This window comes from Phyllostomus discolor, chromosome 1 (genome assembly GCF_004126475.2).
Source record: "Phyllostomus discolor isolate MPI-MPIP mPhyDis1 chromosome 1, mPhyDis1.pri.v3, whole genome shotgun sequence".
NCBI classification, from domain to species: Eukaryota; Metazoa; Chordata; class Mammalia; order Chiroptera; family Phyllostomidae; genus Phyllostomus; species Phyllostomus discolor.
Genome location: NC_040903.2, coordinates 146930776 through 146986291, shown reverse-complemented (window position 1 = coordinate 146986291; position 55516 = coordinate 146930776). Strand labels below are relative to the sequence as shown.

The following is a 55516-nucleotide window of genomic DNA, read 5'->3' as shown; positions in this document are numbered from 1 at the left end:
CTGTCCTGTTTTTCCAACATCACTTGTTGAAGACTGGTGTTATTCCAGTGTATATTTTTTCCTCCTCTGTCATAGATTAGTTGACCATATATGTAAGGGTTTATTTGTGAGCTCTCTATTCATTAATGTGTCTGTTTTTTGTGCCAGTACTATACTCTTTTTATTGATTCTTATAGCTTTGTACTATAGTTTGACATCAAGGAGTATGATCTTCTTGCTCTTCTTTCTCAGGATTGCTTTGGCTATTTGGGGCCTTTTATGGTTCCACAAACATTTTAGGATTATTTGCTCTAATTCTGAAAAAAATAGCATTAGCATTTTGATAGGAATTGTGTTGAATCTGTAAATTGCTTTGGACAGTATGGTCATGTTGACAATATTAATCCTTTCTATCCATGAGCATGATATATCTTTCCATTTATTTGTATCCTCTTAAAAAATGTTTTCTCAAATAAATCCACTTTTTCAGATGAAAATAAAAAGATACTAAGCAGCTAAATCTGGGAACAATTTGGGTGATAGAGCCTATCCCTCAAACTACAATTGGTTCAGAACCAATATATTAAACCTGATGCTTCAAGGGCAAAATGACACATACATAAAATATACACAAAGAAACTTCTTGTGGTGTAATTCTAGCAGGATTCTTACTTGCATATACCAGAAGCTGATTCTGTTTACTTGCATACAACAGAGGCTGATTAAACATGACGACTGAAAATTTTTTCAATGAAATATCAGAAATTTCACACAATTAATGAAAACTAAATGAGAGCTGAGGCTCACATTCAAAGATTGATGTGCAAACTACCCTTTGGAACTGGTCTTTTGAAAAATCACTGTCAGTAAAGCCACGCCTGCTGTCATGGACCACCAGATGCCATAGTTCTAATCGTTGCCAATGCTGTGTGTGCACTTGTCTTTTCTGAAATAATTGTGCCACCTGCTTCATTGTTATTTTTCTGCCAATATTTCAATATCACTTGTCCCCCACCCCCCGCTTCTGCTTCTTGCATCACTAGCCCCTGAATCACAATCTGGTGTAGTTGTATCTCATTAGTGGAACCAAGAGTACCTCCTATGTGTAGCTGCGAGTGAGGCTGAGGGAGCTAATACTTTGCAATAGAAACTCCAGTTATGCAAAGATAAGCTCCAAGCCTGATAATATGGTCATCATCCTAGCCATAAAAAGGGATTGATACCCTGGCTGGTGTGGCTCAGTGGATTGAGTGCCAGCCTGTGAACCAAAGGGTCACTGGTTCAATTCCTAGTCAGGTCACATGCCTAGGTTGTGGTCCAGATCCCCAGTAGGGGGAATGTAAGAGGTAACCACACTCTGATGTTTCTCTCCATCTCTTTTTCCCTCCCTTCCCCCCTCGAAAAATAAATAAATAAAATCATTTTTTTAAAAAAGGGATAAAGATACTTGACATCCAAAACAAATGAAAAATACCAACTGTAACAACCGATTCATTTTGACTCCCCCATAATATCCCTAGTCCATGTTCCCTGTAGAAGTTACACAAGGTAAGACTTAGTTAAAAGATCTCCCTATGCAATGGCAGTGAAGTAAGAGCAGGATGAGAAAGAGAAAATGTGGCTAGTCGAGGGCTTATATATATCATGATGACTGCTGTTAGCAGACACTATGATGCTTGCAAGTTATTGTGGCATTATCTGGAGTTCTGAGAGAAGTTCAGTTAGAGGGAAAGAAATCATTCATCATGTGGGAAAATGTTAGCTGCAGTGAAATGTAACGCTGCCTACTAACTTTTCTTAGAACTGGTAAGAGGTGGATAAGAAACATTATTTCACTTTTTTCATTGTTGTTCAAAGAGTTTTCTGCCTTTTCCCCCTACCTCTCCTCTCCACCTCAGTCATCCACACCTCCTTCCCCTAATTCTACCCTCCCCCCTTGCTTTTGTCCATGTGTCCTTTATAGCTATTCCTAAAAACCCTTCACCCTTTTCTTCCCATTATCCCCTGCCATATCTCCCCTCTGGTTACCATCTGTTTGTTCTTAATTTCAATGTCTCTGGTTATATTTTGTTTGCTTGTTTGTTTTGTTGATTAGTTTCCACTTACAGGTGAGATCATATGGTACTTGTCTTTCACTGCCTGGCTTATTTCACTTAGCATAATGCTCTCCAGTTCTGTCCATGCTGTCACAAAGGGTAAGAGCTCCTTCTTTCTTTCTGCTGCATAGCATTCTGTTGTGTAAATAATAGCCAAGCGCTAGAAGCAACCTAAGTGCCCTTCAGTAAATGAATGGATCAAAAAACTATGGTACATTTTTTAACTTTGAGCCCAAATTTTAGCCTTGGGAGTCAATGGACCACAATCAACCAAATAACCAAGACCCCCACTTATATGTAGGTTTTCATAGGGTCTGAAAAAGATATTCATATGTAAAATTTTAAAATATTTTTGTTTGCTTTTCTATTGCTTTCAACTATAATGTTCCACATTTTTCCCCATTGCTCTCCCCTGCCCTGCTTCACTCACTCCCAATGGCAATCCCCACCCTGTTGTCCCTGCCCTTGGGTTCTCTATACATGTTTCTTGACTTGTCCCTTTCCCTTCTTTCCCCTGGTATCTTCCTCCTTCCTCCCCCAAATTTAATTTTTTTTAATTTATTGAGGTGACATTGGTAAATAAGATAATATAGGTTTTGATCTGACTGGTATGACTCAGTTGGTGGGCTCCATCCCACAAAGAAAAAGGTCACTGATTTGATCCCCAGTAAGGCACATGTCTAGGTTGCAGGTTCAGTCCCTGGTTGGGGCGCATATGAGAGGAAACTGATCGATGTTTCTCTCTCACATTGATGTCTCACTCCCTTTCTTTCTCTTTTCCTTTCCCTCTTTAAAAAAAAAAAAAGATTATATAGGTCTCAAGTGTACATTTCTATGATACATGATATGTATATTACATTGTGTGCCCACCACCCAAAGTCAAATCATCTCCCATCACCATATATTTGCTCGTCTTTACCACTCCCCACCACCCCTTGTCTCTGGTAACAAGCATACTGTGTGTGTCTATGAGTTTCAGTTTATCCCACATATGAGTGAAATCATATGGTTCTTACCTTTTTCTGACTGACATAGTTCACTTAGCATAATCTCAAGGTCCATCAACGTTGTCACAAATGGCAGTATTTCATCTTTTAATTTTACCATGACAAAATTGATTAAAATATTTAAAAGTAAATAATTTTGGTTTTGGCCTAAATGTTATACACATAAAATTTTTAATAATCAGGGCTTGTTAGCTACAGTGGAATAAATTATATTCCACTTTCTAAATTACACAAGTATTAATTACTTTTATTATGAAAGAGAAACAGTACAAAATAATGAAAATTCTCATATCTTCACTTCTACATATCTACTTATCTCCTCAGCAATGTGCTCAGTTTGGCAGGTATACCTCTAGACCTTCTTTTGTGCTTCATTTTTTAATGGTTGATGTAGATATATATATATATATATTTTAAATATATGTTATTGATTATGCTATTAAAGTTGTCCCAATTCTCCCCCTATGTGCCCCACTTCCTGGTACCCCTATTTCCTCAAGCAGTCCCCCCTTAGTTCATGTCCATGGGTCATGCATATAAGTTCTTTGGCCACTTCAATTCCTGCACTGTTCTTAACATCCCCCTATTTTGTACCTACCAATTATACTTCTGAATCCCTGTACCATTTCTTCCATTTTACCCCTTCCTCCTCCCAACTGATAACCTTCCAAATGATCTCCATATCTATGATTCTGTTCCTCTCCTGCTTGTTTGCTTAGTTTATTTGTATTCAATTATTGATAGCTGTGAATTTGTTTGTCATTTTAATGTTCATCACTTCAGTCTTTTTCTTTTCTTATATAATTCCCTTTAACATTTCATATAATAATGGCTTGATGATGATGAAGTCTTTTAATTTTATCTCGTCTGGGAAGCACTTTATCTGTCCTTCAATTCTAAATGATAGCTTTGCTGGATAGAGTCATGTAGGTTGTAGGTCCTTGCTTTTCATCACTTTGAATACTTCTTACTCTGTTTTTCTCTTGCTGCTTTTAAGATTCTCTCTTTATCTTTAATCTTTGACATTTTAATTATGATGTGTCTTAGAGTGGGCATTTTTGTATCCATGTTGTTTGGGACTCTCTGTGCTTTCTGGACTTACATATCTATTTTCTTCACCAAATGAGGGAAGTTTTCTTTCATTATTTTTTTCAAATAAATTTTAAGTTTCTTGCTCTTCCTCTTCTGGCATCCCCATAATTCAGATGTTGGTATGTTTAAAGATGTCCCAGAGGCTCCTTAGCCTATCCTCATTTTTTTTTTAATTCTTTTTTCTTCTTGCTGTTCTGATTTAATGCTTTTTTCTTCCTTGTGCTCCAAATCATTAATTTGATTCTTGGCTTCATCCTCTCCACTGTTGGTTCCCTGTGGATTTTTATTTATTTCACTTAATGTAAACTTCATTTCTACCTGGGGTTTTTTATGCTGTTGAAGTACCCAGTTGTTCCTGGAACATCCTGATAGCATCCTGTGTAGGTGGGAGCTCAGAGAGAAAACAATGTCTCTGCCTTGCCTCTGAAGTTTTGCCCCAGAAGAAGCTGTCTTCTGGCACTTCCCCTGTTGCCAGTCACTTTATTTTCTCCCCTTATGACACTGGAACCTGTTGGGAACTGCTCTGCCTGGTATCAGAAGCTGTAACCCCCACCTAGGCCAAGGCTGAGGGAGTGGCCTTGGACCGTAAGCCAGCAAGGAGACAAAAGCTTATCTCCCTGGCAGGAGTGCTGCTTCTGCTACTTCATTCATAACTGAACCCCAAAGCTTGGCCGGTTAGCCAATGATGGGTAAGATTCCCCAAGAGGGGAACGACCTAAGACAGGCACAATCACATGGGAGGCCCCCAAGAAAGGACTTTGGGGGCTACAGCAAAAGGGGGTGATGGACCCTCGCTCCTTGGCTTTGACATAGCCTGAGTCCTCATGTCTGAGAGAAAATCTCCTTATCTCTTGGTTGCCTTAGTTCCCTTGCCCCACCTAAGCCTGAAACAATGACAGGGTGGTGCAGCTCTGTGCTGAAAAGGGCAGGTTCCCCAGGTGATCAGGCCTAAGAAAGAATATGTAAGATCCTGTGAAACCTGCTTTGTTTAGAATGCTCTCAGTTGAATGATAAAAGTCCAAGGAAGAAGTAAATTTGTTCCTCAAAGTTTTACAGCTCTTTGATCCTGACTCAAAATAGGCCCTCAGACTTCTTGTTATCTATTGTTTGATCCTCACTTCCTAGCAATGAGTAATGAGCTTTTACCTGAATTCTTGTTTCAAACAAAACTAATAAAAAGCCTCTCCTGAGGGGGAACGGCACGCTCTCCCCACCAGGGAGGGTGGCCAAGCAGTGCCCTCTGGGAGAGAGGGTGGCCGAGGCGCTCCCCACGTGAGGAGTGGCCCTGCTGTTCCTATTCCCCCACAGGACCTGGTTGTCTCTGTGTATGTTTTTCTTGAGTTTTGATGAGCCATCCACAGCATTCCGTGATCACTGTTGGCAGGTGACCCACGCATCAGGAACCCAACCAGCTATTGCCCTGTTGCTGAATCCCAGAGGGGTGGGTCTGCATGACTCCTACATCTATTGTGGACATTTTAAGAAGGGATTCTTGAGAAACCCACAGTTTCTTCTGCTTCCCCAACCTCCCTTGGTTTTTACAATCAAAAGTTATGGGAACTTATCTTTCTGGTACTTGAAACTTGGGCTGGGTGGTTTGGTCTGGGGCTGGGATCCCTCATTCCCAAGTTATCCCTCCCAATTTTTACCCACCACATGTGATCACTTGGGATTGGGATCACTCATTCCATATCTCCGTGCCTCTCCACATGTCTCTCATCTCCACCCTTCCTACCCATCTAGATGAATGTGGCTTCATTAAATCCTTGGTTGTTGGATTTCCATACAACTCAATTTTCTGACAATTCTGGATGATATTCTTTTTGTAAGTCTAGTTGTAATTTTTGCTGTAGTTGTGTGAGGAGGCATGGTGTGTTTACATATGCCTGCATCTTGACCAGATATAAAAATACAAATTCTGGGACTCAAAAGAGTATGTAAATTGGATTACACTTAAATATTGTTTACAAATGACTGATCCTCGCATCCACCCCCTATTCTCAACTAAATAGCAATAGAAACTGAGTTTCATTCAGTTTCTGCAGAGGCTGTCAGTCTGAAACAAATTAGGACAATGAAGCTGAAGATACAATTCTTCAGGAAAGACCTTTCCCAGGATGTGGTGCATGCATTTGTGAGAGCACTACTCCCATAACACAGTGTGCTCAGTGTGGTCTCTTCCATTGAAATCAGAATTTAGATCAGGAAAATCTGTGAAATAGCAGCATATTTGTTCTCTCAAGACAAAGAGATTTTATTCTGATGGATAGATATTTTGCTTGATTAACTTGAACATTTTTTGAGCTCTGTATTTAGTCCCCAGACATCTCTATTTATACCTGCACTATCCAATACAATAGCCAGCACCCACATGTGGCTATTGACTACTTGAAATGGGACCAGTCCTTTTGGAAAAGTGCTGTAAGCATAAAAATCACAGAATGTATCTCATGAACAATGTTTACATTGATTATATATATAGAAATTACACTATTTTGCTTAATTTGGATCAGATAAAGTATATTATTAAAATTAACTTTACCCATTGCTTTTTAACTTTATTAATGTGGCTACTAGAATATTTTAAATTATGCATGTGGTTCAAATTTGTGGCTCACATTATATCTCTATTAACACTGATTTAGGCTGACCTCAAAGATCTAATAGCTTTAAATAACATTAATATGTTGACAATTCTCAGGTTTTTACCTCCATTCCCAACCTCATCTCCTGCCTCCAGACTGGCATATATAATTGCCTATTTGAATGTCCACTTGGATGTTTAGTCATCAGTTTTCAAGTGTACCTTCCTTTTATTTCAGTGGACCTACTTTAGCCCTGGTCTTGACACAGGATGACAAATTCTGGTTAATGTGCATAATTGAAATATAGGTTGGTCTTTTTCTGACATGAACAATAAAGTAGATTTCCCTAGTTCATTTATATAACTATATACACACATAAACCTTTATATTTTAATTCCTTGTAGGTTTTCATTTGGAAACAGCTACCTCCATTGAAAACTTGGGTGCTGCTAACCAAATCTAACTTTGTGCATAAGATCAGTTTTAATATTGCATATATAATTTAAAAATCATGATAGAGATTTCCATCTTTTAACAAATAAGACAGTTTACAGTAGGTAATGTTAGCTCCTTTTTGAGATAAGCTATTAAGCCTGTCATTTCTTCCTTTTTTAAAAAATACCAACAAAGATCATTATTATCCCAAGAATATATTTCCTGGAATTCTCAAAGCACTCCCTCACTTGTCCTGCCCCCAGGGGATGTTTTATCAATGTCCATGTGAGAGAATTCTGAGGTCTGGCACATCTTTAATTTAAATAACTGATGAAAAGGATGAGGATCTACAAACTAAATGTCACAGATCTAGCACAGAGCAGTGGCTATGGATAGTCCCTTGCCTCTGGCTGTGTGAGGAAAACATTAAGCATATATACGGAAAATTTCTCTTATTTAGGACAGTTGTTTTAGATGCCCCCTGACTCCACACAAGAGTAGCCTCCCCCATTATCAACATCCCCTACCAGAATGTACACTTGTTAACAAATGATGAACCTACATTGACTTATTAACATCACCCAGAGTCCATAATTTATAAGAGGTTCACTCTTGGTGTTGCACATTCTGTGGGTTTGAACAAATTCATAATGACAAGTATACATACAAAAAAGGATTTGGAGATTTGGCTCATAAATCTGCCTAAGTAGAGAGGAAGTGACTGTGGGGACTGATGAAAAGGACCTTTGCTTTAAAAAGATGATTCTGAACTTTGACATGGGAGATATCAGAGACACAGAGGCAATTTATGAAGTTATTGTGCCTTCACAGGTATAATGATGTAGTGTTCGAACCTTGACAAAATCAGTAAAGATGACAAAAGATCATAAGCAAGATGCCACAGAATTTAATGACACTTGCACTGAGTATGAGAAGATGAAGGATTGTAAGTGTTAAGGCTTTAAGTTCAGGTTATCAGTGGAGCCATTGGTACATAAGGTAGGCTAGAGATCATTTTAAAAATGATTAACAAACTAAAGATTGCATATTTAAATTTAAAATGGATATTTATGTAAAAATATACAGCAGGAAGTTGCAGATGAGCCTATGGTTTAAAAATAAAGGTAGTACTGGAAGTTACCCCAGAACAGAGTTTTAGTTTGAGGTATCCTCATGAAGTACAATACTATAAATTAAATTCTCCTCTAGGGAGGAAAAAGAAATTAGAGAGTATAAATTACTTCTGAGGGGCATGTATCCAGAATTTTATAGAGAACTACATGAAAATAAGTGCAACTTAGATCCAGATGGTAGTGACCTCACAAAGCCTATAGCTCTTTGGTTCACACTGAGTATTAACTAAACATCATGTGTCTGGATCTGGAGGATTTGGACCTACCTCCCAAAGTGACAGCATTGGCAAAATGTGGGAGTCAATCCAATCAACATAACCTTATTAAGGATCCTCATTGGTTCCCAAAACTATACTTGGAATTATAAAATATTTTTAAAAGTGTTGCCCTGGCTGGTGTGGCCCAGTGGATTGAGTGTCGGCCTGTGAACTGAAGGGTCACTGGTTCAATTTCCAGTCAGGGCACTTGCCTGGGTAGCAGGCCAAGCCCCCAGTTGGGGGTGTGCAAGAGGCAGCTGATGGATATTTCTCTGGCACATTGATGTTTCTCTTCCTCTCTTGCTGTCTTTCCCTCTCTCTAAAAAATAAATGAATAAATAAAATCTTTGTTAAAAGTGTTTTAAAATAGATCCTGATGTTAAGGGCTTTTTAAAATCAGGTTGTCTGAATGGCTGTTGGCTTGCCACTTGTGGTTTGCAGTACATTCAACATTTACTATGCTCTAGAAAAGAACAACTGGCTGTGATGAAGGCAGAATTTTGAGGGTGCCAAAATAAGTAATGTGTAATAGAAACCAAAAGAGAAACTAGAAACTCAATTTTAGACAAATAGATGGCAATCTTATTAAGTTGTATTTCAAAACAAAGAAGTCTACCTAAGGTATGGGCATATCTGGAACAAAAGAGTAAAAACTGTCTAAGATTTAAATTATGAGCCTAATGAATTTTTAAAACCATCTTTCCAATATATGAAAATAAAATAAACTGATGGGGGAAAAACATCATCTTAATTATCTCATGATCTTCCATATTTATTCTCCTAAATATTAATGATTACATTATATTAAACTTGACTTTTGAATCTCTTAGCAGTTTCTCACAATAACACATTCACAATTTTCTTCAGTGCATCCTTCATATCTTTGTTCCGGAAGTTGTAGATAAGGGGATTAAAAAATGGAGTTGCCAAAGCATAGAACAAGGTCACAAATTTCTGCATGCCAGGATGGTCCCCCGAACCTGGGCTAACGTACATCACCATGACTGAACCATAGAACAGAGACACCACAGCAAGGTGGGAAGCACAAGTAGAGAAAGCTTTATGCCTTCCTGAGCCTGAGGGCATCTGTAGCACCACACCTAGGACACAGAAGTAAGTGCCAAGGATGTACAGAAAAGTGAGAAAGATGATGAGAGAGCTAATGACACCACAGACCAGAGTAATTCCAGATACTGGAGCACAGGACAATGACAGCAAAGGTGCCAAATCACAGAGAAAGTGGTCAATGGTGTTTGGACCACAGAAGGGCACCTGAGATATTAGAGTCAAAGGAGTCAGTAAGCACAGAAAGCCACCTATCCAGCAAAAGACCACTAACTGAGCACATAGGCGATGTGTCATTATAGTGGGATAGTGCAAAGGCCGACAAATGGCAAGAAATCGATCAAACGACATCACTGACAGAAATAAGCCTTCAGCAGCACACATGGAGAAAAAGAAGTAAAACTGGAGCAGGCAGCCAGAGTAGGAGATGCTCTTGTTCTGAGAGATGATGTTGGCCAACATTTTGGGCACATCAGAACTGACATAGCAGATCTCCAGGAAGGAGAAGTTAGCCAGCAGAATGTACATGGGTGTGTGGAGATTCTGGTTTGACCACACAGCATAGATGATGGCTATGTTCCCCAGGAGGGTCAGAAGGTAGATGAGGGAGAAGAGCACAAAGAGGAAGATCTGGATGTCTCTGCGGCAGGGGAAGCCCAGGAGGATGAACTCACTCACAAACTCAGAGATGTTAGTAGTCTCCAAAGTCCTCATTAGTCTGACCTGTGAAAGCAACAGAGACAGTAAAAGCCACATAAATATTTACACAATTTTTCTTCCTCCTGGTGGAGAGATATGTTTATTTTCCTCAATTTGGGCTTGTAGTATTACTATATTTCCTTCAGAAGGTGAGTCGTTCTTTACTCTTTGTCTCCTGCATGTATTCAATAAACATTTTTGCTCACATTACTGCCAACCACTGTTCTACTAAATAGGTGGGGGGGATAATGAATTAAAAAGCAGAGTCCTACTCTTTTAGAGCTTATGTCAAACATCTTTAGTTCAAAACAACTTCAAGCAATGCAATGCATTCATAGCTCTAGAACAGGGATGTCAAACTCATTTTCACTGGGGGCCACATCAGCCTCATGGTTGCCTTTAAAGGGCCGATTGCAATTTTAGGACTGTATAAATGTAACTACTCCTTAACAGTTAAGCGAGAGCTCAGCACTGCCCCTGGGTAGAAACAAGGTCCTGGGCTGGATAAAACAAGGTGGAAGGCCAGATTCGGCCCTCAGGCCTTGAGTTTGCCACCTCTGCTTTAGAATTTCCGTTTAAAGGGAGTTTGAGAGCTTAAATCTGATTGAAAGAGATCTAAGGAGATTTACCTTGGAACCTCCTTTGCCTAGAAAGGGAATTGCTTTTATTTAGATTTTTTGTGTGTGTGACAACTGCTTGGGGAGCTGATACGAAACATAAACTGGAAGTTACCATCCTTCCATCTTCATCGTGGTGCTACCACTAACACGGTAAGAACAGGATATGAAAAATCAGAACAAAGTGTTGTTGCCATATGAGACATGAAGATTATATTCATCTGGACAAAATAATGAAAGGCTTTTGAGAGGGAGATGGACCTTGGCAAAAGACAGAATTTTCTAAGGGCAATCACTGATGGAGGCAGAACATTAATAGCATATAATATAAGCATAAAAGTTTTTATGTTTTCTTTTTTTTTAGTTGTTCAAGTACAGTTGTCCCCATTCCCACCACCCCCCCTCAATGCCCCCTCGCCCTACCCATCCTCACCTCCTGTCCTCAATCCTTCCCCACTTTGGCTTTGTCCATGTGTCCCTTATACATGTTTCTTGAATACCCTCCCCCTATTTTCCCCCATTATCCCTCTTTCCCCTCCCCTCTGGTTACTGTCAGCTTATTCTTTATTTCAGTGTTTCTGGTTATATTTTGCTTGCTAATTTGTTTTGTTAACTAGGTTCCACTTATAGGTGAGAGCATATGGTATTTGTCTTTTCACCACCAGCATATAAGGTTTATGGGGCTGCCTTTGAAAGACAATTTGCCAGACAAGTACAGGCTAATGAAATTAGCAGGAAACCATTAGAAAGCTATTTCAATAGTCCAAGTAAAAAAAAAAATTTTTTTTGAATGCTGACCTAAGGTAATATATAAGCAAAAAGATACCAAGGATGGATTCAAAACATGCATAGAAACCTAACCTCTCAGTCTTTACAATAAGCAGAGGTAATTAAATACTTCTCTTGGAACAGAGGGGAAAGAACACCAAACAGAGACCTCACTGTCCCTTTGCCACAGTAATATATTTTAGCTCGATTCTGATTGTCCTGTCCCCTGGGGTGACTCAGAGGGGAGAGCCACTCCCAGCACAACAGTTCGCTCTGAAGGCCTTCTGCTCCCACACATCAGTGTGCTGAAGAGTGCATTCCCCAGTCCTCTACTTTCTTTTTGATTCTTTGGAGTCTGAGTATTATATTTTATTAAATAAATTACCTTCTACTTACACAGTTTTCTCCTACAAGCCACACACGATGGGTGTTGATTTGCTATGCCATCAACTATGTGAAAGAGAACAGTAAACAAGAGTCATCTAAATTATTGCCAAGTTTTAACAAAAAATTTTGCATTTTCTTGTCAGCTAAGAATACAATTCCTTTGAAGATGACCTGCAAAAACAAAATGATACTTTGATAAAAAAAAATACCTCCTTAATCACATGTGTAATAAAGTTTCTATAATTAGAAGAGTGTTTATACAGGAAAATAATCATGAAAATTTATGCTCCTTTTTCTTGTGAATATATCAAACAAAAAGGACAGTCAGATATAGGAAAGAAGTTACTGTTCCATCTGCTCAAACTCACTTATCCTAATTCAATCCGTGAATCTGAGATGTCAGCTACATGGTAAAAAACAAACAAACAAACAAACAAACAAAAAAACCTTTTGACTGCTTTCTTAGCATCCTTTGGATCCCTTTCAGGTTTTACTCAGAAAACAGAATGTGCCAAAAATCTCTCCATCCCCCATTATTTATCCCTTCCAAGCTCTGAAACCTATCTCTGGAGACCTCAATCCCAGGAGCAATAAAGACAACATATTTCATACAGACTTGAATATGTCTCATCTTTAGCGGGTATCTTTTAGAGATAAAAACCACATGAATGTACACACACTAATATATACTCTCACACACAAACATAGGTACATGCATGCACATATATACATATTCTAGCCTAACATTTCCAGAGCTCCCTCTCCCAACCTTAATAAATTACTTATAAGCTAACAAAGATGCATCATTACCTTAAAGCTTGTTAGAAATATAGTCTCCCATTCCTGTTGTCCAAACAGCAGTTTACAGAGTTCATCCAAGATATTCAGAATGAGCTTATTCCCAGATATCCTCAGAATTACTTACCCCCATTGTTTACAAACTCCTTATTTCTATATATAGGTCAAACAGGATATATGCTGGTCAGCCAGAAAGTTAAAACATTGTGTGAGAAAAAAAAAATTCCTTTCAAAAATGCATCTTTTCTAATGCATGTTTTCTTGCAGTTAGGTCTGTTCATATGTGACTGAGTTCTGGTCAGTAGAATATAATTAAAACTGATGTGCAACACTCCAGGCCATACATATGCATGGTCCTTGATGATCTTTGATATAATCGAGCATGTGACCTAGGAAGCTGAGGTGTTTTGTGTTTTTTGTTTGTTTGTTTTTAAAGATTTTATTTATTTATGTTTAGGCAAAGGGGGAGGGAGGGAGAGAGAGCGGGAGAGAACTATCAATGTGTGGTTGCCTCTCGCACATCCCCTACTGGGGACCTGGCCCACAACCCAAGAATATGGCCTGACTGGGAATCAAACCAGCGCCCCTTTGGTTCACAGGCCAGCACTCAATCCACTGAGCCACACCAGCCAGCGCAGAAGCTGAGTTTTGAAGAAGATGAAGGCAAAATGGAAAAAGCCTGAGTGCCAGAATTCTTTTATTATTGTTCTATTGCAGTAGTCCCCATTTTCCCCCATTATTCTTCCTTGCTGTCCCCACTACTCCCCAGTCCTGCAGTCAATCCCCACCCTATCATCCATGTCTATGGCCATTTATACTTGTTCTTTAATTAGACCCAGAATTATCATATAAAGAACAATCACTTGTCAATCAGGAACATCCATTTGGATTTTAAGTGAACAATAAATAAACACCCTTCATATTTGATCCACTAAAAAAGAAACTCATTTGGAAAACAATCATGTGAATAAAATATTTACATTTTGATAAATGTAAAAAGAAAACAATCTGTGGGTGACTATATAAAAATATCTTTTCAGGCTTATTCCCTTCAAATTTAAAACAGCAGGGAAAATTAAGGAAACAATGTTTATGAAGGAATAATTCTGAGAAATGAAAATTTGAGTCATAGAGTGAGTGTATTTTAAATGTTGGTAAATGCAGCCACATTCTCTCTAAATCTTTCAGCACTTTCCTCTCTACTGTTACTTTCACTCTCATCTTAACACTGAGGCCTAGATTTTCATACTGTGCTGCTGGCCAGCCCTTCAAACTGGGGCTCATAAATGAATATAGCAACACTATCTCATGCCTCCATTATGATGATATCTGTCACCATCAATTGAGAAAACATGCAATACATTCCTAGATTTAAAACTCTCTTTTCATCCAAGGTGACTCAATGTCTACTCTTTTCTTCTTAATTTTTTTCTTTTATTGATTATAAAGAGAGGGGAGGGCAGAGACAGAGAGGGAGAGAAACACTGATGTGAAGAGGAACATTGATCAGTTGCCTCTTGCACATGCCCAGACTGGGAACTGAACCTACAACCCGGGCCTGTGCCCTGACCAGGAATTGAGCCCACAACCTATAGGTTTGCATGGTGATGCCCAACCAAGTGAGCCAAGCCAACCAGGGCTGAATGTCTACCCTTTTAACTGAATATCTACCCAATTGAAATATCAAGCTGCTAACCTTGAACTCTGACATGTTGATGTAAAACAGAGATTTCCTGACTTGCCTCTATAACACTCTAAGATATCAAAAGTATTTTCAAGGGGAATTGTGAAGTTCTCAAAAGACTGAGATGATACAATTAATTTGAATTCCTTTTCTCCTTAAAATGGATTGGATAGCTCACAACATGTTTGATGAGAGGAGCTATATTGTGACACTAAATAGCACAGACTCTAAACTTAAAGACACCAAAATTTTTTAAATGTAAATCTGATCACATCACTTCCTTGCTTTCAATCCTTAAATACTTCTTTCTCACATATAGGATCAAGTTCAACCATTTCAGTATATCCAAATTCCTACATCTCTAAGTTCATCTCCTCTCAGGACCCCTACATTCACTCTGCATTCATTTATTCGTACATTTGGACTCTTCTATATGCTATTTCTTTTCCTGCTTGTCACATTATCATCCATGCCCCCTCCCTCCTATCTAGAACACTTGTAATTCAAGACTCAACTGAAATGGCCTCTTTGAACCCCTCTCTGATACTTCCCATTTATCGCATCCGCCAAACCTATAATCCTGTCAGACAGCTCTCTGTGCTCCCCTGGTACCTTATGCTTTCCTTTTTGTTAGTGTTTTTTATTGGAATTCTTGACACATCTGTGCCACTGTAAGTCAAGAGTCCTTTGAGAACAAGGATCCTATCATAGACATCTGTGTACCATCAATACCAAGTGTACTGCCTGGAACATGATTTGTGTTTCAGAAGCCTTTGCAGGCCCCAGAGTTTTTATGTGTAAAACTGGACATCCTCAGGCTGATATACCACCACTGGCAAGATAAGGAGAGGTCTGTATAGCTCTGCCATCTCCTAGTAAAGTTACCTGCTCCCCTTCCCCATCAACAACTGTCTGCTGTGGAGGGCAGCAATACAAATGCCATTGTGTCTTTTCCCAAAATGGCCCTGATCTGACTCCAGTAGTAACAAATGGAGGATCTTCCTTGTCTCTTTTGCTGCTTCCAGGTTTTTGTACCTCCCTCCTCTCTAAAAGAGCCATGTTTTGAAGTTCAATCTCCCTTTAGATAAAGAAGACAAAAGGGAAGGGACAGAGAATTTTGGGGAATCATACTGCCTGGTTTCAGAAGCTGTGCCCCCCCATGGCTAAGGCTGAGTGAGAGACCTTGGGACCCTAAGCCACTAAGGAGACAAAGCTTACCCCCCTGGCAGGAGCACCACATGTGCCCACTTTACTTCACCCTGCCTGGCCCCCAGTGCATGATTGGTTAGCCAATGGCAGGTAAGCTTCCTCGAGGGAGGGATAACCTAAGACAGGCATGGTCATGAGGGGGCCCTCAGGGAAGGACTTGGGAGGCTATGGAGAAAGGGGGTTATGGACCCTCACCCTTCGGCTTCAACATAGCCTGAGTCCTCATTCTGTCTGCAAGAAGTCTCCTAATCTCTTGGCTGCCTTACTTGGCTGCCTTTGACCTAAGCCTGAAACAATGCTGGAGGTGGGTGCGGCCCTGCACTGGAAAAGGTGGGTTCCCCGGGACAATCAGGCCTAAGAAAGAATGCATGAAACCTGCTTTGCTAATACCCTCAATTTAAATGATAAGCGTCCAAACATGAAATGAGTTTCCCCAAAGTTTTATGGTCCTTTAGTTATTTGACCCTGACTCAGAATAGGCCCTCAGAGGTCTTTGAATGTTATCTATTGGATCATTACTGTCTGACAATGATTGATGTGCTTTCCATATACACCCTGTATTCCTATGCAAATTAAAGCCAATAAAAGCCTGTCAAGGCAAGGGTCAGCATGCTCTCCCCTTAAGAGACTGGCTGTGCCATCCTTTTTCTTCCACAGGACTCGGTAGTCCATGTGAATTTGTCTTGTCTCAGCCACAATGCCTCGGACACTGTGGGCTGGAGTCCACATCAGAGAATAAAGAAAACATAAGTCGTTTACCTAAGGTTACTTATGGAAACACCTAATCTACTAGCCCTAATTCACCCCACTCTCACCCACTCTCATTACAAAGGACAACACAGAAGCCACAGAGTTTAATTATCTCAAAGGTAAAAACTAGCTACATGTAACTGCTGAGCACTTACATGTGTGTGGCTGGTCCAAATTCAGATGTGCTCTAAGTAAAAAATTCAGCCCATTTTATGAACTCTCCTTCTTCCTGAGCTCAGACACCTCAAAACTGTTGCTCTATAGTGGAGGAGGCTTTTTGACCCGTGGTTAAATCAAGCTGGCCCAGATAGGAGGCATATCTGAACTTCAGGAGAAGCTCTGCCAGTGACAGATGCCAAGAGGTGGCACACCTTAGGTGGACTTGACCTTACATGAATAGCCCAGAATCAAAATTTTTCCTTTCTTTAAATTTATCACCAGTGACAATGCGGTTTCTATAATCAACTGTACTGGAGTGAAAGAAACTTCCTGAGATGGAACTTGCATTTGGAAGAAGAGAATGCCTGTCTCCTGGAGACCACTCTCTGTGTCATGGAAGAGTGAAGCAAAGGGGCACCTGCAGAACAGAGCACTGCTGGAGTTGGTGAGTGGGGACATATTTGTGACCAGAAGGGAAAGATGTTGCCCTCTGTAGCTTTTACTACTTAGTAAAAGTCATAACAGCAACATCACAGAAGAAAAGAAAATTCACGCACAGACGAGATTAGAGCCACAGGGGAAATGTTAACATGACAATAAAATAAATAACAACTGATATTGGTGGTGTACTTTGCATTTTTCAAAAAAAAATTTAGCCCTGGCTGGCGTAGCTCAGTGGATTGAGCACGGGCTGGGAACCAAAGTGTCCCAGGTTCGATTCCCAGCCAGGGTACATTCCTAGGTTGCAGGCCATAACCCCCAGCAACCGCACATTGATGTTTCTCTCCCTCTCTCTCTCTCTCTCTCTCTCTCTCTCTCTCCCCCCCCGCCTCCCTTCCCTCTCTAAAAGTAAATAAATACAAATCTTAAAAAAAATTAATTATTTTTAATTGTAGTCAAATACACATAACATGACACTTACCATCTTAACAATTTTTTAAGTGCACAGTTCTGTGGCATGAAGTTTATTCACATTGTTAAGCAGCCATCATCACCATCCACCTCCAGAACTCTTAACCTGCGGAAACTGAAAATTTGTATCCATTAAATAACAGTCCACATGCCTCTCCCTCCAGCCCTTGGAAACCACCCTTCTACTTTGAACTTGGCTACTCTAGGAACTTATAAAAGTGGAATTGTACAATATTTGCTTTTTTTTTGACTAGCTGTTTCATCTGTGTTTCAGAATATTTAAAAACTTTCTTTCTCTATAAGACTGAATAATATTAGATCATATGTATACATCACATTTTGTTCATTCATTTATCTGCTGATGGACATTTGGGTTGCTTCATCTTTTGGCTATATATTGCATTTTGCAAATAGTTTTATGTGTGATTTTTCACTGGATCCAAATAAACCTTCCCTCTAAAATGCCTTTTTGAGAGCTAGGGATGAAAGTTTTGATTTGCTCAGGTGGAACTAGAAGACAGTCCAAAAAAATTATTGTCATCACTTTCAGAAGAAAAGGAAATGTGAGGGAATGTGGCAAAAATAATTCTCCTTTTGATTTGCATTTGCCTTTTAAAAATCAAACCTTTTTTTCTTAAAAATAGTCATTTTTGAACAAGCAAAATAGAGACAAAAGTACTAATTTTTTCTTTATATAAATATAGTAGAATTACCATTTAAAATTTCTGAAAAAGAAAACTGCTGAAACTTATACTTTGCAATAATAACTGATGATAATAAAATTTGCTGAAATTATTATTAATAATATATTACACAATATTATAATATAATACTTAGTGAGTGCTAGGGACTGTTATAAATGCTTCCATATATTAATTCATCACCCAAATATGTGTGATATAGATATTATTTTTAGGATCATTGCAAGTTAAACTGGAAAATCAGACAGATAACAATTTGTATAACGTGCCCATAGTCACTCAAGGAATAGAGACGAGCTTTTTATTTTCCTTTTTAACAAATTTATTGAGGTGACACTGTTAATAAATTATACAGCTTTCTCTTTTTAAATATATTTTATTGATTATGCTATTACAGTTGTTCCATTGTTTTCTCCCCTTTATTCCCCTCTGCCCTGCACCCCTCACTCCCACCAGCATTCTCTCACCTTAGTTCATGTCCATGGGTCATACATATAGGTATTTTGACTTCTCCATTTCCTATACTATTCTTAACCTCCCCTGTCTATTTTCTACCTACCATTTACCCTTCTTAGTCTCTATAGCTTTCCCCCATTCACCTGCCTCCCCTTCCCTGCTGATGACCCTCCATGTGATCTCCATTTCTGTGATTCTAATCCTGTTCTAGTTGTTTGCTTAGTTCATTTTTCTTTTTTAGGTTCAGTTGTTGATAGTTGTGAGTTCATTGTCATTTTACTGTTCATATTTTTGATAATCTTCTTTTTCTTAGATAGGTCCCTTCAACATTTCATATAATAAGGGTTTGGTGATGATGAACTTCGTTACCTTGACCTTGTCTGGGAAGCACTTTTTCTGCTCTTCCATTCTAAATTATAGCTTTGCTGGATAGAGTATATATATAATTGGATATATATTACTATATATTTGCAATATATTTATACATTTATTATATGTAATAATATGTGATGGTATATTTTTCAGTCATTAAAAATCAAATCCTGCCATTTAGGAAAACACGAATGGAACTTGAGGGCATTATACTAAGTGAAATAGGTCAGACAAAGACCAAGACTATATGATCTCACTGGGAATTATTATGCTAAGTGAAATAAGCCAGTCGGTGAAAGACAGATACCATATGGTCTCACTTATATGTAGAATCTGATGAACAAAAGAAACTGATGAACAAAATAGAAGCAGAGGCATGGACACATGGAACAGGCTGACAGCTGTCAGAGGGAAGGGGTGGGGGAGGAACTGGTTGAAAGACCATGAAGTGGTTAGCCAAAAAACATATAAGCGTGACCCATGGACACAGACAACAATGTGGAGATAGCCAAAGGGAAGGGGGTTGTGGGTTGGGGGAAGCAGCAGGGGTATGGGAACGTCTATAATACTGTAAACAATAAAAATAAAGTAAAAAAAGAATATAATGTAATGATTTAAAAGAGATCAGGTTTGTAGTTACCATAAGGGGAGAGGAAGTTGGATGAAGATGATCAAAAGGCACAAACTGCTAGTTATAAAATAAATAAATACTAGGGATGTAATACACTACATGATAGCTATAGTTGACACTGCTGCATGTTATATATAAAAGTTATTAAGAGAATAAATCTTAAGAGTTCACATCACAGCATGATTTTTTTCATTTTTCTTTTGTATGTGTATGAATGAAGCATTTTCACTAAACTTATTGTGCCAAAAGTGTATGATATATGTAAGTCAAATCATTATGCTGTATACTTTAAACTTATGTAGCATGTCAACTATATCTGAACAAATGATATAATTAGTAACAAGGAAATGCAACTATAAAAATGAGATATAAATGGTTTTCTTTTTTTATTGTTGTTCAGTTAGAGTTGTCCTGCCTTTCTCCCCATTATTCTCCCCTAACCCACCCACCCGCATTCCCACAGTCAATCCCCCACCATTGTCTATACCCATGAGCCCTCTATTCTTGAATGGGTTTCTTCTGTCAATATAGAGATAAATTTTTTAAATACCATCCTTATGTTGGAAAGGATACTATAAGATGGCATATTCATCAACAGATCTTTTGAAAATATATTTTAGAAAGTAATGTGGTAATGCATATTAAGAAAATGTATATATACATATATATAATTTGACATTATAATTTTCATTCAAGCAGTCTGTTCTAGGGAAATACTCTAAAATTAAACAAATAATTGAACCCAGAGATTTTTATTGTATTATTTTAAGACCAGAACATTTTACATAGCCTCAATGCACACTAAGGGAATGTTATACAAATAACATTATTCTGCAGCTTTAAAAATATTTAGAAGAAAGATGTCACCTATAAATGGAACCTAATTAGCAAAACAAACAAGCAAATAAGATATAACCAGAGACATTGAAATAAAGAACAAATTGACAGTAACCAGAGGGGAGGGAGATAGCGTGGGAAGGAAGGGTAGAGGTTATCAAGGAACATGTATAAAGGACACATGGACAAAGCCAAAGGGGGGTAAGATTGAGGGTGGGAGGTAGCAATGGTGGGGGAACAATGGAGACAACTGTACTTGAACAAACAAACAAACAATAAATAAAAGTTTAGAAGAATTTTAATCACAAAAAATGTTTATATGAGCAGGAGACTAAAGTGTAAATCTGTCTGAGCTCATATGTTGAAGAAAAATTGTTGGAACAAAAAAGACCACAGGAAACATGCCAACTTTTTACCTGAGTTTCTATCTGCCTGATAAAATTATCACTAATTTTTAGCTTCCTTAACTCTTTTGAATCTTCCAAATTTTATTTAAACACATATCATGTTGATAGTGAGTATCTTTAAAAAGTTACAACAGTGATGCTTGGCATACAGGGTGTTGCAAGAACTGAATAAAATGATTTGTATGTAAGAATTTCCCACGCAGCAGGCATGAGGTGAGTTATCTATAAGGATTGTTTTTCTTCCCTGCCAAGTGAAGATTCAGGATAAATAGTTTGCTATTTAAGAACTCGGGCTCTGCTCTCAGAGACAACTTACTTCAGATATTGGCATTCCTTTTTATAAGATGTGACACCTTGAACAAACTAATTTATCTAAGCTTCAGTAACTTTACCTATAAAAGTCATAGTAATAGCTAATATATTGAATTGTAATGGGAGTTAAATGAGCTTATTCATAAAGGTTATTTATCTTAGTAGCTGGCATGTAATAAGCTTTTGGTAAGTATTAACTGCTAATATTTGTATGGCCAAGTAAAAGGGCAGCTGTGGGCATGTAATAAACTCAAAAATGAGAAAACAAAATAGCTGTCTCTTTAATCAGACAAAGAGGCTCAGAATTGCATGCCAAATGGACAGTGTAAACAGGTGGAGTAGGATCCTTGGTCCAGTCTGAGGAAAGGATTGTCAGATGTCACAAATAAAGTCATCCAAGGGTGGGTCCCTGGGGTAATGGCCATCCAGCTGAGGGAATCTCAGTCGAGAGTCCCTTTAGGGAAGCTGGCTGCAGTCCAGCAAAAGTTTCACTGGGGACCAGTGGAGAATCCAACTTTTCATTCTTATCACTGCTGGGGGTTGGGGGGAGGCAGGACACATCTTATATAACTTCAAAAAAGAACTTTTTCCCCAAGTGCACTGGAAGTAAAGCACCAGGGACGGAGCTCTGAGATCCAGAGAACTGAAGAGCGGGGAAGGCTTATCTGCAGACACTGCTTCCTCTTCCAAATCAGTGCCTGAATCAACTCCTTCAACAAAGGGCAGCTGCCCATACCTCATGAATGTGGAATGCAGAAAGATATATATTATATTTTGAGTGCGGAAATGTAAGCATGGGAAAGGAGGTTCTTTTCTAACTGAAAAAGAAACCATTTACTTCCAAATTTTGTCAACTGAAAAGGTAAAAAAAAATTATTATTATATTGTCTTCATTTTATCTTTTCTACTATTGCCATGGCTTTTTTAACCTTTATTCTGAACTACAGAGTTCTCTTTAAAATAAAATATTCTGGAGAAAAGTAAAACCCCAATTGGAAACTAATACCACTGTCCTTTTTGTTTCTTCTAGGGAAGAAAATTAAACTGAGAATGAGATATAACTCCATCCAATGGGAAAAAAGTAGCAACACAAGTCCTCTTGAAGGTGATGGCTATTATTTCTCAAAACATTGCACTCTAATTTTCAAACTTATCTCTTAATCCCTGTCCTCAGTTTATGAAATGGTATTGGTCACCCAAAAGTACAATGCAGCCTTCAGGATGCCCTGCTGGAAATTTTTTCTTTTTCCTCAACCCTGGCACAGAAGCTAACTTTATTAACTTGAAATTCAAGTAGCAAGTGAAGGGGAGGTGATGTTCTGCATGGTAAGTCAAGCATGACACGAATAGTGGGCTTCTTAGAACCTTGGAACATTCCAGAAATAGTAAAGTTCACAGAAAATGCTTAGAAGGGTAGAATCTGATCCAGAAGAGTAAGTATCTGCAAAACCAATATTTTATAATGATTACTTTTCCAGATCATGAAAATAATATGTTACTCATAGAAATTTTGGGAAATATAGACTTGAATGAAGAAAAATTATATAACCTATCATTTGACCTTGAAAAACTTACCACTATTAATTTTCTTTCTTTCTAGGAAATTTCTATTTCCATGTATTATTTGCTTTTTCTATAGAAATGTATCTAATGAACTACATGAACCATGGCTACACAAAGAACTCTATTAAGTACAAAGAACTTTATAAAGCTTCACTACCCAAAGAATCAGCACTACCTATTATTTATTTGAAAGTTAAAATCCCAAGCCCCATTCATTCCTTTTGAGTCAGAACTTCTATTTAAACATGATTCTAGAAATTCTTATGTACTGCTTTGATTAACTTCCTTGTTATTTTTTTTCTACACATCTAGTCATTATTTAATGGGAATAATGTTTTAAAGCTCCAGGTACTTCCAAACTGTCTGCCAGAAAAAAATATTTTTTTGCAAATATATCCCACCCCCCAAGCAGTTCTTCTGAATGTCATTCCATTGCACCTCCACTGACACTGGTATTGTGACTACTCATGAATGCTAATTTGAAAAGCAAAAGAAAAACTATACTTTTCACATTTAAATTAACCACCTTCATCTAGAAATGTGGAGGTTATAGACTTAACTCCCACAATTTACATTGAAATTTCATATTCACTTCTTAAAATGCCCCTTAATTTTAATGAGAAGAATTTCTCTTTTTTAATTACAATGATATATTTTATTTTTTATTAAATAATTTTGAATTTTATTGTTATTCAAGTACAGTTTTCTGCCTTTTCCCCCCACCCCTTCCCACCACCCCAGTCATCCCCACCTCCCTACCCTTTATATACCACCCTTCCTTGTTTTTGTCCATGTGTCCTTTATAGTTGTTCCTGTAAACCCTTCACCCTTTTCCCCCATTGTCCCCTCCCACCTCCCCTCTGGTTACTGTCAGTTTGCTCTTAATTTCAATGTCTTTGGTTATATTTTGCTTGTTTGTTTTGTTGAGTAGGTTCCACTTATAGGTGAGATCATATGGTATTTGTCTTTCACCACCTGGCTTATTTCACTTAGCATAATTTTCTCCAGTTCCATCCAAGCTGTCACAAAGGGTAGGAGCTCCTTCCTTCTTTCTGCTGTGTAGAATTCCATTATGTAAATGTACCATAGTTTTTTCATCCATTTGTTTACTGATGGGCACTTAAGTTCCTTCCAGCACTTAGCTATTGTAAACTGTGCTGTGATGAACTTTGGGGTACATAGGTTTTTTTGGATTGGTGTTTCAGGGTTCTTAGGATATAATCCTAGCAGTGGAATTACTGGGTTGTTACGATATTTCACCATGCAGCAATATAAGTATACATTCTAAAGCATCCTTTGCACTGAAAAGTGTACAAGAATACAATAGGTACTCCATAAACTTACACTGAGTTTTTGAAATGGTTTAGGCCAGTGATCAGCTATAAAGCCAAATGAAGTTTAGAAGAAAGGTTTGAAAAGACTGTACTTAACACATAAAGTATTCAATAAATGGTAGCAAAGTGATAGTTAATAGAAGATGAACTAACCCTGGCCACTGTGGCTCAGTTGGTTGTGCATCATCGCAATAACTGAAAGGTCACCAATTCAATTCCTAGTTCAGGGCACATTTCTGGGTTGCAGGTTCCTTCCCCTGTCAGGTTCTTAGAGAAGGCAACCAATCAATGTTTCTCTCTCACATCAATGTTTCTGTCCCTCTCTTTCTCCTTCCCTTCCCACATTCTAAAATAAAAAAAAAAAAGAAAGAAACTGAAGTTCATAATGGACAATGATCCAAAAGTTAGTACTTTTATTTTAAAATATTTTACTGAAAATGTTATAAAATATTGTTCTTTAATTGTACAAGTGCTGAAACTATATAAGATGGGTAGCATTAAAACCAGTTCTTAAATTTTCTAGGGTAAGAAACTCCAACTCACAGTGTCATCTTAGGAGTAACTTTAAGGAAAAAAATAAGTGCAGAGAGAGAAAGAAAGAGACAGACAGACAGACAAATGAAACAAAGTGATTATAAAGAACAAATGAGTTTCTCTAAGGAATTTAATAGGCTTTTCACTGGGTTCATACCTACTCAGGAAGGTCTTTCCAACACCAGCTAAGAGCATTGTGGTAAGAGAGTCTCTTAACTTGCACAGTTTATGAGCTGAAAGGAAAAGACTGGGCCACCTCCTGTCATCTGGAGAGAGAAAGAGATATGGCCCATCCATTTAAAATAGACTATGGACAGCTCCAAAGGGACATCTTTCCAAAAGGAGATGCACTTGAAATGTGGGTAATTTGAATTGAGATGTGCTGTAAGTATAAAATACATACCAGGTATTGTAGACCCTGTATTTAAAAATATAAAATAACACATTCGTAACTTCTAAAATTCATTTCATGATGAAATGACATTATTTTTGATAAATGGAGTTAAACAATATATATGATTAAGTTCACAAGAGGAAAGAAAAGGGGAGTTGACATGAAAATAAAGTAAAACAGCACTCTATTTTAAATTAAGCTTAAATTTTTAGACATAGGCAAATTATACCCCAGGGTGCTGAGGGAATTCACATACATGATTTCAAAAGTACTAATGGTCCCTTTAAAGAATTCTGGAGAATGAGAGAACATTTTTTTAAAAACTGAAATTGAACAAGAATGCCAATTTAAAGTCCAAAAAGTTGTTTCTAAAAGTGTTTCATTAACCATCTATTTAATAGTTTTTGCTAGAATTTTTTCTGAAGATACCAGATCATTTTCATATCCTTTGTATCATTATTATATTTTTAGCTTGGCCAGCTTTCTACAATTGTTGATTATAATAGATGTTACCCTAGAAAAAGTTTTAAGTGATCTGAAATAGCATTTTCTCAAGTTGTACATAATATTTTAATCAAAGACATAGATAAAACACAAGAATTTTATCAAATTACAGGCAATAAAAATAGAAAAGAAAGCTAATATTTAAAAGTCTTAAGACCTTTATAAACTGAGACTGTTGGTGAAATTCAGTCATTACCTTCCCTCACTTTAAAAATTCAGTGACAGATGGGGCCAGGAGAAGAGGCAGTGCCCCTTCCCCTAGCCACAAACTTGGAGCCTAGAAATGAAGTGTTCTTCATCTTGACATTATATTGCAGCCCTACTCATGTTAAGGGAAGAGTTAACACTTCCCTAATGACAAAGTTAAAAGAAAACTCACGGTTCAAGGGCTGAGGTGCCCTCTTGGAGTGGAACACCCTAGATCTCTGTGCACCATTGTAAGTTATAATGAGCACCTGTGACAGATCCAGGTTTGCAAGTTTCCCCTAGTAAATGCTGCTCCAGTAAATTCAGTGTGTGTGCTACCTAGTCCTGTGCCCTTGTGCACATAACACAGGAAGTGAACACTGCTGAAAACATTCACAAACATTGCATTTGAGTTTATGCATGTCTTTATTCAATTTATTTTTCTCCTGAGAACCGGTTTTGTTAAGAAAATGTGAACAGAGATTGTGAGCTGAGCTTCTAAAACGGGAAAGTAGGGGAAAAATAGTTGAAACGGATGATAGACTCACATTCCAAACTTCTGGGTTAAACTTTGGCCTAGGTCAAAGCCTAAAATTAAGAAACACTTCTCTCTATTCCCCTGTATTCAAAATAGTCAGGCTTTCTCCAGGGCTGACTAAACCACAAAATCAAAGATTACTAGAAAGAAAAAATGGTTGCATCAAAAACCTGGTTGTCTTAAGGCTGCCTGTGTTGAAACAGTATTTCTTGGTGCTCCTCTGTTATGAACATTTGAGTACAGTCTGATCCTCATTTCCCAAGAAACCCCACAGGTGAGCCAGGTGTGTTGGAATGGGGTGGGGAGTAAACAGTATGGGAAGGGATCACTCAGGAGCTTGGCAGATTCCACTAGGTGGCCTTAACACAAACTACAGAGTAGCCATCAGGGAAAAGATCCTACCATTTATTTTTTATTAAATTTATTGGGACAACATTGGATAATAAGATTACATGGGTTTCAGGTGTACATTTCTATGATACAAGATCTGTGTGTTGCATTGTGTGCCCACCACCCAAAATCAAATCATCTCCCCTGACCATATATTTGACTCCCTTTATCCTCTTCCCCCACCTCCCACACTGCTTCCCTCTGGTAACTACCATGCAGCTGTCTGTGTCTGAGTTTTTGTTTGTTTTTTTTTGTTTGTTTATTTGTTGCTTTCAATTTTATATTCCACATATCAGTGAAATCACATGGTCCTTAACTTTTTCTGTCTGACTTATTTCACTTACCATGATACTTTCAACATCCATCCATATGGTCATCAAATGGCAGTATTTCATCTTTTCTCATGAAAATACTGCTGAGTAGTATTCCATTGAGTAAATGCACCAAATCATCTGTCAAGGGACACTTTGGTTGTTTCCATCTCTTGGCCACCATGAATAATGATCATTTAAAATTGTAATGGTACCCCTACAAGAAGACCATCTATAAAGGAGAAAAAGAACACTTTGGTGTGTTTGCTGAACAAAAAAAAATGGCCTTAAAAGGAAGATTATTAGGAAGTTGTATCTGGTATGGTCTGAGAGGACTGAGGTGCACTCTTCTATTCATACACACACATGTATATACATACATACATATACTTAGCCTGTCTCATGGCTAAAATTCTACAAGCAAAAACATTCTTTGGTATTTTGAAATCAGTCTAATTAATAAAGATTAACAAGGGATAGTAAATAATCTAGCATCATAATAATAACAACATAATAATCCCTGAACAGTTTGTAATAATTTACATTTTTGTAGCATTGTATAATTTGTAAACTGCTCTTGCATATATCATTTTCTGCAATTATCATGTCATCCATGTTATGAAGGTAATATTATTCATATTTTAGAGAGAATGTAATGAGTTAAGTCCTTCTCTGAGGAAATACTCCTGAGGAAGTGGCAGAGCCAAAATCTGTAATACAAATGCCCGTGCTCAGCTACACCAGTGGATCCCAAACTGAAGCTGGGGCACGCAACTCTATACCTTTCAAAGGTTATTCCATATGATTCTGACAATATCAAAGTCTGGAGCCCATGTATTACACCATCCTACAGAGAGAGGACAGACACTACTAATGGCTTATAAATCATCCCTTAATGGAGGCAAATTGTAACTTGCTTAAAGTCACTCTGCAGTTATTTTCCTATCTGGCTACAAAGCCTCATGTTCCCTCCTTTATGTCACTTAGTTGATATTACCATTTTATTCAGTGTATGTCAATTCTAATTGTTTTGGAATTGAATTGCCCATGTCAAAGTACATCTCAATTTAGCTTGACCCAGCCACATATTTGTATTGTCTAGACCAATGTTCTGCAAAGTTGGGTGTACCAGGCAACCCAATGAAGGATGCAGAAAGGAAATGTCTGAATTCCTAATTTTATTTTAATTCTAAGAACGCTTTCTTTCAAAATCTTCACCAATATTTACTATATTGGTTGACTGTGGTTTGTATATAGTTTAAAAGTAAATAATCACATATTTTAAAAGTATACTCACAACTATATTGTTGAGGCACTCAATCAAAAATAGAAACCACTAGTCTAGATCCCTTCCACTATGAGCAGGAACATGTGCTCACTCTCCTGGGGAGGAATCAGGAGACACAATCCCCTTTGTATATGTAATTTCTACTGCAATTCTTCCAGGATGGAAGAAAATGACCTCAGAGGCCAGTAATATTTCTCACACTGTGAGTGAATTCATCCTCTTGGGATTCCCTTGCCGCTGGGAAATACAGATCTTTCTCTTCTCCATATTCTTTATGACTTACATCCTGACCCTCCTTGGGAATATGGCCATCGTGTGCGCAGTGCGCTGGGACCACCGGCTCCACACTCCAATGTACATTCTGCTGGCTAACTTCTCCTTCCTGGAGATCTGCTATGTCAACTCTGATGTGCCCAACATGCTGGTCAACTTCCTCTCCCAGACCAAAACCATCTCCTTTGCTCGGTGCCTCCTCCAGTTGTATTTCTTCTTCTCACTGGGCACAACTGAATGTTTATTTCTCTCCATCATGGCCTATGACCGGTTCCTGGCCATCTGCCGCCCCCTGCACTACCCCACTGTCATGACTACTAAGTTCTGCAGCAGCCTGGTCACCTTTTGCTGGCTGTACGGTTTCCTCTGGTTTCTGATCCCGGTGATACTTGTTACCCAGCTACCATTTTGTGGCCCAAATGTGATTGATGACTTTCTGTGTGATCTGGGTCCTCTGTTGGACCTGGCTTCAGCCTGTGTCCCAATTCCAGGGACTGTTCTCATGTGTGGCACCATGAGCTCCCTCCTCATCTTTGCCACCTTTTTCTACATTATTGGCTCCTATACCCTGGTGCTGAAGGCTGTAATGCAGGTGCCCTCAGTTGCTGGCCGGAAGAAGGCTTTTTCCACCTGCTCCTCACACCTGGCTGTTGTGTTTTTATTCTATGGTTCTGTCATGATGACATATGTGAGTCCAGGGACAGGGCAAGCAGAGAGTATGCAGAAGTTCACAACTTTGTTCTACTCAGTTTTGACCCCTTTTTTCAACCCTATGATCTACAGCCTTCGGAATAAAGAAATGAAGGAAGCCCTGAAGAAAGTTCTAAGAGGTTCCTAAAATTGGTCTGTTATTTAGTGAGTTATTCCCAGATGAGTTCAGACTGTGAGCCTCCTGTCGGTGAACAGTTAAGAAACTGGAAAGCAGATGTGAATTTTTTGAAGGAGTCATTTCAAAATCCTAAATACCAGGACATTAATGAAGTCTTTCCTTAGGTGGAATTAATTGCCTCTTCTGTAGCACACTACTTGTACTTCTATTTAACATGTCCTTTTTTCTTGTATCATAGCTAGTGTTTCACAAATCCATATCCACATCCCTTCCCATTCTTATTAGACTGTAAATTTTTTAAGAGCAGAAACTATGTTTTATTATTTGTTTATTTTCTATTTATTTATTACTTATTTATCTAGTTACCATTTATTATCTACTTATTATTTATTATTCCAGAACCCAACACAGTACCTGGCACAAAAATGTCAATAACATCAATTTAAATTAAAAAATATATTCTTTATATATCCTCACTAGAGTTTATTACTTCTGACCTTCAGGAAAATATTTAAAGAAGCTATGAAAACTATGTAACAATGTGTATTTTATATGTCCTATGGGTGACGTGAAAACAACTTTCCTACAAAAATGTGAGATTGAATTGAACTTGTTGTACCAATCATTTAATAAATAATAAACAAATCAACGGAAAAGTCTCACCAAGTGAAAGTTACTGTCTAAGAAGTTACCTGATTCCTACCCTCCATCAACCCCTTTGTCTAATAATGTAAGTAGCTTATTTCATTTTCTTCTTAGTAACCATGTTTCTACTATTGCATTTTTTAAAACATATTACACAAACTTTATCACTGGAAAATGTGGTTTGGGAATTATTAGCCAGGCAACACTCAGAGCTTTTATTTATTTTTTATTGAAAAATATTTTCTTTATTTTTAATTACATAGTTTATATTAAATATTATTTTGTATTTGTTTTGTTATATTCTCTTGCAGCGAGACATTTCACACGGAGACCAGAGGACAGTTATTTTGTAGAAATTTATTTATAAGGCCAATTAGTTACCTGCGCAGGGGCGGACTCTTCCAAACGTGCCGGAGGCACTCAGCTCCTAAGAGCCACAACCGAGAGTTGCGCCCTACATCTGTTTCACCGGATTTTTATAGAGAAAGTGAGCAAGCAAGCCTGGTACAGAAGCTGAGGTGGCATTTAGCAATTGGCTACATTTGTACAATGCGGCATACAATCATTGGTTACTTCAATATCAGCACCTGTAGGCAAAATTTCCTCTTGGTGGGCAAAGATAAGCATTCATGCAATTAACTCTAATGCAATTTCCTAATTTCCTGAGATAATGCAATTTCCTAATTTCCTGAGATATTCTTGGCTCCTGACCAGGACCCATGCAATTTCCTTCTTCACTGTTTAACTCTAACAGTTTCAGGTGTATAGCATAGTGGTTATACAATCAAATACATCACAAAGTGTAGTAGACTGTTCTGCACGGGGGCCCAGCTCCCACTGGGAGATGCACAGAACCCACGCCCACAGGTAGGTTCTCCCATGGGGAATCAGTCCTGCAATGCACCTAGGCAGCTATGAGTCTTGCTTTTTGCTAAAACTCCCTCACCCCGAATTGAGGACATTTACTGCAAAGCAACTTCCTAAAATCCATGCTAAACCTTCTAAGGATGAGTGTAAACAGTTCAACTACTTTTGCCTTTTCATTTGCAAATATCCCTCTGCTGTGATGTGATTAGCAGCATTGGTTCCTTTGTTTTCTGTAATAGGTAGCCACCTAAAGCAAGCCTGTGCATAGTTAATAAGGACCTTCTTGTAAGGTGTCCAGTAAGACAATAAAAGCTCATTGGAGCAAGGGCAGAGGCTTTTGCTCCCCTTGAGAGAAAAGCTATGTCATCCCTTTTCCTCCATCGGATTCGGTGATCTGTGTGAATGTCTCATTTCATCCATAATGAGTCAGATCCCACGAGCCGGGGTCCGTATCAGCAAAGTGATCATACTAGGGGGCCTTTAGAAGACAGGAGCTCAGGCCTATTGATGCAGAATCTGCATTTTATTTCAGTGGACTATTATGCACATTAAAGTTGGAAAACCACTGACCACAGTAATCACAACCACATGTAGGATTTTCTTATTTTCTCTTCTTCTTTCTTTCTTTTTTTTGGGGGTGGGGGGGATGGTCATCAGGTTTAGGACTTTTAATTTGTCCCAAAGCAGCTGAAACAAATTCATGCTAAAATATTCTGCTTTCCTTTATAGCCCCCCAACAGACACACACACACACACACACACACACACAATTTGTCGAAAAAAGGTGGGTTTGTACATGGGAAGAAACAATATAAATTCAAAACTTACAGATAAGGGTTAGCTCTATCACTCATCTTTAAAATGCTTATATGAATATCCAGTCAAAACCAACAAGGTGTCTTCCTTGAAATGTTATCTGTATGTATTTCCAGGTAGACCACGGGATTATATACTGTCTTGAAATGTTCTTAGAAGGCTCTGTCATTGATCAGGTAACAGGGCAAAAACCCCAGAGTCCTTTCTCTTAAATGGAAGAAAGACAGGAATAGCAGGAACTATTCAGATATGGCTGGTGTGGCTCAGTGTTTGAGTGCTAGCCTGTGAATCAAAGGGTTGCTAGTTTGATTCCCAATGTAGGGGACATGCCTGGGTTGCAGGCCCAATCCCCAGTAGGGGCAAGCACGAGAGGCAAACACACATTGCTTTTTCTTTCCCTTCAAATAAATAAATAAATAAAATCTTTTTTTTAAAGAAACTATTCAAACTCCATCTTCTTTCCTCGTGGCTTGTGGTATCTTCCTCCTCCACCTCCTCAGAAGTCTCCTCAACATCCCAAAACTCCCCAGCCTCTATTACCAAACCTGCCTCAGCTTCCTCTGCCCCATCTTGGCCTCCAGAGACCACCTGTGCCTCCTGTGCCTCCGCCATGACCCCCAAAGCCACCTTCACCCTTAGGCTTGGCCCAAGCTAAAATAACTTTGTTTCCACTGTAGGCCAATTTCACCATCATCCATGGCCTACGTGGAGGCTTTGGCATCTTCTTTGCTGTCAAAGTCTGCAAAACCAATCCCTTTGGAAGACCTAGCCTTCTAGTCAGTGACTATCCTTGCCCCAAAAGGGCCATCAGATAATTCTGTTAATGTCTCTTTTGTAGTGATCCTAAAACAGGCCTTTGACAGTTTTGGATGGTTGCCTTCTTCATTAGGTGATCCCCTGGGTCCTTGCAATTGCAGCCTAATTACTGCGCCCTAAATTTCTCTTGTATTATAGGAATTTAGATTTTCCATTTTTGGTTGTGGGACACTTTGACTAAAGTCACCTTCTCAAATACTTCATGAAGAGCTTCTTCTGTTGCATTGTTAGGAGATGTTGCTTAAAACCAGAGATTTTGATTCACCACTCCAAGTGCTATTTTTCCACCACAATAGTCTTGATTTTGACCTCTCTCTTCAGTGTAGTACAATGAAATGGATTGCCCATCTATTTCTGTTCCCTTCCAAGGTTTCCCTGCTTCAGCTTCTGTCTTATTCCATGTAAGCAATCCTTTTCTCTTTCCATCCTTGCTGACTAATCTAATCTCCATAACATCTTCAAACACTTTTTTTAATTTGTCTGGAGTAACTTTATAAGAAAAATTTTTGACTAAAAGTGTTCTTGCATCTCACTCTTCCTTACTGTCTTTTCCCTTTGTTTTTTCTGATACTCACTGATACTCATTTTAACACAGGAACAGATTTCTTGAAGTTCAGATTTCCAACAAGATTGAAAGCGGGAGCTGGTCCTGTGGCTTCCACTTTCTGTTTCTTGACTTCAGGAGCAGATTTCTGTTTGGCCATTTTTTCTTTCATTTTCCATGTGCTTCTTTGACAGGTTCCTCATCCTCTTCATCCTCCTCCTCATATTTCTCTTTCTCATCATACTCTTGTCCATCATCTTCTTTGTCCTCCTCTTCATCATCATCCTCTTTGTCTTCATCCTCAGCTGTTCTCTTGGCCTTCAGAGGAACAGCTTTTGAGAAGATTTCTTGCCTTTGGTTGATGTAATCTCCATAGGTTCTTCTTCTTCATCATCATCTTCACCTTCCTTATCATCTTCATCCTTATCTTCATCATCCTCATCATACACTGCAGGAGCAACAGCAGCAGCTCTCATCACTGCTGGCTCAGATTGATCCTCATCTTCATCCTCATCCCCCTTATCATCCTCATCACTCTTTTCCTTTTTAGCATTCTCACTATTCTTTGCTCCCTTAGCTTGGAGTTGCTACCAATGCTTTGTATGGTGTGCCTCCCTTCTTGCCAGGTGTGGCTACTGCTCTGGCTGGTGTAATTGCTGCTTTTTTGTCAAGAGCTGGCACAGGGACTTCCAGCCAAGATGGAGGCATAGGTAGACACACTGCCTTCTCACACAACCAAAAGAAGGACAACAACAATTTAGAAATAAAAACAACCAGTACAGACAGAAAATTGAACTGTATGGAAGTCTGACAACCAAGGAGTTAAAGAAGAAATATTCATCCAGACTGGTAGGAGGGGTGGAGTAGGGCAGCCGGGTGGAGAGGACTCTCAGCAAAGTGGTGGCCGGCGGACCCCAGGCATGCAGGCAGTGGTTGGCGGGCCCCGGGTGCCCAGGTGGCAGCAGGCAGACCCAGTGAGGTGGTGGATTGTGAAGGGACTTGGAGCACAAGGCAGCTGGTGGACCAGGCAGTTCCACATTCATGTGCAGATAAACCAGGTAAAACTGAGGAGCAAGACAGACCATGCAACCCAGGGTCCCAGTGCAGGAAAATAAAGCCTTAAAACACCAATTGAAAACAGTTGTTGGGGTTGAGGTGCTGGGAAAGACTCCCAGCCATGCAGGAGAGTTCATCAGAAAGACCCACAGGGTTCTAGAATGTACACAAACCCATGCACCCAGGTATCAGCACCAGAAGTGTGCAGTTTGCTTGGGGGAAGCGGCAGAAGTGACTGAAATCTGGCAGAGAGCGGAGCAAGCGTCATTGTTCCCTCTCAGACCCCTCCCCCACATACTGTGTCACAACCCAGTAACTGGGTTGACCCACCCAGGTGAACACCTACGGCTCCACCCTTCACTATGTAACAAGCACATCAAGACAAAAAAAAATGGCCCAAATGAAAGAACAGATCAAAGCTCCAGAAATAATACAACTGAGCAACAAAGAGATCTCCAACCTATCAGATGCACAGTTCAAAGCATTGGTGATCAGGATGCTCACAGAATTGGTTGAATTTGGTTGCAAATTAGATGAAAAAATGAAGGCTACACTAAGTGAAATGAAGGAAAATACACAGGGAATCAATAGTGATGGGAAGAAAACTGGGACTCCAATCAATGGTGTGAACCAGAAGGAAGGAAGAAAGAAACAACCAAACAGAAAAGAATGAACAAATAAGAATTCAAAAAAATGAGGAGAGGCTTAGGAACTTCCAGGACATCTTTAAACGTTCCAACATCTGAATTATAGGGGTGCCAGAAGGAGAAGAGGAAGAGCAACAAGTAGAAAAGTTATTTGAACAAATAATAAAGGAGAACTTCCCCCAATCTAGCAAAGGAAATAGACTTCCAGGAAGTCCAGGAAGCTCAGAGAGTCCCAAAGAGGTTGGACCCAAGGAGGAACACACCAAGGCACATCATAATTACATTACCCAAGATAAAAATGAAGGAGAGAATCCTAGAAGCAGCAAGAGATAAGGAAACAGTGACCTACAAAGGAGTTCCCATCACACTGTCAGCTGATTTCTCAAAAGAGACCTTACAGGCAAGAAGGGGCTGGAAAGAAGTATTCCTAGTCATGAAAGGCAAGCACCTACATTCAAGATTGCTCTGTCCAGCAAAGCTTTCATGTAGAATGGCAGGGCAGATAAAGTGCTTCTCAGATAAGGTCAAGTTAAAGGAGTTCATCATCACCAAGCCCTTATTATATGAAATGTTAAAGGGACTTATCTAAGAAAAAGGAGATAAAAAACATGTGCAGTAAAATGACAACAAACTCACAATTATTAACAGCCACACCTAAAACAAAAACAAAAACAAAGTAAGCAAACAACTAGAACAGGAGCAGAACCTCAGAAATGGAGATCACATGGAGGGTTAGCAACAGGGGAGTGGGAGGAGGAGAGAGGGGGGAAAGGTACAGAGAATTAGTAGCTTAGATGGTAGGTATAAAATAGACAGGGGGAAGGTAAGAATAGTACGGGAAATGTAGAAGCTAAAGAACTTATGACACATGGACATGAACTAAAGGGGGGAATGTGGGTGGGAGAGGGTATGCAGGGTGGAGGGGAGTGAAGGGGGAAAATGGATCAACTGTAATAGCACAGTCAATAAAATATATTTTTAAAAAAGAGCTGGCATAGCTGCTGCTTTTTTGCCAGGGGTGAAAACTGCTTTCTTGGCTGGTGTGGCAACCACAATCTTTTTTGTTGGGGAAACCATCACCTTGTTTGCTGGAGTTGCGATAACCTTCTTGCCTTTTTTTCCTGAGGAATGATAACCTCTTCTCCACTGCTTTCATATTCTTCTGACTTTTCCTCATCTTCACTATCTTCTTCTACTTCCTTTAGAGGAAGGGCCATTTTCTTGGGGTAACCTTGATGTTTACCAGCCATTGTGAGCTTCACCATAATGGCAGCTTATGTTGGCAGAGTATGTGGCAGGTGAGTGTTGCAAATGAGCCCAGAGGAACTGAATAATGTTGATGGCAGCTGCTGGCCCATGTGTAGGATTTTCTATTGATACCTGCTTCAACTTGAACAGTGGTTCTCAACTAATTGACTTGGAATTGGGGGTGGGGCCTAGGCACAGGTATTTTGAAATGCTCTCAAGGTAATTGTAATACACGGGGGAGGTTGGGAACCATTGCATTCAAATTTAAGAATTTCTAAACTCTACAATAACATAGAATGAGACTACATCAGCATTCCTTTCCTTTTCAAAAACCGTATTGATGCAAATCAACCAAATTGAATATTAGATAGCAATAACATATTATAATGCAAGTGAGTATAATAAATATTGTTTTACAAAAAAATTATATCCAAGAGAAGTAAGTCTCTTTTAAATGTTCTTTACATTATTATTTTTGGGAGATTATGCATAGTAAAAAGAAAATATGAGAACTCTCCTGGCGTTATATTAGCCCTTGGAGCAACCCAGAAGAACAATATTTCCTTCCTGTCTTCAAAGAGACTACAAACCAATGATAGAAATACACATTTCTAAGATTTTTGTTTGTTTTGTAACACTTGATTGAAATATAGTTTGTATGCCATAAAATTCACCATTTTAAAAATGAATAATTTCATGGGGTTTTTTGTTTATTGATGTAGTTGTACAACCATCACCGCTAACTAATTTTAGAATATTTCAATCACTCCAAAAGAAACTCCATGCCCATTAGCACTCATTCCCTATTTGCCTCTCCCTTCAGCTTCTGGCAACAACTTGTCTACTTTTTGTCCCTATGTATTTTGTCTTTCCTGAGAATTTCTTATAAATGAAATCACAAAATGTGTGAGTTTTTGTGGCTGTTTTCACTTAGCATAATGTTCATCCATGAAAAATTCATCCATCCATGTCATAGCATGTGTGAGTACTTTATTCCTTTAATTGCCAAATAATATTCCATTGTATGGATATATCACAATTTATTCATGTTCCATTGATTTATGAACATTTCTATTGACTCTTGGATTTTTTTTCTGTATATAAGCCATACTTTCCTGTTCCTTTGCATGTCTCATTTTTTTTCCACTTAAAACTAGATATTTTAAATAATGTGGCAACTTCAAAAATCAAATCCCACCCCCCATGCTTTTCCAGCTTTTGTTGTTATTTCTGTGTCTTATTATTGCTATTGTTGTTGCTGACACTGCTGTTTTTCTTTAATGACTTTTTCAAACTAATTCTGTGAAGTCTCTACCACCTGTTATGTGTAGTTACTGAAGTTTCTCCTTGGTTAGCTTAGTTGTCAGATCATGATTGCACAGAGATTTCCTTAAATGCCTTTAACTGTTATCCACTCTTTGCTGAGGGGCTCTGTGTTAGGACATGGCTTCAGTATTTCATCTGCCTTTGTCTTCATTTCCTACATGTGCAGGGCCTCAGGTACATCCATAGGTAAATATTAGGGCCTTCTTAAGTCTTCTTTGGAAATGTGCACAGCCCTACACATGTATGTGGCTTTCTAGATCCCCAGGAATATTTCAAAGATCACTATGAACATCTCATTCCTCAGAACTTCCTTTTAAGTTTCTTGTCCATCTTCCCATTTGTCCCAACTGACATCACTACTTCAGGCAGCTGACATGTTAAATAACTGTCGTTGACTATTAGCAACAATATGCTGGGGACAGGGCTTTTACCACTGAACAAGCTGGGATTCAGGCAAAATAACAAGTCCTGACAATAAGGCTTTTCCAGGGAGTTGTAAAACAGACCAAATGGTGAGAATTCTCTGTGGATGGGGCCTTTTGAAGAGCTCCAAACCCAGCCTTCCCTCTCCAGTGGCTACTGGTCTACTGGTTTTCACAGATAGCATGGTTGCAAGGCTGCTAGGTTTTGAGGCTATAGCATCCAAAGTGATCTATAGATTTAATACAATCCCTATCAAATTTCAAATGGCATATTTTACAAAAATAGAAAAAATGTCTTAAAATTTGTGTTAAACCACAAAAGATCCCAAACAGTCAAAACAATCTTGAAGGGAAAAAAGAACAAAACTGGAAACATCATACATACTACAAAGCTAGAGCAATTAAAAGAGTGTGGCAGTAGCAGAGAAACAGACACATAGACCAATGTAATAGAATTGAAAACCCAGATAAAAACCAATACATACATGGTAGACTAATCTTGACAAAGATGCAAAGAAGAAAGGATAGTCCCTTCAATAAATGAGGTTGAAAAAAACTGAATATCCACATGCAAAAAAATAAAAATGGAATGATATCTTACATCAAAATTAACTCATAATGAATTAAGGACTTAAATATAAGACCTGAAACTATAAAATTCCTAGAAGAAAACACAGGGAGAAGGCTCCTTGACATTGGTTTGGCAATGATTTTTTGGATATGACACCAAAAACACAAGCAACAAAAGCAAAAAAAAAAAAAAGTAGCTCTGCATCAAACTAAAAAATTTCTGTAGAATAAAGCAAACAATAAGCAAAATGAAAGGCAACCTATGCAACAGGAGAATATTTGCAAACCATCTATCTAATAAGGGGTTGATATCAAAAATATATAAAGAACCCCTATAATTCAATAGCAAAAATAAATAGCCTTATTAAAAATGGGCAAAGGAACTGAAAATGTATTTTTTTCAAATATTCAAATGGCCAACACATACAGGAAAAAGTGTTCATTATCACTAATCATCATGGAAATGCAAATCAAAACCACAATGAGATATTGCCTCTCAAGTGATAAAATGACTTTTGTTTAAAAAAGAGAGAGGGAGATAACAATTGCTAACAAGATTGTGAGGAAGCATTATTTACAACAGCCAAGACATGGAAACAACCTATGTGCTAATCAATAAATAAATGGATGAAGAAGTTGTGGAATATATATGCAATGAAGTTATTAGTTGTAAAAAAATGAAATCTTGGGCAAACTAATTTTGTTTGTTTGTTTGTTTGTTTGTTTTTGTTATCCAATACACAGACTTTGTTCAGACTTAGCCCATTGTCTTACTTATCTTCTGTAGTAAGAATTTTTCAGGGATAGCATCCAATCCAGGATCACTTGTATTTCAGTTGTCACATCTCTTTATCCTTCCTTCATCTGAATCAGTTTTAGTCTTTCTTTGTCCTCTCAACTTTGACATTTTGAAGAGGTGGGGCCAGTTATTTTGTAGAATGTCCTTCAATTTAGGATCATCTGATACTTCATTAGATTCAGGTTGTACATACATAGCAGAAATATGCCGGAAGTAATGCTGTGTTCTTCTCATTGATCCTGTCAGGTGGCAGGTGATTGAGACTTGTTCCCATATTAGTGGTGTTAATTTCAATCACCAAGTTCTAGACATATCTTCCAAGTTTCTCCAATGCAAAGTTACTATTTTCCCTTTTGTAATTAACAACTAACTTCTGAGGAGATTATTTGAAATTCTATCCTTATAGTACCATCCTTATAGTACACTGGTGGCCCTTGCCTGAGTCAAGCTACTATAATGATTGCCAGATAGTGATTTAAATTCTGTCATTCCTTCCACATTTATTAGATAACAGTTTACTGTAACAGTCTTTCCTTCTTCCTTATTTATTTACTTCTGTTAATATGGACCCCTGGATTCTTATTTTATTCAGCGGGTTGTAATATATTCATTACTTATTTTGATCCCGGGATTGCCCCAGATTTGGCCAGTGGGAACTCCTTTAGGCTGACTTCTAAACCTGTCATTCTTTGAGTAAATTATTACTTACAGCACAAGATGGCCCAGGCTTAACTCTTCCAGCCCCAGGCCTGGACATGGCCATTTTGCTAAGTACCCCTGTTTCTTTCTAGTGAGAAATGATATTTGAACCCAAGATCCGGAAGCTAGACGTGTTCATAGACACTGAGTTGTCATTGCTCATGTTCTTTCAGTGGACAGACTGGGGAAATTAGCTATTTAACATTATTCCTGCTTGTCATCATTTTGTATTTGTAGCTCCTTTCCCTCACTTTGAAATGCCTAGTTCCTAATGAAATGAATATATTTACTCCTTTATTCAATACTACAATACACATAAACTTGTTTCAGAATTACTACATCCATACCACTATTAATAACAAAACTACTAACTTAGTTTTCTTTGCAGTTCTTTCGGGTTTTTTTTGTTTTGTTTTATCTTCAGACTGAGAAGAATACTGTAACTAAAGTACTGTAGCTAAAATTTACTTGGATCCTTTCTTTTGCGCTTTTTTAAATATGGTTTTTTACCTATTTGGCATGTAGTTAAGTTTATTTGTTTCTGTTCTTTTCCAACTTTAAAGTTAAAAAATCCTTGTTGATTTAACTTTTGGCATTTTAATTATGATGTGTCTTGGTACAGACTTCTTTGGGTTCATCTTATTTTTGACTTTCTGCACTTCCTGGACCTGGATATCTGTTTTCTTCACCAGATTGGGCTAGTTGATTTTTATTTATTTTATTTTTGATTTTAGAAAGAAGGGAAGGGAGGGAGAGAGAGAGGGAGCGAAACATTGATGTGATAAAGAAACATTGACTGGCTGCCTTCTATATGTGCCCCAACCAGGGACTGAATCTGCAACCCAGGCATGTGCCCTGACTAGGAATTGAATGAGTGAATTTTCAGTTTGCAGGGCAATGTTCAACCAACTGAGCCACACTAGCTCTGGCTGGAGAAGTTTTTATCCATTATTTCTTTAAGTAGGTTTCCAATCTCTTTCTCTCTCTCTCTTTTTTTCTGGTACCCCTATGATGTAAATGTTGGTATGCTTGATACTGTCCCAGAGGTCCTTTAAACTATCCTCATTTTTTAGTGCTCTTTTCTTTGTGCTGTTCCAATTGGGTATTTTTTGCTACCTTGTCTTCCGAATCACCAATTTAGTCCTCTGATTCATCTAATATGATGTTGATTCCTTCTAATGTATTCTTCATTTCAGCTATCGTATTCTTTATTTCTGACTGGTCCTTTTTTTATGTTTTCTTTGTATTTTTTTATGTTTCCTGTCTCATTGCTGAAGTTCTTACCAAGTTCATCTATGCTTCTCCCCAATTCATTGAGCATCCTTATGCTCAATGCTTTGCACAGTGCTTTGAATTCTTTATCTGATAGACTGTTTGTTTGTGTTTTACTTAGCTCTTTCTCTGGGTTTTTGTCCTGGTCTATCATGTGTGACATATTTCTCTGTCTCCTCATTTTGGCTGTCTCTCTGTGTTTGTTTCTATGAATTAGGCAAATGAGTGACATTGCATAGGAGCTACTTCTTTGTAGACTGCATGTGCTAGTTGTCATTGGTGGGCCAGGTGGAGCTGAAGCATGTGCGGGTCCCAGAGGCAAGACTTACCAGAGCCTGGAGGTATAGCTGCAGTGAAGAGGGGACAAGGACAAGCTTCGCTGGGACCACATTGGTAGACCAGTTGGAATTGGAGCTGCAGTGGGCTCAGGCCTTGGGTAGTCTTAGTGGCAAGCCACACCAGGACCTGGAACTGAAGCTGGATTGGATGTGAGCTGTAGGAATTTCCAGAGTTAAGCCACTAGGGCTGGTAGCTGAAGCTGGTGTGGTCTGCAGAAAGTCTCAGGGATGAGCCACACCTTAGTGAGAGCTGTAGCTAGGGCTGGTGCAAGCTGAGAGAAGTCCTGGGGCCAATCATGGCTGGAAGCTGGAGCAAAAACAGACCACCTTTTTTTGTGTGGTCTCTCTCGTATGCTTTGCAGAAGCTGTTTAATTGGCCCTCAGTTCTTCTTCAGGAGAACTGCTTTGTCTGTAGATGTAAATTTGATATGTTCCTGGGAGGAGATGAACATATACAGGAGGTGTATAGGATCTTCCTATGCTATCATCTTGGACCAGAAGCCAAGTTAAATTTAAAAATCATGTGGAAATGCAACGGACCTAGACTAGGAAAAATGAAGTTGAAGGGCTAACACTATCTAATTTTAAGACTTATTATAAAGCTACTGTGCTCAAAACAGTATGGCATTGACATTGAGTTAAAAAATAGATCAACGGTACAAAGTGGAGAGTCCATAAATAACACCACATACATGGAAAACCAATTTTCAACAGATGCAAAAGCAATTCAGTATAGAAAAGTCAGTTTTTGTAATAAATGGTGCTGGTATAGCTAGATATCCATATAAAAAAATGAACTTCAGTACTTCAACACCTCACAAAAATTAGCTCAAATGGTTCATAGAATATAAAACCTAAAACTATAAAACATCTAAAAGAAAATATAAGGGAAAATCCTTGTGACTCAGGCCTAAGCAAACATTTCTTAAACACATCATAAAAAGCATGATCCATGAAAGCACAAATTGATAAACTGATCGCCAATCAAAGTCTAAAATATCTGCTCTGGGAAAGACACTATTAAAAGAATAACAAGACAAACCACAAAGTGGAAGAAAATATTTTCAAAGCATATATCTATCAAAGGACTCATATCAGGATATATCAAGAACTCTCAAAAATCAATAATAAGAAAACAAATGACTCAATATAAAATGTAAAAAAGATTTGGACATTGAAAAAAACATACGTAGATGGCAAATAAGTAAACAAAAGTATTTTCAACATCATCAGTCATTAGGGAAATACAAATTTAAACCACAATGAGCTACCACTATATACATACCAAAGAACTAAAATTTGTTTATTTTTTAAAAGATTTTATTTGTTTATTTTAGGGAAAGGGGAACGGAGGGAGAAAGAGGGAGAGAAACATCAATATGTGGTTGCTTCTCACATACTCCATATTAGGGACCTGGCCCCAAACCAAGGCATATGCCCTGACTGGCAATTATACCAATGACCCTTTGGTTCACAGGCTGGCCCTCTATCCACTAAGCCACACCACCCAAAGCCAAAGAACTAAAATTTAAAGCACTGACCATACAAGTGTTGGTGATGATACCAGAGAAATGGAGCTCTCACACACTGTTAATGCAAATGTCAAATTATGCAAACACTTTAGAAAAGTTTGTCAGTTTCTTAAAATTTTAAGTATTCATCTACTATTTGATAAAGCCATTTCACCTCCAGTTGCTTACCTAAGAGGAAAAAAAGTATATACCATATAAAGTCTTAGGCACAAATATTTCTTATAGGTTAATTTATAAAAACACAAAATTGGATGTAACCCAAACAATCATCAACAGAGAAATGGATAAACAAATTTTGGTATATCTATACAATAGAATATTACTCAGCAATAAAAAAATGAATAATCTATTGATACATGCAATAACATGGATGAATCTTAAAATAATTGTGCTGAGTAGAAGAAACTAGAACCCAGAAAAGAGCATATATGGTATGATGCCATTAATATAAAGCTATAAAAAATGCAAACTCATCTATAGTTGAGACAAGGACCAGTAGTTACCTGGAGACCGAGGTCAGGAAGAGGGAGGAGGGAGAGGATGTGAAGATTCATAATGATCAGAGATAATGATTATTTTTATCTTGGTTATGAAAATGGTTTCACCGGTGTATTTATATGTAGGGATGTGTGTGTGTGTGTGTGTGTGTGTGTGTGTGACAATTTTATCAAATTACACTCTTTGTATACAGTTTATACCATAAAACTGTTTAAAATAAAAAGTATTCTCAGATCAATCCCAGAGATGGGGGAAGGAATATAAAAAAAATTAAAAAGAGGCAAAGAGGAGCACATATAACCTTGAATACTGTTAACTGATCAAGCCTCCACATCTGCTTTTCTAGGTCACTTTGTCCACAGGGCTTGACTCTCTCACTGCAAGTAATTCACATTGGGTGCTCTTTTACATTTCCCAGATGGTAAAATTATTCCTTCAAAATGTATTTACTGAGCCCCCACTGTGTGCCCAAGTGGTTTGAGGTTTTTGTGTGTGTTATTTTTTTTTTTGCAGAGATCTCAAGACAGAGATCTCAAGACAGAGATATCTGCAAAAAACTCTGGCAAGTAGGACAAGAAAAGTGAATGAGGCTGCACTGCAGAGTGCCATGTTTGCCAGAACAAGGACTTTGAAGAATTTTTAAATATGAGTATCAATGGTGGCCAGAGAGATGAGCTAAATTCATTGTTTTAAACAAAAATTTCTGCCACAGTATGGAGGATGAAGAGATTGGAGATCAGTTGTGATCTGCCTGTCTGATGAGGATAAGTAAATCTTAGAGTCTGCCTCCAAAATTGCAGTTGGTCAGAGAGCATCTGCAGAATAACCCCACTCTGAATGACTTACACCAAGAACATCCTGGGTCCTGGAAAGTATTCCTACATACAGCTGTCTTCTTAGAGATGTCTATAGGAAGTCTCATTGAAGACTTCCTGCTTGCCCTGACTGATGTGTCTCAGTTGGTTGGTCATGGTCCCACAAAGCAAAAAAAGGTACTCAGTTTGATTCCTGGTCAGGGCACAAACCTGGGTTGCAGGCCAGTCCCCAGTCAGCACATGCAGGTGGCAGCATATCAGTGTTTCTCTCACACATCAAAGTTTCTTTCTGCCTCCCTTCCCTCTAAGAATAAATAAAATAAAATTCTTTTTTTTAAACTTCCTGCTTCATAAGCCAATTTATTATGTATTATGTTTGCCAATGCCCTTTGGCCAAAAATCACAAGAATACCTGTGGATGAATGAAGTGGGTTGATTACTCACTATAGCAAAGCATAACATATACCATGGAAGAGCCATGGGATGTCTCAGTGAGACAGTGTTAGAAGGAAACTATTACAGGACTGATGCTTTTGTTGAGTGATTTGGAGAAGGATCTATGAAAGTGGTGGTTTGCTCCACACTGAATGTTGACGAAACAAGGATTATTTTATGACTAAGTATCTCAATGAATCCAATTTAGAAAGGGCAGATAACAGAGAATAAAGTTGTAAGTGGCTTTAAATAAAACTAGCAGTCACTCATCTAGCAGTCACACATTTTATCCAAGAATGGAGGATATTTGGTATTTTATGGGTGGCACAGTGACTTTGTTTTGTGTGTGTGTGTGTGTGTGCTTAGACAAAATTATAAAGTAACCTTAAAATATATGGATACATGTGTATTATAACTGGATTGATGAGTGAAATAAATATTGCTGCATCCTTTTGTTTATAGAACACATAATGTAATTTTTCCATGAATTGATCCTGGAGATGCATGGAACTTCATGCTTCCATAGCTGTTTGGAAGTTCCTGTAGATGCATCAGGCCACTTCTGGTGTTTTCTATGTTGTCTGGGATGCTATCATTCTCCCAGAGACTAGTCCCTTCACCACTGAGGCCCTGCTAAAACTTCCTAGGCCTTCATCTACCCCACATCCTCAGGCTGTCTTTGATCCAGCTAAGAGCCTCTGACTGCCATATGACCCCACATTGGCAGCTGGGCTGGGTGAAGAAAAAGCTTTGTGTTGTCCTGAAAACAGTACATGCTTGTTATCAGCAAACAGCATGTTGCGCCATGCTTTGGCTTCATAGACAGCTCCTTTTCTCTCTCAGGGCTTCAGTTTTCCCATCTGTTCAAAGGGTGATTAGTGACTTTTAAGATGTATGTGAAAGATTTTTATGCCACAGAATACCTTCTTTAAAAAAAATCTGTCTACAACCCATGTATAAAATTCATCAAGGTCAAGCAGTCCTGACTGAAGAGGATGGACAAAGAAGGTGGAGATGGGGTACATAAATAAATAAATAAAGCTTTATTTTGTCTCATTTTATCATGGTCTCAGACTAACCTTTTTTTTATTTTATTGAATTTATTCAGGTGACATTGTTTAATAAAATTACAGATTTCAGGAGTACAATTCTATAATACATCATCTGTGTATTGTATTGTGTATTCATCACCCCAAGTCAAGTCTCCTTCCATCACTGTTTATCCCACCTTTATTCTCTTCTACCTCCCCATCTCCCTTTCTCTCTGGGAATCACCATACGGTTGTCTGTATCTATAAGGTTTTTTGGCTTTTGCTGTGTGTGTGTGTGTGTGTGTGTGTGTGTGTGTGTTGCTTAGTACCTTCACCTTTTTCACCCAGTCTTGCAACTCTTAATCCCACTCAGGCCCCTGACAACTGACAGTTGGTTTCAGACTAACCTTGACTGAGTTTTTATTTTGTGAAATTATGTCCAATAACAGAATAGCGTGACCTAGCTTCAGAGTGTCAGATCAGCTTTTAATAACTTTGAAGTCTAGTTTAGTGAATGTGAGATCAGTTATGGATGGCTAGAGCTGCTTTTATCCCTTTCAGGTTTGTAAAATGTTTCATTGGCCATGTGGTAAGCACACTTAGGGGAATTAGAGAGACTTACTGGTGTATTAATTCAGCAACAATTAATCAATGATTTGTTAATATTTCATTTTACCTGTGAGAGGTTTAAAACAAAGAAAAGATATTATTTCAACTTGCATAGAAAAAAAACAGCAACAGAAATTAAGGCAGGCCCCAAGGAAATGAATAACAAGCATAGAGATGTCTCTTGACACCGTTCCTTTTAGAAGCCATAAATGAGTCCTTAAGGATCAGAAACACCTGAGCTTACTACCTGGCAGGTTCTGCTCATAACCCCTCCATCCTACAGCAAAGGCAATCAAGGATCTTTATCACAACCATTTCCACCTCTTTTCTCCTCACTGATCATTGCCAAGAAGACTATCTCTATGAAAATAAGAGAGAAACTTTATAAGTTTCAGTTTAGAATTTTCTTTGCTGACCAGGTAATAAGATTATGTAGTGTTTGGAAAAGTAAAAAATATAATCTACTAGTTTTATCCACAGTTCTCTTTAAATTTGCCATGGCCATACTCACATAACCAGTATTTCTTAAGCAATGATCAAACAAGGGACTTCCACAGACATTTGTCTCAGTCAGTAATCTTTACAACACCCCTTTAATGAAGGCATGATTTGCCAATTTTATAACTTATAAAACTGAGTATTAGTTTTCTATGACTGTCACAAAAATCTCTTGACTATAAATTCAACACTTCTTCAATTATACCCAGCTGCCTACTACTCATCCCAATCTAGAAAGTTATTCTTACTTTTAAATATTTTCCGGAAACAGATTTCCCAGTGTCACACATGTGGCATTGAAACTATAACTACCAGCTAAAGGGAGAGATTGAGTTGTCATGAGACATCTCTGGACTGGTTATGGAGAGAAGGCCAACAAATGGACATACCATGATTTCTACTGTACTGAACTTTGAGGAAAAATTAAAATAGGGAATGTCTTCCTCACATTGACATGGCCTGGCTCACTCAGATATTATCTATCTAAATCTTTCTGGAGTTGGCTGATTTAACAAGTAAACCATATAAAAGTGATTATTGTTAATTAAACTCAGTCCAGGCAGCCTAGGTACATAAACACAGATGCCATTGTAAAGTTGTGCACAGTATCCTCTGCTGTTGATGCAAGATGACTCAACCAGACTTTTTTTTTGGGACAGCTCCAGCATAGACTTGTGGCCAGTAAACATCATAGTTTCTTCGGTTTGGTGGAGCTAAGTAATAAAAGGTGAGTAACAACACAGTCTGATTAAATATATCATACTGAGTATAAAATAGTGATGGCCATTTCTGCTCTCTAGAACAGCTTCCTGTTTTCTTAAACAGCTTTATAAGACTTTCTGACAGAATTGTTCTCAGAGGGAATGGTTTAACCCAAAAGTCTAACATGATTGATTTTTTCATTCTTAAGGCATACTCTGCTGCTGTGTAGAAATAAAAAGTGCAGGAACAAGTAGAGGCAAGGATGCTGCTGTTAGGATGCTGCTACAGAAGTTCAAAGAAGAAAGGATAATAATTTGAACTTGGGAGATGACAATGAAGACAAAGAAGGGCATTAAATGAGTCATGCTTTAGAAACAGAAGCATCTTGCTGATGAGATAGATGTAAGGTTTAAAAGAAAGGGAGAGATGTAACATTAAAATAGACAAGCAATAAAAATAAGTCCCTGAACTTTAACTAAATGATGCAAAGTGCTAAAGATATTTTGAGATGATAGACAAAGTGATGATCACACAAAATAACCTTTTAGAAACATCCTACAGAAAACTTTGTTTAAAGATGCCCCAACAACAATTAGTAACAAATTATTTTAATCTATTGAAAACTGAGTGGCTTTCCTCTGAGTTAGTATTAAACCTACAGGCCTAAAGGACTTTTTTAACATTGTGGAATTTAAAGTTCATAAGTGACCTTCGCATGTTATAGTAAATTTTCTTTTCAGTCACTCTTACAATTCATTAGCAGTTGGGATAGTCTCATGCCCCTAACATTTATTAATAGCCCCATTGAAAGAATGGGGCATTTGGGAAAGTGGCCCCTTCAGAAAAGACTACATTCTGAATATCTTCATTCTGAATGAGACTAGGGTAAAATAATGGAAATATATATTAGATATTTTATGTTTGGTTTAAGTTCCTTTCAAAGATGAATATTTGGTATCTGAAACTTAATGTCAACCCCTAGTCACACATCCTTAAAATCCAAGCAGAAAGGTCATTTAGAAAATGTAAGTTTGCCCTGGCTGGCGTAGCTCAGTGGATTGAGCGCGGGCTGGGAACCAAAGTGTCCCAGGTTCGATTCCCAGCCAGGGTACATGCCTGGGTTGCAGGCCATAACCCCCAGCAACCGCACATTGATGTTTCTCTCTCTCTCTCTCTCTCTCTCTCTCTCTCACTCTCTCTCTCTCTCTCCCCCTCTCTCTCTCTCCCCCTCCCTTCCCTCTCTAAAAAATAAATAAATAAAAAAAATAAAAAATAAAAAATAAATGTAAGTTTATAGTACAATAACCAGAAACTGTTTATTACACAGCTCAGGCATTAAAAGACCTGAGGTAATACAAGTTAAGACATAAACTAGCAGGATCTTGGGAAAATTTATGGCCACATGAGTCCTGCATGGGATAGATATATTAAGATCCAAAACTAGATCTGGCTCAGATAGATAAGTTTTTGTCTACACTTTATAAGTTCTAATATATTAATCAGTTTGCTAGTCCCCTGTCACATAATTTCTTGCTCTAAAACAAACAAACAAAGCCATTATAATCAACTATCTCCCCCCTGACACCTTCTGCCATTTACCCAGAGAGGTTTTACTGTTTTTGAATGTTCCAAAGAAGCCATTGGCAGATAACTATGCCAACTCTTGAAAATAATTCATTATCAATTAAGTGATGCTATATTCCAGATAATGGAAAATAGATTATTTTTCATCTTTTCATGCATACCCTATTTACAGAGGCTATACTAACCAAAACCAAGGTGTGGATGCAGAATTATTTAACAAAGGTTGGGCTTTTTCTAACTCAGAAAAACATAAGGCCATTATGCAAATGTATAACTATCCAAACTCATTTGGCTTTGAGATGCTCCCAAGAAGTGATTGGAAGAGAGAACAAAAAATTTTAGTTTTCTCTCCTTTACAAGTTTTCTGCTATGTGAACCTTAACATTAGATGCCTAACATCAGGTTTCACAATCTTCATGCAATTTGCAGTGTCATATTCCCAACCTAAACAATCAAAGACCTATTTCAATAACACCAGATAAATGCTGATACTACCCCTCAGCTGTATCTACCCTGGATGTCTGGGGAACTGTATTAACAGAAGTGACCAACAGCTATTTCCTATAATTAATTTCAATGTTTTACTCCTGAAATTTACGATTTCACTACCAAACAGAAACAATGAGTTAGTTAACTACCTCAAAAGAGAAAAATGATTCCAATAATCCCAAGGGTCCCAGTCAGTTTTGTCCACAAATAGCTATGTTGGTGTAACCTCTTTCTGAGAACTGAAAAAAGTGCTTTTATTCATTCATTTTATGAATATTTATTAAAAGCTGCCTGCAAAACATCATGTTAATTCCCAATCACTTCTGGTAAAGTCATTTCTCACAAACTGATTGTGAGCCTATGACAAAGTTCTATTTGAAACTTGCTATGTAGGAAAATGTTCCCAAGTGAGCCACTTCAAGAAATTTTCTCTTGGGAGAGGCATATAGGAAAAGTAGGAGGTACAATAAGGAAATACCTGTTTAAATCATAAGGCTGATCACAGGACTCAAAACACACAGGTTGCTTCCAGCACTTACCTATTGTAAATTGTGTTGCTATGCCCATCAGTAAATGAATAAATCAAAAACTATGGTACATTTACATGATGGAATACTACACAGCAGAAAGAAAGCAGGAGCTCCTACCCTTTCAGACAGCACAGATGGAACTGGAGAGCATTATACTAAGTGAAATAAGCCAGGCAGTGAGGGACAAATACCATATGATTTCACCTTTAAGTGCAACCTAATAAACAAAACAAACAAGCAAGCAAAATATAACCAGAGAAATTGAAATTAAGAACAATCTAACAGTAACCAGAGGGGAGGTGGGAGGGTATAATGGGGGTAAGGGGGCAGGGATTTCAGGAACAACTATAAAGGACAGATGGACAAAACCAGAAGGGGTGGAATCAGGGGAGGGAGGTGGGGATGGCTGGGGTGGGGAGGAGTTGTGGCGGGGGGGATGCAGATCACTGTACTTAAACAACAATAAAATAATAGAAAAAGAAAAAGAAGAAAAATTCTTGTGAAAATCAATGAGAGTCAAAACAACAACAACAACAAAAACAACAAAAACAAAGACTCAAAGCACATAAGAGATGGATGATGAACTGCCCAGTGGCTGTAATTTGCATTACATATTAAAATGTTCTCCTAAGCCAAGTATGGGGACAGTTTTCTTTATCGCTTCCAGAATACTCTTTTTTGAGAACAGTTAGGATATAACCACTTACACTGAAAAAGAAAAAAGTACTACCAAGGACAGAACTACCCAGTCTGATACTACCAGAAGAAAAAAAGAGAGAAAGACAATCTGTTAAAATGAAGCCTCTGTATTCCCCAGGCTCTGGTAAATACAGAACTCAATATTAGAAAAGGATGTTGTTAAAACTAATATAAAATAATGTTTTAACAATAAGTAATCACTTTGAACACAAAAAAGAAAAGGATGTTAGCAGTCAGAGCTCTCATATAATGTCAGTGGCCATGAAAATAGAGCAATAATTATAGAAGATTTTAATTTAATCTACTAAAATTGAAGATACACACACCCTATGATCTAGTCTACAAAAATGTATGCATGTGTGAACCATTAAAAGTGAACTATATGTTTGTGGCAACATTTCTTCAAACTGGAAATAACCAAAATATTTATCTATAGAATAATAATTAAATAAGTGTTTATTCATAAAATGTAAAAGTATAGAGCAGTAAAAATGGACAAACTACAGATACAACATGAATTTCACATACCTACTGTTTAGCAAAAGAAGCTATCCAAAAGTACTACATATAACATGATTTCATTTATGTAAAGTACAAATACAAGTAAAACTAAACACTTTTGTTTAGGAATGCATACTTAGTTATAAAAATAAAGAAAAACAAGGAAGTAGTTACCAAAAAGGAAGAATATCAGCAATTGGAGAAAAAAAGAGGCAGAAGATACTGATAGGGATGAAGCATGAAGAGAGATCCAAGGGGTATTCAATTTCTTGACATCAGTGGTAATTACTGTGGAATTTTATTTATAATGATTTGATAAGTTGTATCTTTATATATTAAGCATGTTTCCATACATTTCACAGTAAGGACACATCTCTGTTTATCTGTTGATATTCATTGCCTGCTAGTGTTTTTACAGTCCAACAACTAAGTCAGGACAGTGTTTCAGGTTTAGACAAAAATATACTATTAATATACATATTTATTGAATTCCCTATGGTAGTTTCTGTACATACCTGAGTCTCCATCTATATATACACAGTGATTCCATGACTTTATGGTCTTTTTACAGCTCAGAGACCCATGAAAATCTTCAATAACTCCAGCACCATCACTGGCTTCATCCTCCTGGGCTTCCCTTGCCCCAAAGAGGAGCAGGTTCTCCTCTTTGTGCTCTTCTCTGTTGTCTACCTCCTGACCCTCATGGGCAATGGTTCTATCATCTGTGCTGTGCACTGGGATCAGAGACTCCACACCCCCATGTATATCCTGCTCGCCAACTTCTCCTTCCTAGAGATCTGCTATGTCACCTCCACTGTCCCCAACATGTTGGCCAACATTCTCTCTGACACCAAAGACATTTCCTTCTCTGGGTGCTTTCTTCAGTTCTACTTTTTCTTCTCCTTGGGTTCTACAGAATGTTTTTTCTTGGCTATTATGGCATTTGATCGATACCTTGCTATCTGCCAGCCTCTACACTATCCAACCATTATGACTGGACGTCTCTGCACCAATCTTGTGGTTGGCTGCTGGGTACTTGGATTCCTCTGGTTCTTGATCCCTATCATCATCATCTCCCAAATGTCCTTCTGTGGTTCCAGAATTATTGACCATTTCCTGTGTGACCCAGGTCCTCTGTTGACCCTCACCTGTACCAGAATGCCTGTGATAGAGTTAACTAGTTCTACCTTAAGTTCTCTGCTTTTATTTATTCCCTTTCTTTGTATCATGGTGTTCTATGCTCTGGTTATACAAGCTGTGTTGAGAGTTCCTACAACAACGGGACAAAGAAAAGCTTTCTCTACCTGTGGGTCCCATCTGGCTGTGGTTTCTCTTTTCTATGGCTCAGTGATGGTCATGTATGTGAGTCCAACATCAGAACATAAAGCTGGAATGCATAAGATAATTACTTTGTTTTATTCTGTAGTTACTCCACTCATTAACCCTGTAATATACAGTCTGAGGAACAAAGACATGAAAGATGCTATAAAGAAATTATTGGGGCTCTGGATAGTGTGGCTCAGTTGTTTGGAGCATCGTCCTGTAGCCAAAGGGTTGCAGCTTCCATTCCCTGTCAGGGGACATACCTAGATATTGGATTTGATCCCCACCCAGTCTGGGTATGTACAGCAGGCAACCAATTGATGTTTCTCTCTCACATTGATGTTTCTCTCTCTCTTCCTCTCTAAAAGCAATGAAAAAGTGTCCTTGGGTGAGGGAAAAAATTTATTGGGGACATAAGAGTCTTTATTTAAAAGATTTTGGAGTAACCCTGGCTATATGGTTCAGGTGGTTGGGGCATTGTCCCGTAAACCAAAGGTTGAGGGTTTGATCCCTGCTCAGGGAACATACTTAGGCTGCAGATTTGATCCCCAGTCAGGCCATGTATGGAAGGAAACCGATCAATGTTTCTCTCTCTCTCTCTCATCAGTAAACATACCCTTAGGTGAAAATTTTTTAAAATGATAATAAATTAAAAGATTTTGAGGGACATAACCTGTCTTTAATTTCTTGGTTTAAAAAAAGACTAATTGACATTACTCACAAAATTGTTCACATTGTTTTTTAACTTCATAAATCACAGTGGTTTTTTTATTTCCCAGAGTTTATCAGGCTATAAAGAGATCTCAAAGATGTATTCCATCTCCCTAATCTTACAAATGATAAAACTATACATAGCTTGAAAAACTGAGTTGAGTTTGTTGGGAAAATATAATTAAAAACAAATCTGCCAGCCCCCTCCCCCCGCAAAAAAAAAAAAAAAAAACCTCTCCACAAAGGTAGAAAAGAATAAAATAGTTTTATTCTTGAATAAACATGAAAACAATGTAAAACATACATCACAGGCAATCCACTAAGAGATGGCAAAAACAGAAAGAAATCCAATCTTTTTACAATACATAGCCAAGCAAATACAATCTATTATATACATTGTCTCAAGGTAACCTGTAAACTGGCCCTCAAAAAGACTTAATGGTATCTTCCTAGATTCACCCGGTAACCAGGGTGGCCATCTGTGTCTTCTAATTGGCTCATGCAAAGAAAAACTAAACACATCTGTACCAACAGGAAGTAGTTTTGCAACTTGGAAGTTAAGTCACCAAAGTGGCTTCTACTCTCCCACAGAAACTGGGAGACTTGGGTGCTATCTAACTCGATAATGCATTTCAGAGACTTCCCAGGTTCTTAACAAAGACCTTCCTGAGTAATAAAGCGGGCAAGAGGCATATTTAGATTCAGAAAGATTTACAAGCATTTCAAAGACAGAAATAACTTAATTACATTTTTTTAAATTTTCATTTTTTATTTTATTGCTGTTCAAGTACAGTTGTCTCCATTTTCTCCCCACACCCCCTTCCCCACCCATCCCACCTACTACCCTTGATTCTACCCCCTTTGTTTTTGTCCATGTGTCTTTTAAACATGTTCCTTGATAATCCTTCCCCTTTTTCCCCCATTACCCGTCTCTTCCCTCCCCTCTGGTTACTGTCAGTTTGTTCTTTATTTCAATGTCTCTGGTTATATTTTGCTTGCTTGTTTGTTTTGTTGATTAGGTTCCACTTAAAGGTGAGATCATATGGTATTTGTCTTTCACCACCTGGCTTATTCCACTTAGCACAATGCTCCCCAGACCCTTCCATACTGTTGTGAAGGGTAGGAGCTCCTGCTTTCTTTCTGCTACATAGTACTCCATTGTGTAAAGTTCATTAAAAATTTTCTTAAGTATAAGAGTCAATTACGTCTGAGAACTAGAAAAGAGATTAGAAACAGTGTTTTTTTACCCCTTGAAATGAAGCTGTACAGTGTTGCCTTATGTTGAAAATGCAATATTGACCTTTGAAACAATTTATTCATAATAAAACACTGAAACTGAAAAAAAATTCCTTAAGTAGATGTTCTACAAAAGGGCGAGAAAGGGGAAATTCTCTCCCTATTTTCAACAGGTATAGTTATTCCTCTTTTTTGTATTTGCATTTGCCCTTACAAATTACACAAGCTTATAACCCTAGACAAAAACCTAAAAGTTTTCTATTGCCCTTAATAACAATAAATTGTCTTTACTCTTCTAACTGAGCTTCTACTACTGCCCTTGAGAACACCTGTCATGGTAGCCTCAGTTATAAACAAAAAATTAATATGCTTGAGACATATAATATACATAAGTATCTTCAGATCAATAAGAAAAACAGCAACAGTACTATAGAAAAGGTGACAAATATCTGAAAAAAGTAAACAGCAAAGAATTTTAAATATCTGAAAGTATATTCTATTTAATTCAGAATAAGAGAAAACAAAGAAAACCATAACAAATATACTGCTTGCCCCTAAAAATTGATAAAGATCAAAACTGTGAAAAATAGCAATCTCATCCTTTGCTAGTAGAACATAAATTGGTAAAACATTTATGGAGAACATTTTGCCAGAAACTATCAAAATTTAAAGAGCATTCCTTTTGACTCAGCAATTCCACTCCTAGTTATTTGAGTAGTATTCTCACACATAAGAATAATGGCATATGTACAAGACTATTAACAAC

At 38.0% G+C, this 55516-nt stretch overlaps 3 protein-coding genes and 1 pseudogene across 3 annotated transcripts; 2 read left to right on the top strand and 2 right to left on the bottom strand.

Moving 5' to 3' along the window:
• Positions 1 to 9421: 9421 nt before the first annotated feature.
• Positions 9422 to 12316, bottom strand: LOC114490341 (olfactory receptor 11H12-like). Its single transcript, XM_028504321.2, has 2 exons — positions 12130 to 12316; positions 9422 to 10372 (listed from the first exon to the last, which is right to left on the bottom strand). Exon 2 carries the CDS (start codon positions 10361 to 10363, stop codon positions 9422 to 9424), a length of 942 nt encoding a protein of 313 aa, XP_028360122.2. The 5' UTR covers positions 10364 to 10372; positions 12130 to 12316.
• A 9682-nt stretch (positions 12317 to 21998) lies between these two features.
• LOC114490330 (olfactory receptor 11H6-like) lies at positions 21999 to 29587 on the top strand. The gene is made up of 4 exons (XM_028504311.2): positions 21999 to 22210; positions 22379 to 22453; positions 22614 to 22674; positions 28549 to 29587. The coding sequence occupies exon 4, from the start codon at positions 28560 to 28562 to the stop codon at positions 29499 to 29501; it is 942 nt and encodes a 313-aa protein (XP_028360112.1). The 5' UTR covers positions 21999 to 22210; positions 22379 to 22453; positions 22614 to 22674; positions 28549 to 28559; the 3' UTR covers positions 29502 to 29587.
• Positions 29588 to 32370: 2783 nt separating this feature from the next.
• Positions 32371 to 36173, bottom strand: LOC114490369 (annotated as a pseudogene).
• A 10522-nt stretch (positions 36174 to 46695) lies between these two features.
• Positions 46696 to 53083, top strand: LOC114490370 (olfactory receptor 11G2-like). Its single transcript, XM_028504345.2, has 3 exons — positions 46696 to 46896; positions 47635 to 47702; positions 52052 to 53083. Exon 3 carries the CDS (start codon positions 52063 to 52065, stop codon positions 53068 to 53070), a length of 1008 nt encoding a protein of 335 aa, XP_028360146.1. The 5' UTR covers positions 46696 to 46896; positions 47635 to 47702; positions 52052 to 52062; the 3' UTR covers positions 53071 to 53083.
• The last annotated feature ends 2433 nt before the right edge of the window (positions 53084 to 55516 follow it).

Bases quoted from the DNA above. Each gene is read 5' to 3' on its own strand.
- LOC114490341 (XM_028504321.2), bottom strand. From the start codon at position 10,363: ATGAGGACTTTGGAGACTACTAACATCTCTGAGTTTGTGAGTGAGTTC.
- LOC114490330 (XM_028504311.2), top strand. From the start codon at position 28,560: ATGACCTCAGAGGCCAGTAATATTTCTCACACTGTGAGTGAATTCATC.
- LOC114490370 (XM_028504345.2), top strand. From the start codon at position 52,063: ATGAAAATCTTCAATAACTCCAGCACCATCACTGGCTTCATCCTCCTG.